Here is a 72089-nt window from a genome sequence, read left to right on the forward strand (position 1 = left end):
TCGGTGCCACGCTATTCTCTCTTATCACTTTAAACAAGACATTGTCCGGCCAAAGTCCAAGGTAGATGCAGAACCCAGCCAGTATGGATTCACTTTACTGTACTGTACTTTACTTTACTTCACTTTGCACAGTAACCTTTGAAAAGTCTCCTCATTGTGAGGCCGGAGAGAAAACAACAACAGCAAAAGGCGGGGGGGGGGGGGGGGTCTGTTCTACAGACTTGTTGTCTAAGACCAGCGGTGCCCATGGGGCTTTGGGCCTGCATGCTCCTGGATCCAACCAATCCTCGAATTCCATGACCTGGGGTCACACATTTTATTTTCAATAGCACCTTCACTCTTCTCAGTATTTCAAATATGTATTCACATTCTTTAGCTGGGGAGGTGGAATTTGCTTCCAGCAACAACTCTTAGGCCCATCAAGCACTGATAGCAGTATCAGATGAAGATACAAGTTCTATCTTGCACCATTTGGCCCTGATGGTCACTCTACTGAAAAACATGAATGTCTAAGAATCCACCGCTGAGAACTGAAGAAGTCAAAGAGATTCAGGGCTTTTATCTTAAGCGTGTCATATCTTTCTCTTTTATTTACAGTGACAAATGTAGCCTACAAAAGTCTATCAATTCTGGGCATATTTTTGTACATTTAGATGAAAATGTGCTGTATATATCCACTATAACCTCAAAGACAAAAGGTGAATTAGAGGTGGTGTTCTTTGAGTGATTATTGAGCGTTTGATGTTGTGTGGTGCACATTGGTTGCGTGTTATACTGTGTGTGATTTAATCTGACTGTAACACTGTAACATTTTGAGATTTGTTTCAACGGTAACATGAAATATTACATTATTATTATTATTATTATTATTGTTATTATTATTATTACATTGTCTGTTCCTCGCTTCTATGAACTGTACTTTGCGAAAGAAAAACACTTTCAGAGTTAATTTCCTGCCATTCCAACACATTTAAATCCAGGATGCATTCCTGTGATTTATACAGCACCAAGGCCGTAAAATTATAGTGTATTCTTACATTATAATTATAAGGCCTTGGTGCTGTATAAATCACAATCAGACTCAAGAGTATGTACAAACATGGAGTAGTAAATGCAGGCTTTAGGGTGGCCAGCTGTTTGTGTCTAAGGCCCTGTGTGTTTTGGGAACAGGGCAGTGGAAGTGAAAGTCTCAAGAAACCGTGCAGGGGGCCGGTCATCTCAGTTCATGTGTGTGAGGACGGCCAAGGGCGTGCAGGGGAATGTAAAGCCTTTATGAAAAACAACTTGTACCAATGGCTCCTCTAATAAGAAACACAGCTTTAATGATGCTGGGACAAGCTGGCTTTGAGGCTGTAAAAAGGGTGTTTATTATATGACCTGGCATATAGGTTCAGTGTTTTTTGAGGGCAGGCGCACAATTCAAAGAGTGTGTCTCAGCATAAGCTATGGAAATAAATGTGTTGTATTTTCAGCAGACTGTGCCAAATGTGTCTCTGAGCATTAGGATCTTATTTATATCCACCTTATCCATTGGGAGAAAAGGAGTCTGTTCCGTATCATATTTTATACATTATGCTCCAATATTTGCCTGCACCTCGAAACACATATGGAGCACATGGGGCATATCTCAATTACCTCAGCGCAAAACATCACACAATGATTAAGTGCAAAGAACAGGTAATAGAATAGGAGTGATGTGATGTATGAGGAGGTCACAATTAGGTTTAGACAGGCTTTTTGGCTGCAAACGAAACCTTCTTCTGTTACATAAGCAGACACACAGGGAAAGAGGTTATTAACTATTGCGCATAAATTCTGAAGCCCACACACAATGTATATTCCAGCCTTGAGCAGAAGACATCCTAAAGGGAAGATAAATGGCTTGTTTCCACAGGTTCACTTTGGAGCTGATCGAGATGGACCGGAAGTGTCTCCACCGCCTTAAGTGAACCGTACCGACCCGATTAACGGGTCCAAGATGGACCCTGGGGAGAAGTAGTTTCCAAAGCGGTCTGGCTTTCTTTTGACTGCTGAAATGCTTTTGAGTGGACGATTGGACAAGAGCAAACACAGACTCAGATGAAAGTAAGACCTCAAAAAGCAGATGTAAACAGAAAATTATCATTTGTAGAGTTTTTGACTTGGTCATCCAGTCTCAAAACTGTTTAGACAATCCTACATTACAGAACTCACTCACACCAAACCATCATTCAGTTTTGCATTGTATGTTTTGTCACTTTGCTTCTAATGTTTTTAAACTTATTGTCCTGTACAGTGTCCTTGGGTGTTTTTAAAGGTTCTTACAAATAAAATGTATTGTTATTATTAGGCCCAAATATCACAGGCTGGCGACCGGCCTTTTGGTCCGTAAGGACGTGTGAAGCACAGCAGCGAAAGTGACCACCAGTGACCAGGGACCCACACCATGACGTAGGAAAGAGTCAGCACTTTCTGAAAATGTGTATTTAATGATGTTTTTTTCTTCTTCTTTCTTCTTCTTTCTTCTTCTTCCCTCTCGGGACCTATTTTTCACCCACTGAACATTGAAGAAAATTTGCACACCTATGTCATATTTGTTACGACAAAGCCATAGCTATGACAGAAACTTTTAACTTGACTACACTTTGTACTTTTACAAACTCCTCCTTAGCCCGGCCAAGCTTAAATTTGGTGAAAATCATCTTGAGGAGTGGGGCATCAAAACTATCCAAACGTTTCTTTTAAGTACTATGGTCTCAGAGCCACAAACTTTGTCCAGAATATTGAACATTTCAGTACACAATAATACCCATATTTGTAAAACAAAGGAGAATGTGCAATAGCGCCACAGATTCAACAGTAGGTGAAATAAAAGGGGGAAGATTGGGGCACGTTAGCATTGCCGCTATATGTATTATTATTATAGGGCTTGGACCACTCCTTGATGAATAATTGTGATTTCAATTGTGATCTAAAGGATCAGTTTTGGGATTTTTTTCCATAATTGAGCAATAACTGCCCTCAGTCTTGCTGGAAAGTCAATCCTACCATAGCAGAAGAAAATCTGCCCCTGGGTCTCTTCATCTCCTCCTCATCGTCACTGCATGAGCACCTGTGTACACGTTGAATGCCATGTCGGGTACGTGGGTTCAGTATCTGTCCGATTTTTCCATTGATCCTGCTGACAAAGATGACAAATGAAGCCCCCTAAATACTGACCAGGGAAAGTTTTCCATACCTCCCACTGTTTCCCGGGAATTGTGTATCACCGCAGTAAAGTCAACAGTCTAGTGACCTTGTAGACATGGACAGAAAGCTCTCCACACTCGCTTCTTTGGCAGCTCATGTGTCCCTCTCAGAACCTGACACACTGTCCAGCGGGCCCCTCAGACCTCTTACACACTACAGTTATGTGTTTGTGACGGAGCATTAGCGGGAAGCCTGCTGTGAGCTAAGCCCTCATGTTTTCCTCCTCTCCACTGTTTGGCTTGGCACCTGTTCTGCACGACACACACCAGTGTCTGCATAATCATTCTTAAGGGACATCTCACCCAGACTTGCTGTAACTATTGCGTTTGTGTATTTTTCCTCACAAAACTTTTTTCATTTGATCACACAGCCCACAAAAACATTGTGGCAAAATGAAAACAAAAATATGTTTGGGTTGTACTTTTGTTTATGTTATTCCACTACACATAGTTATACTTTCCAAATGCCTTCAGAGTGTGTGAATGTGGTTGAAGGTGTGTGAAGGTGTGTGAGGGTTTGTGAAGGTTTTTGAGGGTGTGTGAGGGTGTGTGAAGAGGTTTGTGAAGGTGTGTGAAGGTGTGTGAGGGTGTGTGAAGAGGTTTGTGAAGGTGTGTGAAGGTGTGTGAGGGTGTGTGAAGGTGTGTGAGGGTGTGTGAAGAGGTTTGTGAAGGTGTGTGAAGGTGTGTGAGGGTGTGTGAAGAGGTTTGTGAAGGTGTGTGAAGGTGTGTGAGGGTTTGTGAAGAGGTTTGTGAAGGTGTGTGAAGGTGTGTGAGGGTGTGTGAAGAGGTTTGTGAAGGTGTGTGAAGGTGTGTGAGGGTGTGTGAAGGTTTTTGAGGGTGTGTGAAGAGGTTTGTGAAGGTGTGTGAAGGTGTGTGAGGGTGTGTGAAGAGGTTTGTGAAGGTGTGTGAAGGTGTGTGAGGGTGTGTGAAGAGGTTTGTGAAGGTGTGTGAAGGTGTGTAAGGGTGTGTGAAGGTTTTTGAGGGTGTGTGAAGAGGTTTGTGAAGGTGTGTGAAGAGGTTTGTGAAGGTTTGTGAGGGTGTGTGAAGAGGTTTGTGAAGGTTTGTGAAGGTGTGTGAGGGTGTGTGAAGAGGTTTGTGAAGGTTTTTGAGGGTGTGTGAAGGTGTGTGAAGGTGTGTGAGGGTGTGTGAAGGTGTGTGAGGGTGTGTGAGGGTGTGTGAAGGTGTGTGAAGGTGTGTGAGGGTGTGTGAGGGTGTGTGAAGGTGTGTGAGGGTGTGTGAGGGTGTGTGAAGAGGTTTGTGAAGGTTTGTGAGGGTGTGTGAAGAGGTTTGTGAAGGTTTATGAAGGTGTGTGAAGGTGTGTGAAGAGGTTTGTGAAGGTTTGTGAAGGTGTGTGAAGGTGTGTGAAGGTGTGTGAGGGTGTGTGAAGAGGTTTGTGAAGGTGTGTGAATGTGTGTGAGGGCGTGTGAGGGTGTGTGAAGGTGTGTGAAGGTGTGCGAGGGTGTGTGAGGGTGTGTGAAGGTGTGTGAGGGTGTGTGAGGGTATGTGAAGGTGTGTGAGGGTGTGTGAGGGTATGTGAAGGTGTGTGAGGGTGTGTGAAGAGGTTTGTGAAGGTTTGTGAAGGTGTGTGAGGGTGTTTGAAGAGGTTTGTGAAGGTTTATGAAGGTGTGTGAAGGGTGTGTGAAGGTGTGTGAGGGTGTGTGAGGGTGTGTGAAGGTGTTTGTGAAGGTTTGTGAAGGTGTGTGGAGGTTTGTGAAGGTGTGTGAATGTGTGTGAGGGTGTGTGAGGGTGTGTGAAGGTGTGTGAAGGTGTGTGAGGGTGTGTGAGGGTGTGTGAAGGTGTGTGAGGGTGTGTGAAGAGGTTTGTGAAGGTTTGTGAAGGTGTGTGAGGGTGTTTGAAGAGGTTTGTGAAGGTTTATGAAGGTGTGTGAAGGTGTGTGAAGGGTGTGTGAAGGTGTGTGAGGGTGTGTGAAGAGGTTTGTGAAGGTTTGTGAAGGTGTGTGAAGGTGTGTGAAGGGTGTGTGAAGGTGTGTGAGGGTGTGTGAAGAGGTTTGTGAAGGTTTGTGAAGGTGTGTGAAGGTTTGTGAAGGTGTGTGAATGTGTGTGAGGGTGTGTGAGGGTGTGTGAAGGTGTGTGAAGGTGTGTGAAGGTGTGTGAGGGTGTGTGAAGGTGTGTGAGGGTGTGTGAAGAGGTTTGTGAAGGTTTGTGGAGGTGTGTGAGGGTGTTTGAAGAGATTTGTGAAGGTGTGTGAAGGTGTGTGAAGGGTGTGTGAAGGTTTGTGAAGGTTTATGAAGGTGTGTGAAGGTGTGTGAAGGGTGTGTGAAGGTGTGTGAAGGTGTGTGAGGGTGTGTGAAGGTGTGTGAAGGTGTGTGAGGGTGTGTGAAGGTGTGTGAAGGTGTGTGAGCGTGTGTGAAGAGGTTTGTGAAGGTGTGTGAAGGTGTGTGAAGGTGTGTGAAGGTGTGTGAAGGTGTGTGAAGGTGTGTGAGGGTGTGTGAATGGTGTGTGAAGGTGTGTGAGGGTGTGTGAAGGGTGTGTGAAGGGTGTGGGTGTGTGTGTGTTGAATGTGAAGGAGGTAGAATAGATGATGCACAGGTGGAGTTTGGACTGGGACAGGTGGCTCAGTCCTGTGACGTCAGCCTCTGTTTCCTCCAAAAGCATCTGCCGGGCTCTGCTCTCTGTTGTCCTTGGCCGAGGGCTGTATTTTCAGAGAAAGAACATCTTTATTGTTAAAACTCGGCCTGTTGTCTAAGGTTGTTTTGCTCACTTCTTGTTTGGTTTGTCAGTCTGTGGCAAGAATTTTGGCTCCCTCATGAATTGTGCAAGCCCTATCTTTGTTTTTGGAGGAGATAATCAGCTGAAATTAGGAACAGCATATAAGATGGCACTGGACGTTCCCAGTTTGAGCTGAAAGATAATTATTTCTGACATAATGATGAGCAAAATAAATCACCTTTATTCCCATGTTTAAACCTCCTCTGTGAGTATGACAGTGTGCTGATGGGGACACAGCTGTCAGAGGCCTTCCAGGTGTTACAGAGGTACACACTGTAACACAGAAGTCCTCTGTTTATGGCCCGCTGTCTGCAGGTGTATATCTAATGGACACATTGCCTCGAGAGAAGTGTCTCAAACAATCACCACCAGTCCTACTTTTCATATTTTGAAAATTTGTTCCAGCAAGCCTCAAAATGAAGACAAATTGTTATTTGTGGCAGTGACCTGTCAGTAATAATTAGATAGAGCACAGTTGATTCATGGAGCACAAACACAGGGCTTGTCTGGAGGAAGATCTACCTGTTTGACCTGGCCTCACACAGCGTGCTAACTCTCGCTTTAATGATAATAATAAGGCTGCAGGGGATAGCCTCGATTCCCCAGGAGCCCACAATTACTATCCAGGTACAGTGCATACGCACACTGTCTGGGGACCAAGCCATGGCATAATTACCTTATTGCTGCCACTTTGCAACGCACATCAACCACACATAATATGACTATGTGGAAGCACATCAAGTGAAAATACCAACTGGCAGCAAGAATTTCTAACGAGTCATATCTTGAATATCTTTCATTTTAATGTTAAAGTGTGAATGCCCATTAGTCTGTTTCTTTCAAAACCATTGATCATAAATAAAAAAAATATCTTTATGACAGGGTCATATCCTCTCCTGTCATATTACCTGGGTGAACATTAAACAGCTCACAGAACACCCATTTTACTTGACCACATCATACCGACAGTAGGGGAGTGATTTTTGAACTGTTTGATGGTCAGATTCAAATATTGAGTACAAACTTGTTGGCTTGCTGCATTGGGCAACGTGTACAGGACACAGTACTTTATGTTTGTTCCAAAGTGACTCCAGACATCCATAGAGTAGACGCACACATACAGTATAGATTACTGGAATACTGTGTAAATAATATTATGTCACTAAAAAATAAAATCATATATTACTCAACAGTACATGTCCTTTTGGAGTTCAGCCTACAAGATAAATTAATGTCTGGCATAAAAATACTTTCCTAAAATGTATTAAAAAAAACTTTAATTAAAAAAAATCTTCTTTGTTTAAGAATGACCATATATGATAACAGATAACAGCCATGAACAGACGTTCACATTTGAGTGCCGTGGGTTTTACAGGCATGCTTTAGCCACAAACCCTTTGTTTATTGTCACATTTTTGTAGTACAGAAAATTCTGTTGCTTGTAAAGTTATAACAACACCATTAATGATTTATTTCCCTGCCTCTGCACACGGCTGACGTATGGAACATGGCTGGACTGCTTCAGATCTTTTGAGATTTTGTCGATTCAATTGTTCTCAACTGGAGGAAAATTGTTTTCATAGAACTACCCTAAAAAAATAAGTACATTTTTAAAAATGCTTACAAAGTGGTGAGTGTATTAGAAGTGGTGTCACGTTATCATATTGTTTCCCATCATTTTGTGCTTTGCTGTACACGTTTAGCACCACTGCAACATTTACTAGACTCCCATAGGCGCACTATTAATTGCTTGGCGCCTTCCAAAGAAAAAAAAAAAAAAACAGGGGAAAAAAACAAACAAAGAAACAGTTTAGCCCTCTGCTGTTGGCGGCTGAATTGGCCCCAGAACTAATGCCAGTTCTTTTGGAGCATTCACAACATCATAGTGCCACCCATCATTAGCAGGCCCCTGTGAATTAAATGCTAGCAAGCTGTTTCGTTTAAATATCAGTCCGCCTTTGTGTTGTGCATATGTAAATACATGTATGTGTTCATCCACGTATGTTGTTTGTATTTGTTTAATTAGCTCCTGGAGAAAAGCCAGATATGAAGCCCATACAAAAGAATTGACTATACAATATAATCTGACTATTCCAAAGTCAGACTATGTGTATTTGTTGATTTGTTGATTTATCAAAAACACATAAAAACATTGACTTATCTAATATTCACACATTTTCTCATCTCAAGATCTCACAAACCCTTTGGCACAAGATTTATATTCACATGTATTCATCTTCAGCCTTGTGCAGAGCTTTTTTCAGATAGTAAAGTAAAAGTGAAGTGGGGTACTTCTGGCTTGGTAGGACATTAAAAAAAACTTGCAGACAGCGTACAGTGGTCTGATTTTAGTCACAACTATTACTTTTACAAAATACTACCCAAAAAAAGTGATGTACCCCAGCTTTAAAATGAAGTACGTTTGTTCCAGTTAATTTACACCTGCAGTCCATGTCCATTATCATAAGCATCAAAGAACAGAAAATAAAAAGCCAAACCAAATATAAAGCTCATGATGTGAAGCTCTCCAGACCTAACCCAAGGAAATGACCATATATCTCAATGGTTACTACGGTAGACGTTTGATTTGGTTTACAGTAAATATGTTACAGTTTAAGGCGAAATAGTCTGAACTCATTGTTACAGTCAAAAAAGGATTGGAGAAAGGAGTGAAGGCCAGTATGTCCATGGTTCAATCCTCAGATGGAGCAGGAACATCCAGACCAAAACCACAGAAACAGAAATGAAAGCGCTCTTGGTCAACAGTAATTTGTCATGCTTGAAAACATGTTTTTTTTTTTTTTTTTTTATTAGAACCCCATAGCCGGGGAGCATATGGGGATCCTAATAAAACAATAAAACCATAAACGGTAAAAGTAGCAAGGTACATAATATTCCTTGGATATTTTTGTATAATATCGAAGCTGATACCATTCACTACTTACAAGCTTTTATCTGGTCTGAATGCCTCTTTGTAACACTTTTCATAACAGTCAAGCGTAGGCAGATCAACAGGTCCCATCCTCCAGGCATGAGAATGAGATTGACACAACCACTGCTGCCAACTTCCATGGCGACTGGTAACAAGACAAAGGTTTCAGCTCGCCAAATGGCATGGTTGCAATGTCCTTCTCGAGCCGTTTACTCTCAAATATTTGCTCTCATCTGCGGCGGTTTTGCGTAGGTGTATGCGTGTCGTAACAAGGACATTTTCTATTGCTTTGCGCCTCTTCGAAAGACTGATTTGTTGTGAAAACGTAGGACAAAAAAATTGTAATTAGCCCAACTGGGGTATGTGATAGTAACATTCCAGCACACACACACGACTAACTGCCTTCACAACACGACAACAGAGACCTGACAACCTTCACGTCTCGACCCCAGACGTAGAATTAGAGGGATATTTTGTTCGATTAAAACCCCAAAAATGCTTGCGCCGCACAAAGGGTGAAAACCATCTGCAAAAAGGGGCCTAGGAGAGGAGAGACAGGAAGAACTTGGTAACCCCACAGCCCTGGCAGAGGCCTAAGAAATGGAGCTTATCTTGTTTATGAGCAAAAGATAACGCCAACGTTCAAGTGCTGAAGGGGAAGAGAGGAGCCACTGTTTACCGAGACTAAGGCCCAGAGCGGGACAGCTGGACACACGGCCTGGCTCGCGCTCAACTGTTGCACAAAACTTCAACACTTGTCATTCAAAAGCACATAATCACATCTGCAAGGCTCCCCGTGTGGCTCGTACGGTACAGTGGAGTTATTCAGCCTCTCTGAGAATGTGCTAAGTCATCACACAGGACCCGCTTTGTTTACCGCTGAAATAATATTGTCAAGTGACGGATAGGTATGGATCACGGGCTGCCTTGTAATTAAGAGAGATTGCTATTTTCCCCTCAGAATGGGCTCTCCATCCTGATCTATAATTATATGTTGTTCAAACACAGTGGGGAGTGTCCTGGGATATTGTGCTGCAGCTTTATTCTGTCTCCGGAGCGAGAGGAATCGTGGGGCTTCGAGGAATCGTGCGGCGTCAGATTGTTTTGAAAATAGCGAGGAGTGAGGTGACATCTTATAGGACAGCTTATCGTGTCTTATAGCGACAAGACGATGGATTGCGGGATCCTGGTCTATGGCGTGGTACAGTCGTGTACCCTGAGACTTTTGGTGATCAGTTCTGCACCCCTTACTCCGACATACAGTATATTGAAGCATGTGACTAGTTAAGTGTACAGTATATTTGTTTGGTTGTAGTTTTGTTCTAGGTCCTTTAGTTGTTGTACCTCATTAATGTATCGTGATTTGAAGTAAAGGTTTCTGTTCAGTTTCTGCCTTCAAAAGATGAGTTAACCTACCTTGAAACAATGAGAACAAAAATATTGCATAACTTATCAAGATATGTTATCATAAGGGAAGACAGTGAGTTACAATAACAACATTTCATTGGGCAATAAAGTGTACAGTTTGGTTGATAAGTTAAAACAACTCAGACGTGTACATGTACATACAGAAGGTTGTGTTTTAAAGTTAGTGTTTTAAAGTTTTAGGTAAAGCATAACATAACATGACAAGTGGTAATGCAATAAATGATGCAAATATGGCCACATATATGGCATCTTTTAAAAAAATGTATTATATTATACTGCGCTGGCATCAAACGTTCTTATTTTTGATTTAATTTTTAGGTACAATACCAAAATATTCCATTCTATTGTATTGTCATATATGATGTATATGTTTGCAGTGTTTGCTCCCCTCTTGTCCCGAGCCTGGCAGCAGAGTGGGTCTGTGTGTGGGCCCAGGTAGTGCCCCAGTGACCTCCACATAGTGACACTGACGTGCAACTATGATGAATGCCCTGAGAGCGCGGTAAGAACCCACCTGGATAATGTTAGAGTCCCATACTTCCAAATCCTAATTGTTACAAGATGCTGACCTGTTTGTTAATTAAGTGCAGCATTAGGTTTTAACTGTTATTACCACCCAGTACACTCTTCCTCCAACACCCTCAATTAAACTTAACACGTTGGCCATCATTTCATAAAAGCTTTCTTGTGATAGCCATAAGATTTGTGCATTGTTCTCATGTGGGCCCTTAAAGCCAGCTTGACCTCAGCGAGTAACTCAAGCCCTGCAGAAGTTTAGCTCAGACTCGGAGCCACACACGGAGCACATTGGAGCGTGAAGCTGTGACCCCTTGTTTTCCAGTAAAAGGAAATTGTCATGCAGCGACCCAGTGACCACAGTTGAAACCACTTCCCCCTTTGTTATGATTCTGTATGGTTTAACCGGATCATTTTGCATGTTTGGCCATGGCACAGTATAGCCGCCCCACATGGTCCGTCACTGGAGGATTGCTCCGCTCTTTCTGCTATTTGTAAGCTTATAAAGGGCAAAGACAATGCTTCAAATTAGTAAAGGCTCACAAAGAGAGCAAACCCTGTGTTTAGTGGTTTGTTGTTTTCTATCTTACGTTTGCATTTTAGTGTGTGAATTCTTGAAGCATTCGGAAGCCAGAAACTTGTGTATTTTGGCACATTTTGCCCATAGGTGTGGTATTATGTATAATACAGCCTCATAGACCCCTGGAAACGTCATCAGAATGTTCACAATTCTACAATGGAGTTGATTGGAGGCAAAATGAATTAAACAGTAATACACTTTCAATGATGACATTATAAACAGTATGATTTTGAATATTAATCATCAAATAAATACACAACACATTTGAATTCCCAGGGTAGAAATGTATTTTCTACTACAAAGGATGGAGAATATAAAATATTCTAGCTTTAAAATTGTATTTGTAGTAAAGTGCGTAGTATATCTGTGTATAAAATGAAGAACTATTGTGGCTTTAACCTTTCTGTACGCATTTGTCCAGTAAAACCTAAAAATCAAGATTTTGCCTTTAAACAAAATGCTCTGTGTCATAATCTCCTTTTAGTAAATACACAAATGCCGTAATATCCAATAGTACAAGTGTTTTAACCAGGCTCACTGTCAATCTGAGGGTTTTACTTTGACAAAATTGTGATTTTTTTTGCCAAAAGTGATATTCTGTGGTTTCTCCATTGAAATCACAGTATGTTCTGCTTCACTTTTGCCTCCAGGTTGTTTAATTTAGAATATCTTTTGTTTATGTACTTTGTGTTTTTAAAAGGTCTCTATATAAGACATGTTAGGGCAGACATAGATTTTTTTGTTTTTGAGCAAGATGAGACTTTACAACAGGAATTCAACAGATAGATTCAGATAGATACAGATTCAACAACAAATAGTTTCTTTATCATTTTTATCATAACTTGTTTCGAGTGTTTGTATGAACAAGTAACCGAAAAAGACAACACAGGGATTCGTTTTGCATAACCATCCACTTCACCGTTTCGGTTTGCGTGTCACAGCTCAGTTACATAATTGACAATTCCAAAAAGCAAAGACAATTCCCTGTGAGCACCTCAAGGCCACGCCGACATGTAACACTGCACTGCTGCTTACTTTACTCATTGTGACGTCTGTACGCCAAAAGGTTATGTTTTTGTTAATTACCGCTTGATGGGCCTCGCAAATAGGAGCTGATGCTAGTCCAGAAGAACAGTACAGTGTGTCCTAGAGGTTCTGTGGTATGACCCCCTTTCTCTCCGTCTACCAATCTCATTCGCCCTGCCATCTCTTTTCAGTCTCCGGCAATTAGAGAAGCAAAGAGGAGAGGAGGAATGTGTGAGCTTGCTTTGTGAGGATGAGCCTGGCGAGCGAGGGACTACAAGGGACAGATCAATGGAGATGGAGAGATGAGAGGAGGACAGCGCTCGGAGTGAAAGAAAGTGGAGATGAGAGGGCCTGTCTTAATTGGCCTGTGTGGTCACGCTGGGCCTGCCAAACCCGCTGCCTCAATACTTGCCCTGGCCTTACATGCATCCCGTGCATCCAGCCAACCACAACTAACTCCAGTGTGTGCTCTTTGGCAGGTTCTGATGTCGGGATGGGGGTGATGTGCCACCCACAGATAAAGAGCGTCCCGCGGGTTCAGCAGTTATCTGGGATGGGTCTGCGGCAGGTTGACGTTACCTACAGGTGTTGCTTTTATTGCACTGTGTTTGCATCAGACAATCAAGTTCGACTGTGAAAGGCGAGAACGTGTCCCGGCAGGAGTGGAGTTCGATTGATGAGAGTCAAACTGGAACTGACAAGAAGCAGAAGTTTGGCAATGACGGTAATCAATTATAAGCGAGCTATGTTTGATGAACCACGTGTCTGAACATGCGCTACCTTTAACGTTGCGCCAAAAACTGGAATTTGACAGACAAAGTTCTTTCAGCGTTCTTTGATCTTTCATTCCATTGAGAGCGGCCTGGCACACTTCGAAACAAGGCGTTGGAGTTATATCAAGACAGTCAAAGGTGATTTCATTGAGCAATTTATGAGTCCAAACAGAACCTCGGCAGTCATAGGGAGAGAATAAAACATGGAGCTAGTACAGCTATTCAGGCGTGTGGTGTATTGTAACTCACCACCGTCTCAAACTCTACGGAAACGCTCTCATTCTGGAATTCTACCCAGTAACAGACATTCCCATGGGTGGCTAGGCTATATGCATGCATGTCAACAATAAGAAAGCGTGCGCCTGTTTGGGACATCTGATAATTTGAGACACGATGGTTGCTAAAGTTAGCCGTGGAGTGGAAGCTTGCCTCAGTTAGCGGACCACTGGCGATGGAAGGAAGGGCGTGTCGGGAAAGAGAACAGGTCAGGCCTCGGAAAAGGATTAAAAGGGAGTTTGCAGCGTGCCTACTTTTGAGTGCTACGCTTTGCACTCTGCACTATCAGAAAGCAGGAAGTAGACAGACCAAGACAGACTGAGACAGCAGCGATGGAGGAGAGAAAAGAGGGAAGGGGGGCTGAGTACAGGCTGGTGAAAGCAGCTGGAGATTCTTAAGCTGCAATAAATCATTTACAGGGAACATAATTGAAATCTCAAAAAGACATAAGCATTGAGTACAAATGTACACGGTGGAAAACAAGGCCTCATAGACAATATCTGTTTGATAAAATGTTTTTTTATTGATATTAAAAATGAAAGTACATGAATTGTGCATTTCGGACGTTTTTAGCGTGCAGAGGTTAAATTAATAAAATACACACAGGCTGAACGAGCTACTGACACAGAAACAGTTTGCCGTTTGCTTGGCAAGGTATCGCAAATCTTCATATTCAGCGAAAAGAGAAGTGGTTGTCATACACGCCATTCATAAGAACACTAGAGTGACCGTTTGATCTTTACAATAGTGGATGAATGCAGTCCTAGCAGGAAAATGTCCAATAAAATAGAAAATATAATAATATTAACATAATAATAAAAATAGTAATTGCACTGCCTGCTTTGTTGCACAACTGAAGCAGAATATAATTGAAGACAGGACGCAGTCTTGAGATGCTGGGTTCAGATCAGAGTGGTGGCTTTGTGACAGGTGGGCATGACATAAGAAATAATAATCTACATGGCCTTTAGTGGTTTTTGTTTTCATAAAGAGCTGTATCATTGTGGCTCAACTGCCCTCCCCACATCCACACAGCAAGATCCCGGCTCGGCCAATGACAGAGCACACACGATCGTTGTTCCTGAGTGCTTCAGGAGAGGTTCAGCGAGATAGCCCTTCATCAAATGCATAATGGATGGAGCAATATTATAGGATAATATAACGAGAAGCAAATGGCAGTGAAACAATCCCACCCTCGCCATGTTTCACGATGCAAATATAAGGACATTATCTTTCAACGGGTATTTGTGGACAACAGCCCCAGAATTACATCTGAAAGCTTCCTTAGGTCAGAACAGTAAATGGTATAAAACAACACAATTTAATGTAGGACTGATCATTCTCCTGCCATAAATACTAAAGTGGCTTTAAAACATAGTGGGATGAGTACAATCAATGAGCAGATATTCCTTCCATTGTAAAGTCACTTAAGGGTGAGCGCCCTGACTGGCTTCTGGAAGTCCATGCAGACCATCTTGTTCTAAGTATGTGCCTATTTTTGTGACATGACATGCCTAAGCAGACCTGACGAAGCTGCTGTTCAAATATTAATTTAATGTATCTATGGCAAACAAAAAAGAAGAGGAAATGAAAAGACATTATTTTTGGTACAAAGCATCTACAAAAAAGCCTTACAACTCCAATTGGAACAGCGATCATATAAAATAAATCCGTCAGTTGAGCATCAGTGCTACGTATATTATTTGGACAATTTTTTTCAAATATACTTTATAACAAAATAAATAATGCCTTTATACAGTGCCCTTATTTGTATTTCAACAAACAAACAAAAAAGCTTGGCGGCTCATTACGCAAGGTACAGCTCAGACTAAAGGAAAATAACACAATGTCCCTGGAAACTAATTGTATATCTATACATATTTTATATATATTTTATATATATATATATGTATATATATATATATATATATATATATATATATATATATATATATATATATATATATATATATATTCAAGTATTTGTTTTCAGGCAAAAGCATGTGAATACTACTGATATACAATAAAAAATAAAATGTTAGTTGACATTATTGCTGTTTTTTCCCTTTGAATCAAGATTTTGTGCCTTTCTTTTAAAACTGTAAAATAACAATAACCATAATAACAAAACAAAAATGCCTAACTGAAAAACAGGAATGTCACTGTACCAGAAACTGACTGGGTGTATCCTTTTTTTCCATCTGATACATTGATATGAAAGAAAACAGAAAATAAAGACAAAAATAAAATAAATTTATTATTATCCCACTCATTCTCCATCCATTGCCATGTTATTTCCTTTTCCAAGCAGTCCACGGAGCCATGGCAACCAGGCAGTACTGTCCCAGAAGTAGTGTCCCAATCCGGGCTGTCCATGGAGTCTCGTATGTCCCCGCACTGTGCCCCGTGTCCAGCAGCCTGTGGGGCCGGGGGGACAGAGCCCGGCTGAGTCCCCCTCCATACTCAGAGCAGCCACTCAAGACAGCCCACTGCGCCTGTCCAACGTCACACTCCCCCTTGACATTGCCACTGCCGGGAGCTCCCCCATATCCTTTTGTTTTCCTCTAATTTGTTTAAAAGTCACACTTTCCTTAAAACGGAAAGCATTAATATTCATTCAACGAAAAAAATCGTGCTTCATCCTCTTCTTTGAGTCTGTTTCCCAAAGCTAGCACCATGACATTATTTAAGCTACATGTCCATTGTTCATAAAAAAATAGTGCCATTTTTTCTTTACTTTGACGTAATCCGTGGCAATGTGCAATTTTGCAGACTCTTCTCTCTGCTTTTTGTTTGTGATCAAAAGGTGCTGGAGCAGGAATCTAATTTTACAAAATAATTCCTTACAGTGTGGAAGTCCCTTTATAGGTAGAGGTGCAAACTATGAAGAAGAAGAACTATGAGGGGGTTTCTTTTTGCCTCAGGAATGTGGAATGGATTATCTCATGCAATCTGCACTTCATTTTCAGTTGTCTTCCACAAGGCCAAAAAACAGTCCGCTGTGTGTCCTCTCGACACAGCCGGACCAAAAAAATAGTCCACTATGTGTCCTTTTAACATGCGCAGACCATTGATCTCTTTCATCGGGTTTCTCCCTTCCCTTTTCGGCGTTCCTCAAGAATCCACCTGAATTGCATTTAGTCAAACTGTGAACTTTTTGTCCATCACTTGTGGTTGTGCCTTTTGTGTGAATGACTAAAGAGGGGAGGGGGGGAGCCGAAAGAGTTGAGACAGGAAGAATGTGAAGTCTGTGCATTGGGGTGCGGGGTCTCGAAACAGTATTGGATGAGAGCAGGGGGAGGGATGGTGGGTTCGGACAGGGCAGGGGAGGTCAAAGAGGACTGCCACAGAAATGACGTCAGAGACAAAGCTATAATCCCTTAGTCTTTTTTCCTCCATCCAACTCTTGTCTGTGCAAAGGGCTAGCAGCGGGCTCATTTGTGGCTGACATAGTTGTCCGTGGTGAGCGAGACTGGAGGCAGTTTGCTGGGCAGGCTGATCAGAGGCCTGTGGAAGATGGCCTGCTCCTGAGCCTTGATCTTCTCCGCCTGCCTCCGAAACTTCCGGGCCCGCAGGATCCCGGGGACTCCTCTCCGGAGCCGCTGGGCTGCCTTCTTCTGCCACATCTCGTATTTGGAATACTTGGTGGTCACATGCTGCTTCCGTGGAACTTCCTATTGTGGCGTACAGGCAACAACACCATAGAAGAAAGAAGGAAAAGAGGGAGTGAGTTAATTTGCTGAGATAAGATACTCTGTGAATTTTGGGCGCAAATGGGACATGCCTTATTTGTTTGCCATTTTTGGGGCAGTCAAATGGGAATCTTACGAGTACTGAGCAGAATAACATTGACTTGGCCTTGTTTTGGCTTTTCTGGGTGAGTGATGATGTCAACAGCTGCATACTTAAGCCTCTTTAACACACAATCAAAGGGATGACCAGTCACCTGGCTCCTATATATCCAAATGGACAGCCTCGTCAACCAAAATAAACACATTTTAATGTTGTCATGCGTTGAGAGCTTAGAGCTGCTCTTGCAGCACTGATAGTGGCAAAGCTGGATGGAATGCGCAAGTAGTCAGTGCTCCATGTGAATGGTTGTTTTGGTGCTGCCACTTGAAGAGTGTTTATCCCCCTCATTGAGCTCAGGCCTGCTCAATAGCCAGAGAACAGCTGGCCTGGGAGCAGCTTGTACCCATCTAGTCTCCTTCCCACTGCAACTAGGAACATGTCCTGACTTAGTCCCTGGCACACACACTGTTTATGACTAGCTTCTAAACTATTGCATTAAATATTTTTTGCATATTCACATTTGGAATCTTTGACAGTTAAGCAAATCGTGCAGAATGTGGATCTGGCCTTAAGAGTATGGCATAAGAACAAGTTAAGAGTACATGTTCCGTGACACTCAGAACACAGTGTTTTGTTGTGGACCAGCAGAAAAATGACACTGCTTTGTCATTTTTTCCACAATCATCAGCATTTATGTAAGAAGTGCTTACTATTGACCCTTTGGCGAGAAAAAACGTGTGTTTGCGTGCATTCAGCATCGGGACATAGGGGTGTAACACTAGCTGGGGGGCAGAGTGTGCTCTTTTCCCATAGTGGTGCGCTTGCTGATGAACGTACCTGTACCTGTTTTAGTGGGGGCATCATGGGTATAACCAGAGAGGTGGCAGACACATCCCTCTCTGACTTGGCGGGTTTGGCACAGTACTGTTCCAACAGGGCCAGATCACAGCTACGGAAACAGCACTCCTCTACGATCCCCCGGCTCTGCCCGCGCCGGTTATTAAATCTATTCATGGGCCGACCTGTGGACAAGAGTGAGATGTCAGTCAACACAACAATTAACATGGATCTAGGTTGTTTTTCTCAGGATTAGTTTGTCAATCATAGTCCGAATAAAGAGGATAAACAAAAATCTATGACCAACTGATACAAATCTTTTTGTTTGCATGGGCTAATCTGATTAGGACTTCAATAAGTGAATGAAAGCGTAAACATCCACTGTAAAGTCGGCTAGACGGGAAAGACAGGGCATGTAGGTGAGTTCAAACATAAAATGGAAACTCGAGTGTGACCTTGTGCTTTTTCAAGTCAGCACAGATAAAGAGGATGAGGGGAAGAGAGGAGCAGAGGGGAGGGGCACACGAGAGGTCCAGAAGAAAGGGATCAGTGGCAGCGAGGGAGGCCTGCAGGGTGTGAGGCTGAAGAAGACCAGCACACCAAACAAAGACAGTGAGAGAAAAGGTGGAGAAAAAAATACAAAGAGGGAGTGGAGGAGTGTTAGCATGTTGCACGGGGGAACATTATCCGCGATCAATAAAGAGCCTTGTTTGAAGTCCAGCGCCGCACACAATGTTAGGAGAGTCTCCAGAGAGGCCAGCCAAGATTAGATTGCAGGAAGAGGAACATAAGAGAAGGCGAGATCTGGGGGATCAGGGGAGGGAGGGGGCATAGGAAGGCGATTTGTTGGACCAAATTGGATAATGATCATTGTGATTGGAGGGAAGTTCAGGGGTTTAGCAGGACACAAAGAGGCTGTCAGTCAGTAGTAATGACTCAGTTGTAAGAATATATGGGAGTGATGAAGTGGCGCATGAGACTAAGTTCAAAGTGTTAGGATTAAAAGCTGCCACGTTCACATGACAAGAGTTCCAATAACATGTAGTCGGCCATGATCAGAGCTGATGCATTTAGGAGCCCCCTCCAGACTCATCACTGTGGGGCCTGGGAACAGTGGTGCTGAGGTGGTATGCCTCTTGGGGTGCTATTACTTTACTGGTAAACAAGCAGCCCATTGTGTCTTGTGTGCCTTCACAACTTGCCGGCCCTTTCATATGCAAGGAGACTATCCTCTGGGCTGTGGGGCTAGAATGCGCACACTCAGCACAGAAAGCCTGGCTCTGGAGTCTCAGCTGGCTAAAATCTCCAAACGCATGACACAAATTGTCAGCTCTCCAAACAGATGTGAGGAGAGATGAACTCTGGGGATGAATAAATGGTGATGCACTCTTGAAGCAGCGCATTTGAAACTTACTGAAATAGAAGCCCCTGTCTTCACAGACGAACTGCAGCGCATCCACCAGTTCTCCCCCACACAGCGTCTCGGCCGAGGCCATTTCCACTACGTACAGCGCCAGGGCCAACGCAAACAGCAGCGCGCGACTGGATGAAGACATCTTCTTGACCTGCAGGCAAAAAACACACACATTGCACCGTGAAGCAAAATCGGCAGAAAAAAAGTTGCATTTCAAGGCATCCTCCAGCGCATTCAAAAGTGATTAAATGCTCTTTAGATAATACTGACCTACTAACTCAAAAAACACCTTATGTCGCGCGATAAAGATGCCAAACACGCATTCCTCTCTATTGTTATTATAGCACCTGATACGCGCTGGTTCTGAAGAAAAAGGAAAAAGCCTCTCTTTCTCGTTTTAAGCGCGCTTACACAACTCCCTCCTCAGAAGTTGCAAGACCAGCGGCTGCTCGATAGTTAACTATGTTGAAAGCCCAGACTCAGCATATATTTTCCCCTTGCTCACCCTGTTATTGAGCTCAGTGACCCTCAGAACTACCGCCCTCTATCTGCCGGCACAAACACCAGCTGTTTGCAGTGCGCGCAGCGCCCGGACAAGAGGCGCACCAATATCTCCAAAAGTCCTTTAGCTGTGACTCTGTGGCCGGACTCTCCCAGAGACTGCCACGACTGTCAAAGCCAAAGAGACATGTCAAACTTCTCAAATGCATGAACATAAGAGTGCTGATTGTGCATAGAAAAAAAAAAGACTTTCTACGCGCCTGACGCTGTAATGCAACGCCGCAACGTGACATGTCCCTGTCCCCGTAACGCACTTGGACGTCCTGACATTGAGAAGAGAACTTACCCTCATTCTGGTGCGCTCCGCTCTTCTGCAGGTGTGGCAAAGTCCGTGCGTTTGCGGCGTTTCCATGTCAGTGGCAGTAGTCACAAGCGGTGCTGATGCTCTTGTTGTTGTGAGGCGGCGGGGGCGGTTGGGTCGGAGAAGTGGCAGGTGAGTAAGTTTCCCAGTTTTAGTGAGACTATAGAGATGATGTGTGAGAAGCTGTCCCAAGCCAGGCGACAGGCAAAACTTCTGAGGGTTTTGTATTTTATAGCAAACACGCCCCTTGACTCCCACTGTCCTCCCCCTTGCTCCTCCCCTTCCACGGACAGGGCAAGGGGGTGGGGGGGTTAGGGTTAGGGGGGGGGTTGTCCCGAAACGTTTCGTGGAAAAGTGCTTTGAGGGGGGAATAAGCAAAAAGGAAAAGGTGATAGCGTCACCGCATATGGAACTATTCCATATAGGCATTTTCCACGTTTACGAACAGTAACCAATCACTATGTTTACACACAGACTCTATAGATGTCATTAAGGCACGCACCAAGAGGAAAGTGATGCGAGCTGGGACTCAGGTGAGGAAGGATGTGTGCACCAGGTCATTCTCCTATGCCCCTGGGAGAGGACGCAATGATGTCATCTTTAGGTGATGCCGGGAGAAAAGCAGAATTCTATAATAACATAGTAATAATAATGGTGATGATAATAATATGATAATAATGATGACGATGATGATGATATTAATGAAAATAATAATAATAATACACATATAATAATACATACAAATAATAATAACAATTATAACAACCATTATTATTATTAATTATTATTATTGGTGTAATTTTATTTTTATTATGTGGCCAAATAGTAGTCGCCAGTAAAAACGTTCTTATGATAAATTGGTGCCAACACGTTCTGACCCTTGGCCTTCATCAGGGCAAAGTTTTCCCATAAGCATATTTAAATGTTTAACACGTTCATTTAAAAAGTGCAAATGTACTTGTTAATGGTAACGTTTCACTTTTGAAAACCCAAGTGGTAAGTCTGGACATGTCCTCAGACGCACACTGACATCTAGTGACTCTCAGTGGAAACGCAAACTCTGAGATACAGTTTTTGAGCTCAAAATTGAATGGCCTAGAATGAACACAAGACGTCTTTTTCTTTTGGTATAGTCTTCAAGGTTAGTTCTAGTTTGGACCAGATTTAATGCTGGATTAATCTTGATTTATTCCTCACACATGGCCGTGTTTAACTCAAGTTTGCTCCAGCAGCATCCAAAGCAACCAACCATACTGTAAAATAGTGAGGTTTTTGTTTTATGTTTGTTTTTGTTGTTCTATATTTTTAAAAAGCATAAATACAATTTAATCAAGTAAAATAGTGGGGTCTGTTTTTCAACTTTAGATCATTCGTTTGTACTTTTAATGTACTAATGTTATATCCTGTATTGCCATCAATCACCTCGCAGTTTATTTAGACCTTATTTAATTTCACAACATTTCAAAGGTTTATGACATTACTTTCCACCTTTTTTGGATAAGACATAGCCCATTCAAATAGGAAGAAAACAAAGACATTTATTGTTGTTTTATGATGACCTCATTGTGACTCACCTGAGACACAACACGCGCGAGCCCCCTCTTGTGGCTGACTTATGCAATTAAACAGACGGATAAAAGCCTGGTGTTATCTGTTGGGTCTTCAAATACACAATAATAAACCTGTTGTTGTTTTTTTTATTATTATTATACTCACATACGCCATGACACATTGGAACCAAAGCTGAATATTTGGAGGTGACAGTCAAGATACACATGACATTCATCCATATACACTTCTTTTATATTAGCCTATATTGTTTTCCCTTTTTAAGAAATACAACATCATACATTTGCACATAAACTCATCACGTTTGATTCTGTTGCTTTTCAGAAATAATCTTTGTAAATATTTGCCAACACTGCATTTCCAAGTTCACAATGACCTTCTTCGCATGTTACAGGCCAAAACCAGCCACAACATTATAACAGCACATAGAGACTACACTGGTGACACACAATGACCCCATGTTAGGGTCACAGCCTCATCATGAGAGCACACTCAAGGCATCCGTGAGCGTCTTCAGGTCATCCTTGAGACAGTCCAGGCCTCCTTGAATCTTGTAGGGGTTGTCCAAGACCTCCACGCTGCTTGTGAACGGATCATATCTCACTGCAAAGGGACGCTTGATTCCAGTTACATAGGCCCTGGATTTGAAAAGAAAAACACACTTAGATGTTCTCATAAGGCGAAGTCACGGTTCATGTCCTGTTGTTTTTGGACTTGGGGAAGCTGCGTTTGACTTTATATAACGTGACATTTGCGCTTTTGTTTATTCTATGTGAAAAATGTAACTTGAACTCGTTTGGCCGGTTCAGATCCAGTTTTGTAAAGCTCGTAAAGCTTTTTGCATGAGACGTCACTATTGTGTCCCTCTTACCGCTGTTACTTGCTCTCTTTCTTGTAATGAATGTGCATAAGTAACGCCGTCGCTTTGTATTTCCACATGAATGTTTCATAATCCACTATGCTTTCACAAACATCCCTATGCTGCATGTCCCAGTAGACCAAACACTGTCAGAACACTCAATGGCATAACTTTTTTTGTACAGACACATTTGAAGTTCAGGCCGGATCAAACAAGGATATTAAAAAAATGTAAAAAAATATAAAAAGAGTCTCCTGGCTGACCTACAAACGCTTGTGGCCGGAAGGTTTGGATGTCTGCTCTGTGACCTTGTCCTTTCATAACCCCTTAACTCTTTGTTTTATGTTTGCATTCTTCTCCCTTCCCATAAATATGCATAAATACCTGAATTTCTCTTTAGCATCTGCAAAGCTCTCAGAAACAAAGTACACGGGCTGATAGTTCTGGTCTTGATAAGGTTGCACCGCTGCTGCCTCGGGATCAAACTCCCTCCTCTCTGGCTCGTCCGAAAGTGAATGCTGGATTTTTTTTTTTTATGTGAAAGAAAACAGATTCGCATTAAGACAAAGGGCTTTAATCAATGTTCCTTTTGGAAACCCTTAACAATAAGCAGAGATTGAGAGAGGGAACAGGGTGAAACTTTACCACTAACTCGCCATATGAGGACAACAGACCAGCACCATACGCTCTCAGCTCGCCGTTCTGTTTACACAAGCCGTACTCCACAGTAAACCAGTACAGCTGCGAGGGAAACACAACGCAGCAAAACAAGATACAAAAGTAGTTAAGCACAAAACAAGTGTTAAACAAGTAGATGAAACAAAAAATCGTGGAAATTCACCGTGGACAGCTTTTCAATGTCCTCGTCAGAAGCTCCTAGTGATGCAAGACCCAGGTTCTTGAGTGGAAAAAGACAGCGTTAAGATTGTATGTGATGGAAATCGTAATGAGATCGGACTGACCTGCGAGAACTGAGCAAACGTGCGGTCGACCAACATGGGGACGTGGCCCAGAAGCTCATGGACACAATCGCTGTGGAGGAGAAAGAAAGGGCTGAGGTAAGAACAGACGTGTTGAGGATTAGACAGGGTGCAACAACAAACAGTTCTTTCTTATAGAACTAGCTAATTATCACTGACTACCCACTATTCACTAATAACTAACCTTTAAATGAATAACCTATTACATTTCTGTCTTCAGTTATTTAATATTGACATGAGAGCGATGGGTGACTGAAGCTTAATGCACTTTTTCCATCTTTACATGCATTTTTGTTCTTTTAATGAAACACAAGGTTTTATTGCTATTGTCAGTAGGTTAGGATATCAGATACATACAAAGAGAGAAAGGAAGCATTTCTGTGTACCGTAATAGTTTAATTACAGGGAAGGGTATATTTGTCAAGATATTTTTTTAATTTAAAAATGCCTTAGAATTTCATCGTAAATATATCTACCCCCCCTGGAAATGTAACATTTCAAAAGTAAGCTACGACCCAGTTGTTTTCAGTCAAATCAAACCTTCTGGGATGAATCAGGGGATTCTTGTACTCCAAACACACAAATAAAATAACAAATCCCTACAACTCAGCTTTGGGAAAGGAATTGTCAAGCTTTGCTCCTTCATATATTTACTAAAAACAGGCAGGATTGGAAATCTGACTTTTCTCTGTGCAGCACTGGTTCCCACATAATAGTTAAAGTAAATCAGACATCAGAGGCCAAAACTATGAGCCTCAGCTTCACAAAGAGTCCAGCCAATTGTTTGGAAAATGGAAAATACCAGTAGGCCGGAAAGTGGTTGTCAAGACGCGCAACAATTTTTTACAAATAATTTTGGGGTTTAGCAACCATCAAGTCTTGATGAAACACAATCCTCACCCATTGACATTGACAGGTAAAAAGTATTAATATTATATTTTTGTAGAGGTTTTATATCAGATACAATTTCCAATAATATTATGATTCTTTACAACATTTAAATCCATAGCTTAGCTGATAATGTTGAGTTTTGAGTCTGAAAGAATCATTTGAAACAATAAAAGATAAAGAGCAGCACTCACGGTTCGGGGGAGTGCATGGGAGCGGAGGCGTGCCTGATGTACTGAGTACATTGGAACACTCTGAACGCTAAACTGGCCAAAAAGTCTCTGGCTGAGAGCAGACCTGCCACTGGCCTCAGGATGAAGCCTGTCCGCTCTACCAGGGGCACAAAAGACAAAACACAGAAGAGAACACGAGAATAGAGTTTATGAAAGATGATGATCAAGAAAGATCATTTGCCTTTGCATTATTCCAAATATAGTCAAACTCTGTATTAAAACCCTCAAAATCCTCTTTCTACCAATATATACATGTTTGAAAGTATGATAAAATGATGGGCCCTTTTACCTTTTATGAAGATGGACACGTCCTCCAGCTGAGGGATGTTGTTGGGGCTATAGCCACAGTTTCTCTCCAGCAAACGGAAGGCTTCCTGATATTCACTGCAAGCGTGAGTGGTGTACAAGTCTCTGAGGGTGGAGTAAACTTCTCTCCTTGAAGCAGAAACATCGTCCAGAAAACACAATATGAAACTCCCTGTTTTATTCATGTGAGACAGGAAAACTACAGCTACCAAATGATTTGACGTCTGTTGTGCTCAGGTGAGAACAGCGACAGTGGAGCAAATGCTTAAGACACATCAGTGAGCACTGGATAAAATAATGCCTCTGACACAAGGACCGAAGGATGAACGCATGAGGCATTTAAACGGATTCAGCGTGTAACAAACAATGATAAAGCACGCTTCTATTGTGACTGCAGTCTAACTGGCACTTAAAAGAGCTCCTTAATCCTCAGGATACCCCTGTTCCATAAAGTTTAGGTATTAATTATTAAAAATATTTTCAAAACATTTAACATTTTAAAAGGCACATTCCCATTGTATCAACTTTACAAAAATAATTAAATAGTTCAAATGTTGTTATTAAGCCCAACTATGAAATTATGTTTAATAGAACACTCTTACCATGTGCCGATCTCCTCGGCTGTGTACTCCACTCTGGGAATGGGTTCTCCACTGGGCACAGAAACACAACATAAGCTTTAAAAGCCTTTTATCATGGTTTTTATGGAAGTCTGTTCGATGTTGATGCTCACTGCCTGTATCTGTAAGCGATGTCGCCAATCATCTTCCTCCTCTGTCTGTACACTGGGTCTGTGAAGCCCTGTCCAAATCCAATTCAGAACACACTGATCACATTTTTCTGATGGCAAATGTTCCACTAACAACATAACAACCAAGTCATAACTACATCATGTGCTTTTTTGAACTTACAGGATGATCGTGGTCTAAATCTGGATCAAATTTGGTGACCAAATGGTGACATTTGTCGAGGTCTCCTATTTTCTTTGGAAACCAGTGAACTAAATCAAACAAAAATAGCATATTATAAACCATTTGTTAAGCACAAACTTCTGCATAGAAGATGTGCATACATTTGACTTCTTTGGTGGTTTTGACATCCTCAGCGTTCCTCTTGAGAGAGCCTATCAAAGTGCTGACATCTGAAAGGTGCACCTCACAGCGCACGAAGTACTCCAGGCCCTCCAGACTCTCCTTCAGCCTCCGGGACGGGCGCGTCTCGAGGTGATGGATCTTTGCCTCAAACGTCTGGAAGTGGAACACAATCAGGACTTCACCAAGTAAAATGATCAATTTAGTAAACATTGCTTTTGTATCTAAAACGTTTTTTGATGGTGAAATTTGTTTTTTTTTTAATCGTTAACATTATGAAGGGTAAAATAAATAAAATATTTTCCATTTCTCCCCAGACATTTGCATAATATTGCAAAATGATATTGAAATTTAACACGTGGAAAACATTACGGAACATCAGCGTATGTTGTAGTTTCTTAGTATTTCTGAACCAGTTTCAGACTTTGACGTGTGGAAATAAGGTGTAGTTTAGAGCCGTGCCGTGTCAGAGGGGTCTTACCTCGAACACTTTGAGGGTGCGGGACAGGAACGGTGTCTTGGCTCTACCGAGTGTAAAGAAGACGTTGAGCAGCGCTTTCCCGTCGTCCTCCTCGAACACGATCTGCTCCGTGGCCTCTGCGGCGGACGCGGCTGCCGCGGCCGCTTCTCTCTCTTTGCGCGCGTCATCAATCAAGCTCTGTCTTCTTCTCAGATACTTTGGCGACTGCCTCGTGAAATGACAGAAAGAAAAAAGCATTCAGCCCCACTCGAATGAAGGAATCGTCCTTTACAAGCTAATTATTATCCTAATTTGATAAGGATTTGAACTAAGAGAAGAGAAAGCGCTCACGTGTGCAACAGGTGCACCCAGGAAAGCTTACTCAATTTAAGGCTCAAGGATCATCACATCAATTCAATTTCCAGTTAAAACTTTTTTTTTTTTATTTCAAAGTGGTCCTCACCGTGACAGAGTCCGCCCTCTCCAGCTCAGAGGCGGCTCTGCGGACGCTCTTGGTGGAGGACGTGGAGCCGCCGGAATGAGGCATTTTAGAGGAAAGATGCTCACGCCCTGCGCCTCCTGTTTCCTCAGAGGAATCGAGGCTCTGCTCCTCCGCTTTTTCAGCCGAGCACCGATTTGCGCCTTTTATGGGCTCGTTTGTTTAGCGTGTGACGTCAAACAAGTTCATTCTGATCAAATCAATGAAGTGGCCGCATCTCTGTCCCCTCTGCAGCAGGCTGTCTGTGCATGTTTACACAGTTATTATTTAATACTTGTTTTTTAGCCTTAGAGGGGAAATATAATATCTGCTTTCCTCTTAGGGAACATATAATTGCCTTAAAATATAGGACATTACACAAAAGCTTTAATAACACAATTGATTGCAATGAGGTAGATAAATGGGCCTTTAACCGTACCCCTTGAGACCCTTGAGACCCTTGAGACCCTTGAGACATGATATTTCAAATGTACTATGTCTTTCAGACCAGTTTCAATGTAATGGAGTAATTGCTGGTACCTGCTCTCAGATGTAGTAAAGTTAAAGTAAAACATAAAAAATGTCTTAAGTACAGATTAAACATTGTTCAGTATGTTCTCTGTTTGTACTTTTACAGCGGTCTATAAGTGAGACTTTGTTTAATATCACCTGTTCCTGAGCCTTTTCTCTTAGTTTAAAGCAGAAAAACTCAACTATGGGAGATTAAGTCACTTTATCAGCACAATCCAATCCGCACGGCTGCTTCATAATTGGATTTGAATGTGGGAAATCAAGGCCGATCTGCCTGAGGGGCATCTGACACAACACTCTCGACGTCAGCCACAAACAGGAGGTTTATCTGCAGCGCTTTGGCTAACACGGTGGGAATAACATGATTGTAAAGTGATGTACTGTGCCCACAGGTCAAGGGAGGTAAAAAGATTACATGTGGACCTCAGGCCATTTGCTGCCACCACTGCAACCTCACAACAGAGTAGAAAAAAGCAAAACGGTCCCAGTGCGACTGTTCTGACGAGACAGAAGTGAAATATTAAAGAGCACGGCTGTGGCCCGGGGCGAGGGCTGCTGCGCTGCTAATGGCCAACGAATATGAGCAAAGACAGCCTTACTCTGCTGTGTCAATGTTCTGCTCCAGACCGTGCAGATCAGAACTAAAGAATATCTCTGAAGCCTAGTGCTGGTACTTGGTTGACCTTTACAAATTGGGACAAAATCAAAGACAGAGCAACAGGTGCAAAGCTGACATTTTAACCATGAACTAGAAGAATTAACATGTTATTATGACATCTTTCATCTTCCAAATGCCTCGTCCTTAAAGAAATGTTGTATCAGCGTTTGTAACACCATACAAGATAGTCTACCTTTATTCTTCAAATATTGAAGTGTGTGTCCTTCATGACTTCCCACAGACTCTCACAGATTTGTCATTTGATCTGAAATTGAGGTCTTTACAGCTGCAAACTGTAAAAGTCTGATCTCAGTTTACTGTACAATGCTCTAGTCCTGTAAAACTCGACATATAGATGAGAATTGTACACATTATATTTTATACTCTGCAGAAGTGAATGAGGCACTACATGTCAAGGTGCATTGCTGAATCATTATATTTTGTGCTTGTGCTTGTCATAAACTGAAACTCATTTCCTCGTACATCTTCTGCTCCGGTCTCCAAGTCCTACTTGAGTCCTACTCAAAGTCCTACTTTTTAAATCCAGCCTTTCTGCTCCTGTCCCTGGGCTGACTCATCAGGGCTCATTATTACTCATGCAGGTATCCTGTTCACCTTTTGTTTGAAGTGCTTCACTTCAAATGTGCCATTTATCCCTCTGTGTTTATCCAATTCCATCCCCTTTTCTGGAAGTGTCAGTCGAGACCACAAATGACACCAGGATGATAATTATTACAATTATGTATTGATTCAGCAGGGCTGTAGAGGCATTGTGAGTGTCAGCTTTCCTCACTGTAATTGTGGGACTTCAGACGGCCTAATTGCAGCTAATGTGACCAGCTGGACTATTATACATACATGTGCTTTCTCTCCATCACCACCAAACAATGCAGTCACCTTTGTGCGGCCGATGAGAGCCGCACTCATTGTGCCAATAATTTACAGTAAAACCAGAGTGTGATTTACTTGATCTGTGTGTAGATAAACATCCTCATCTAAAAGGAAATGTAATGTTTGCTCTGTGCAATTATATTGTATTGGGTTGACAGTGCCACAGTCAGTTTAGCGTTTGCTCATCAACCAGAGGATCATCAGTTCAAACCTCACCAGAGCAAGACATTTCCCTGGCACTGCACTGTATCTGCATCGAACAGTGGCGAAGGGAAGCATGTCCACAGTGAGCATCAGGTGTTTGTGGACGGAACTAGTTCAAATGATTTATCTTGTAACAAGCACATTAATCTGACAGTATATGAGTGAGCAAAGGAGGCTGTGTGATAAGTGACAGTGATCTGCAAAAGTTCAGCTGCTCAGTGATTGAGGAGGAACAGGAGGAGCAGGAGGAGCAGGAAGAGCAGGAGGAGCAGGAGGAGCAGGAGGAGCAGGAGGAGCAGGAAGAGCAGGAGGAACAGGAGGAGCAGGAGGAGCAGTGTCTGTGCCAGTGACAGTGCTGATCAGATGAGGCTGCAGACTGAGCATGCTCAGTAGAGCTGTTCTGCTGCAGACACACAAGTACAGCTGTGAGCCCATCAATTAACAGAGCTGTCACTCTGCGGCCTGAAATAGACAGTCCCATTCATAATTTGAGCTTAGGCACAGGGCCTTTTTGCAAATGTAATTAAATGTGATCACTTTATGATTTGACAGAGCAAACTGATTTGAGGGCTTCAGATGGAGCATTATGTGGAAAGCAAATTGCTTTTGTTAAATGTCACACATTCAAACGTGGGGCCTGGACACACAAAGTAGGAACACTCGTTACCACCACTGCTCTCACAATAGTGTTCTGACCCTGGTGACAGAACAAACTGAAGCCTCTTCAGGGGCCTCTTCTTTGGCTGGACTTTCATCAGAAGGTAAATTTTTGGATGCATTAACATATATATTATATACATATTTGTTTTATCTTAATCTGCAAAGTTTTAGTTCATCTTCATGTGTTGAGGTAAGTGGAGCGATCAGTGCGTGTGGAGATCAGGAGAAACGTGTCCTCTCAAAACAACCACAGGCTGCAGCGTCTCTATTAGATTTACCTTTTCCTAACGGCCCATGAAGCAGTGATCTGCCCCGGGCTGAGCGGCCACAGCACCACCACCACCAGTAACCATCACCACCCATAACCACCACCACCACCACCACCCGTAACCACCACCACCACCCGTAACCACCACCACCCATAACCACCACCACCCGTAACCCTCACCACCCATAACCACCACCACCACCACCACCACCCGTAACCACCACCACCACCACCCGTAACCACCACAACCCATAACCACCACCACCACCCGTAACCACCACCACCCATAACCATCACCACCACCCGTAACCACCACCACCACCACCCGTAACCACCACAACCCATAACTACCACCACCACCACCACCACCCGTAACCACCACCACCACCATCACCCGTAACCACCACCACCCATAACCACCACCACCACCCGTAACCACCACCACCACCATCACCCGTAACCACCACCACCACCATCACCCGTAACCACCACCACCCGTAACCACCACCATCACCCGTAACCACCACCACCCATAACCACCACCACCACCCGTAACCACCACCACCACCACCATCACCCGTAACCACCACCACCCATAACCACCACCACCACCCGTAACCACCACCACCCGTAACCACCACCGCCACCACCACCAGAACCAACACCATCACCGCCACCACCACCACCCGTAACCACCACCACCCATAACCACCACCCGTAACCACCACCACCACCCGTAACCACCACCACCCATAACCACCACCACCCGTAACCACCACCACCACCACATCACCCGTAACCACCACCACCCATAACCACCACCACCACCACCACCCGTAACCACCACCACCACCACCCGTAACCACCACAACCCATAACTACCACCACCACCACCACCACCCGTAACCACCACCACCACCATCACCCGTAACCACCACCACCCATAACCACCACCACCACCCGTAACCACCACCACCACCATCACCCGTAACCACCACCACCACCATCACCCGTAACCACCACCACCCGTAACCACCACCATCACCCGTAACCACCACCACCCATAACCACCACCACCACCCGTAACCACCACCACCACCACCATCACCCGTAACCACCACCACCCATAACCACCACCACCCGTAACCCTCACCACCCATAACCACCACCACCACCACCACCACCCGTAACCACCACCACCCGTAACCACCACCGCCACCACCACCAGAACCAACACCATCACCGCCACCACCACCACCCGTAACCACCACCACCCATAACCACCACCCGTAACCACCACCACCACCCGTAACCACCACCACCCATAACCACCATCACCCGTAACCACCACCACCATCACCCGTAACCACCACCACCCATAACCACCACCACCACCACCACCCGTAACCACCACCATCACCCGTAACCACCACCACCACCATCACCCGTAACCACCACCACTGCCACCGCCACCAGAACCAACACCATCACGCCACCACCCGTAACCACCACCACTGCCACCACCACCCGTAACCACCACCATTGCCACCACCACCACCACCCGTAACCACCACCACTGCCACCACCACCCGTAACCACCACCACTGCCACCACTGCCACCACCACCCGTAACCACCACCACTGCCACCACCACCCGTAACCACCACCACTGCCACCGCCACCATTGCCACCACTGCCACCACCACCCGTAACCACCAACACCACCACCCGTAACCACCACCACCACTGCCACCGCCACCACCACCGCCACCGCCACCACCCGCAACCACCACCACCACTGCTACCGCCACCACTGCCACCACCACCAGAACCAACACCATCACCACTGCCACCACCACCAGAACCAACACCATCACCACCACCACCATCACCACCCGCAACCACCACCACCACTGCCACCGCCACCACTGCCACCACCACCGCCACCGCCACCACCACCACTGCCACCACTGCCACCGCCACCAGAACCAACACCATCACCGCCACCACCACCCGCAACCACCATCGCCATCACCATCACCACCACCATCATCACCGCCACCAACACCATCACCATCACCACCACCACCACCCGTAACCACCACCACCCATAACCACCACCACCCGTAACCACCACCACCACCACCCGTAACCACCACCATCACCCGTAACCACCACCACCCATAACCACCACCACCACCCGTAACCACCACCACCACCACCATCACCCGTAACCACCACCACCCATAACCACCACCACCACCCGTAACCACCACCACCCGTAACCACCACCGCCACCACCACCAGAACCAACACCATCACCGCCACCACCACCACCCGTAACCACCACCACCCATAACCACCACCCGTAACCACCACCACCACCCGTAACCACCACCACCCATAACCACCATCACCCGTAACCACCACCACCATCACCCGTAACCACCACCACCCATAACCACCACCACCACCACCACCCGTAACCACCACCATCACCCGTAACCACCACCACCACCATCACCCATAACCACCACCACTGCCACCGCCACCAGAACCAACACCATCACGCCACCACCCGTAACCACCACCACTGCCACCACCACCCGTAACCACCACCATTGCCACCACCACCACCACCCGTAACCACCACCACTGCCACCACCACCCGTAACCACCACCACTGCCACCACTGCCACCACCACCCGTAACCACCACCACTGCCACCACCACCCGTAACCACCACCACTGCCACCGCCACCATTGCCACCACTGCCACCACCACCCGTAACCACCAACACCACCACCCGTAACCACCACCACCACTGCCACCGCCACCACCACCGCCACCGCCACCACCCGCAACCACCACCACCACTGCTACCGCCACCACTGCCACCACCACCAGAACCAACACCATCACCACTGCCACCACCACCAGAACCAACACCATCACCACCACCACCACCATCACCACCCGCAACCACCACCACCACTGCCACCGCCACCACTGCCACCACCACCGCCACCGCCACCGCCACCGCCACCGCCACCACCACCACTGCCACCACTGCCACCACTGCCACCGCCACCAGAACCAACACCATTACCGCCACCACCACTCGCAACCACCATCGCCATCACCATCACCACCACCATCATCACCGCCACCAACACCATCACCATCACCACCACCAACACCGCCACCAACACCATCACCACCACCAACACCACCACCCGCAACCACCACTACTATCGCCACCCACAACCATCGCCACCACCACCATTGTTAAAAAGTGTATGGTTTTACAGAACTCTGCCCTTCTCACAACATCCTTAAATGTCAAAACTGAATTAACACGTTTAGGTTGATGCTAAAGTCATAGAAAGGAAACACATCATATGTACTGGTCCATTCATAATGTGCCTTGTTGTCTGTGCGTGTTTGGATGACAGATTTGATACATTGTTTGCGCCTAAAAGGTTTATTTGTTGTGGCAGAATAACGAAGACATGAATTGCTTATTGATGCAGATGAAAGTAAATGGTACAAAGTGTTGCAGCTGCTGCTACATAAGATGGATCAATAATGTCTCTGCACAGTCAGAGGAGCACCTGACCACCAGACACGCCCAGCTCCACCATACACTCCTTCCACATGTCATTTTTCACCTCCCAAAACCTCCTCATCCTCCTCCTCCTTGTCCTCTTCCTTTTCCTCTTCCTCCTCCTCTTTCCCTTCCTCTAATTCTTCCTCCTCTTCCTCCCCCTCCTCTTCCTCCTCCTCTTTCTCCTCCTCTAATTCCTCCTCCTCTTTCTCCTCCTCTAATTCCTCCTCCTCTTCTTCCTCCCCCTCCTCTTTCTCCTCTTCCTCCTCCTCCTCTTCATCCCCCTCTTCCTCCTCGTCCTCCTCCTCCTCGTCCTCCTCCTCCTCCACATCCCCCTCCTCTTCCGCCTCCTCCTCCACCTCATTCTCCTCCTCCTCCTCTTCCTACCCCTCCTCTTCCTCCTCCTCCTCTTCCTCCTCTTCCGCCTCCTCCTCTTCCTCCTCCACCTCCCCCTCCTCTTCCGCCTCCTCCTCCACCTCATTCTCCTCCTCCTCCTCCACTTCCTCCTCATTCTCCTCCTCGTCCTCCTCTTCATCCCCCTCCTCATCCTCTTCGTCCCCCTCCTCTTCATCCTCGTCCTCCTCCTCTTCTTCCTCCTCCTCCTCGTCCTCCTCCTCTTCCTCCTCCTCCTCTTCGTCCCCCTGCTCCTCCTCTTCCTCCTCCTCCTCTTCCTCCTCCTCCTCTTCCTCCTCCTCTTCCTCCTCTTCTTCATCCTCGTCCTCCTCGTCCTCTTCGTCCCCCTCCTCCTCCTCTTCATCCTCGTCCTCCTCGTCCTCTTCGTCCCCCTCCTCCTCTTCTTCATCCTTGTCCTCCTCCTCCTCGTCCTCTTCGTCCCCCTCCTCTTCGTCCCCCTCCTCGTCCTCCTCCTCGTCCTCTTCGTCCCCCTCCTCCTCCTCCTCCTCTTCATCCTCCTCCTCCTCCTCTTCCTCCTCCTCTTCCTCCTCCTCCTCCTCCTCTTCCTCCTCCTCTTCCTCCTCCTCCTCCCCCTCCTCTTCCTCCTCCTCTTCATCCTCGTCCTCCTCGTCCTCTTCGTCCCCCTCCTCCTCGCTCATCCTCTTCGTCCCCCTCCTCTTCGTCCCCCTCCTCCTCCTCGTCCTCTTCGTCCCCCTCCTCCTCCTCTTCCTCCTCGTCCTCCTCCTCCTCCACCTCGTCCTCTTCATCCTCCTCCTCTTCATCCTCCTCCTCCTCCTCCTCTTCATCCTCTTCCTCCTCCTCCTCCTCCTCCTGCGCTGCATTATAACCGTCTGCAGCTGTGTCCGTGTGTGCGACTCTCCTGTTTTTGATTGCGGCGTGTGCGTGTGCTTGCGGCGTGTGCGTGTGCTTGTGGCGTGTGCGTGTGCTTGTGGCGTGCGGGCAGCAGGTCATTACACGTGCGTTAGAGGAGGAGCGGCTTAATAGACGGCAGGGCATGCAGGCCCATAGACGCCGGCCTCCACTCCACTCCATATCAATACAGCCGTCTGCGAGTTTGGACAATTCATTCACAAAACCAATACTGTGCGGGATGAGCTCGAGCCGCCGCGGCATGTTCAATCAGCAGCAAACAGTAGCGCTATCATGACAACCGCACAATTTTGGAGCTTTTTTTAATATATATATACAACTACATGTCTGTCTGTACACAGGTATTCTTTCTGTTTGTTTCTGTCACGCGGCTAACCAACTATTTGAATGTTTCTTTTCCGTTCAGATGAATTAGCGGAAATGCTGATCCATACTGACACCGATTTGCTTGTCCAATTCCTTCAATCTTTCGCAAACTGCCCATCAATATATGAAAATGTCAGAGCGGCTGCGTTTAAAGGTTGATCACAGATTTCTATTCTTGGTCACAAGACTTAAAATGATAAGGGCTAAACTTTTGGGTGTATAAAAAGAGTCGAACCGGTGTACACTTTGGTTTTATTTAGTTTTATTCAGTTTGATTTTCAGCAGCCAATGGTTCTTTCTTTGTTGGAATGAGGCAGAGGAGTCCAGGAAGAGAAAAGTCTGGACATTTCTACCTGTTCCGGACTTACCTTCTCTGGAGATTCAAGAACATTCAAGATTACATAGAAATGTGTCTTGGCCACACAGCATAATACACACAGGACAGATTATAGATACTATACTAACACATGTAAAACACTACCTCCATAAACCATCACATATATGGCCTGAATTGAGGAAGTAAATGGGGAGACCCTTACCAAAAATAAGTATACTTCTAGTAAACATTATTAGGTATACTTGAGTATCTTAAGTATACTTCTAGTAGTACATTAAGTATACCAATGCAAGTGTACTATAGTTTACATAGAAGTATACTTCTTGGGACTAAATTGTCCCACTTTTAAGTTTATATAAGTACACTTCTAAGTACGGTATACTTTAAGTATTTTAACAGTACACTTTTAGTTTATGAAAGTAAACCTTCATTGTGAAAGCTGTTTAAAATACTTTGGCACTAGAGCTAACTGTTGTGATGTGACTCGTGAAGCATACTCATTGCCTATGCAAACTTGAAAAAAAGGTTTCTTGTCTTCCCCATGCGAGTCCAGATTAAGCAGCTTTTGCTAGAGCACAGTGCCTGTCTTACTCAAAGTGTGGGAGTGCCTCTCTTATTCAAAGTGTAGGAGTGCCTCTCTTACTCTATGTGTAGGAGTGCTAGTCTTACTCAATATGTGGAAGTGCCTGGGATTGTCACTGACATAGAGTCAGAATTACCAAAAGCTGCGTTGCGTGGCAGTGAAGTTCTCTGAAAAGATGACTTGATGTTAATTTGGAATTGTGACAGAGCACCAGTGTTTAAGAGTTCAAAATGTAGCATTTGGCCTATTTTGTGTCAAGTTATTGAACTTTTGAAATGTGTTTTTATCAATGTGTTTTTATCAATGGCAAGGTTATCATTAAACTTAAGTGTGAACATCGAAATCCAGGATGTTGTCAATGTACCAAACAATGCTGTGTTTTAGTTGAGGAGCAAGAAAAATCTGGCACGCCTTTGTGTAAAGATTCACAGATAAATGTAGAGAGATTATTTATACATGAATGTGCCATTTGCCCTGATATGATATTGAAGAAATGCATGATTTTTGAAACTGTTGATAAACTGTACATCAAACCCTCGCCAAATCCAAATGAACGGGACAAATAACTGTCATGTGTGACATGTGTGATCCAGTGTTAATGAACACTGCAACCACTCATTAATGTGTAGATGACCACATAAGTCGAGGAGGTGAATATTTTTTTGCCAATAAACGTCAGGAGAAATTGTTTTCTGTCTGTTTCATCTACACAATGTGCATGACAAATGAGGCTCACAGCATAGCTCTGAGTGACTTAAACTGAATTGCAGATCACAACAAATATAAGACTGAATCAAAATGTGAATACTTTTTACCACAGCTATAACTGTATACTCAAGTACACGTAGAGTTTACTCTGATTTTCATGCATTTTCATTAGTATATGAGTATACTAAAATTAACTTTGTTAAGTATAAGTCTAAATAGTATTTAGAAAGTAAACTATACAATTATTAGTTCAAAATAAGTATACTTAAAATACACTTAGATACACTACTTTTTGGTAAGGGGAGAGAGGTTAGAGACATCCGGTTTAGCAGTAACATGGGAGCAGCTCACAGTCTAAGACAAGGGAAGGGTCCCAAATGATGACAAAAACCTTCTCAAATATAGGTCTCTTGCTGTATGTGACATCTACTTAGTTTGGATTTTGTAAAAATAATGATCATTGTCCTCCGTTCAACTCTCTCATAAGAAATACAGTCTTTATTGAACTCTCACATGAACATGCCACTCCTGAAGGCTGGAATTAATGCAGACTGTAATAAAAGTCAGTAATAAGAACGTATGAGCTTTCGTCTGTGCCTTGGATGGGAAGAGTGTGGTCTTCCAAATGTCCCGGGTGAAAAACTATATTTCAAACCCGTCGACAATGAGATGAAGGTCATCACAGCAGCGTACAAGATGCTCCATGTTATTTGTGCACTGAAATGTTCTTGTCTGGGTTCCAAGATGGCTCAGAAAACTTGCTGATCAGAGAACAGTACATGGTGGTCTCTCCGTTCACTGCCTTTGTCAATTTGTGTTGCACATGATTAACCTTGAAGTGCATTTCTCATTTTGACTTTATTTGGTGTATTTACTATATCTGTTGTAAATATAAATGATAGTTTTGCAGTAATCAAGTCGCTATTTGTGGAGAAAACGTGGACAAATCGGTAGAAACTGACAACAAACAAAGTTTGTGCATAATTTACACAAAAGACACAACTTTACTATAATTCAACAAAATAAAGGTGCTGTCATGTATTTGTATTCGTCAAATTTGGCCCTGTAGTTCCATGCTAATTTCCTAGTGTGATGTCATCAATTACAAACAGGAAGTGAAATTATAAAGTAATACTAAATGAGCTATCCTGGGATATATTGTAAATTAGTTTTCAGCAAAATTTTTAATATATTAATCTTAACTCCATTTTAGTTTAACGAGGCATCCAACCTGCGTTAGGCACTTTAATGATCAAATTTGAAATAGATGTTCCTTCAACGGAATCACAAACACGTTGCAGTTGTTCCTGGCGCTGTGGTAGGGTAAAAAGGGGGATGTATGAGTTAAAGTGAAAAGGGTAATCATGCTGTGGCCTGCCGCTGACAGATAACATATGTCTGACCCATGCAGACACGGGTCAGAGCACTGAACCTCGGGCAGCAGCATCACTACCGCCGAGGAGTCAACCTTTTCGCTGCAGTCGGTGTCTAGAAGTGTGACGCGTTTCCATTGCCGCCAAAGCTTTCCCTCAATGTAAAGAACTTCACTGATACTGCAACTGTGACTGCAGAAAGTTTCGAAAAGGCGTTTATCTGTCAGGATCTGTGTGTGCGGCCCGAACTCGGATGACTCAGAGCGCGTCCAGGAGCCAGGTGTCCGTCAGAGCCCACTCAGAGGCAGGACAATGTAAGCGAGGGCTGTAATACAGGGTTGTGAGGGCTGCAAACCACAGACAGAAGCAGGTGTATCTTTGTCTGAAGAGTCCACGCTGACAATGGCTTTCAGAGCTCTCAGATACGTCCTTCCCAACCTTTTTGTCTCGAGTATCCCCTAAACTTTGTCTCACGCTCTGCTTGTATTGTGCACCCGTGTTTCTTTAAATCAGTTCAAGCTATGTTGCAGTCTATTTTCTTGTTTTGTGCAATCCTACATGTACAAAGAACATTTTATATTCAAATAGGATTCATTTCCACTGTTTAAAAAAAACATTCCCCTATAGAAATGCTAACATTTTCCTGAGCGCGATTCCTTATCACACTGTCCTATTATGAATTTTTATAACATAGACGATCTTTAAATGAAACATACAGATGTGACGTTTGGATGTAGAGTTGTCGCTTAAAGGGCATAAAGCAGATTCACTAAAACATAGTTAAGACACTGGAGATGAATTGGAAGAGAAAGAAAAAATAAAGATAACCATTTGAAACTTCTTCTGTAGTTGAAAGTAAAAACAAAAGATTACTTTTTTATCATGTTATATAGGCATCTAAGGCATTTAAATGTTAAAAAAAGAAAAAAAAGCCCAAATAAATCAGAAAAATGCACAGAGCTGGTTTAGATTTCTTGCTTCATGTTGCTTACATGTTAGATACAAAACATTTAAAGAGGGTGTTTTGGATGTTTAGTACTGGAGTGCTTAAAAATTAAAATTTCGATAGGGATCGCAACCTTCAGGATCACACAACCTTCAGGATGCATATCAGGTTAAGCAATAATTTAAAAGAAATCCAAACAGACATGAAAGTGCTTTAGCCTTTAGACCAACACGTTAGACACACACCTTTTTTCCATTGTGTTTTTTACAAGGCCTATAAATTAGTTTGGACATTCCAAGCACAAATCTCAGCTGGTTCAGGGTGTGCTTCAAAGGGCATTAAACCTTATGATATTGTGCTCTCTTGGATGCTCCTAAATAAATCATTGGACTATTTATTTCTAAATAACAGCTAAGTTAGAGAGGAAAGCCTCGTAAACAAAGCTATTACTGTACTTTTACCATTTCTTGGCACAGTCTGAATGCAGCACGAGGACATTTGATTTGCTCTGTGAGAAGCAGCTGCTAAATGTCAGACAGTGACAGGCACATGCAGCCTCGGGTCCTGTGCTGTCACTTCCTCTCTGGATCCTCTGAAGGCTGCATGTGCAGAGTTAGTAAAGGGGCTGGGCTTGTCCAAAGTATCGATACCCAGATACTTATCGATATACAATACTAGATTAGTATCAATACAGAAAAAAAACTTCTCCAAAACAGAATCTAACTCAAGACCACATGGTAATATTAAAGAAACGCCAGGGTGTTGTTTGTTTGTTTGTTGTTTATCATATTATTGTTGGATCAAAATCAGTATTGAGATTGGAGTTTGAAATGTTAATATTGTGACAACATTATAGGTGCAAACAAAATGAACAGGCTTCTTTCTGCTACTTTCTTATTACAAATAAAAACTGCAAATTGTCATAATTACTATAAATGACTACAATTATTGAATTAGTTAAATAAGCTCTGTGTAAGTGTCCCATTTCTCCATGGAAATATAAAAAAAAGTAGTAAAGTTGGAACATCTCCATGGAGACACGCACATGGCAAGCCCTCCACCAGAAAAGGTACAAGTCAGCTCTGTGCAGTGACGCCCCCTCACAAGTTGCATGTTTTTAAAAGTTTGTAAATGCAATAAAAGATCTAATTCAATAAATACCTTTATTTTGATCATGTTTTTGACTGAAATCGTACATGGTCAAGCTTTAATATAGAAGTAGGCCTGTATTTAATTAGGGCTAATTGACCTGTACGAAAAAGTGGACAGCAGAAGACAATGTCTTTGTGTGGTATGTTCTGGGGTCTGTCCAAATGTAGTCAAATAACACAAATCTCCTGATCTGCAGATGTCCGGGACTATTTATTATTTATTTATTGCCTTTATTTTCACCACATCAAGCAAGAAGAATGGGGATTAGGCTGTTGATTATGCACACCATGATGCAGGTGCACAGGCCTAAATATATTGGATACATGTGTGAAATCAAATTTGACTAACCTAGTCAAGATTAGGCTCTTACCAATCAAATGTGGCTAAACCCCTTGGCGCAAATTTACAGTCTATTTTAAAGTCGAGGGTTTTAGGTGAGTAGTGCCCTCTCGTGGTTTAAAAAAGAACGAATGTAGGAGCTACGCCTATTTATTTGTCTTTGTTTAAACCAATATGGATGCCTAAATAAATCAAAAGAAATACAGCTACCACTTTATATACACCTTAATTAGCCTTACTATACATGAACAAATAAGCCTAGTTTATTAAGAATTATTCAAGCTTAATAAGTATATTACTAAGGGGTTATTTGTTCAATATGAATTAAATATATGTTAATGCTTTATTAAGACTATTAAACGTGTAGTTATTATAAAGTATTACCAATCACAAATACGACATACCGTTTTTAAAAGTACCAAGTCATAAACTTGTCTTCTTACTATGTAACCTCACACTCACTCACATTGTTTCACCAGGGAGATCTCTGAAGTCTAACTGACAAACTCTGCAATGTAGTTGTTGTTGTTGTTGTTGTTGTTGTTGTTGTTGTTGTTGTTGTTATTACTTTGAATGGCGGAAGGATATAGAGAAAGCAGGAAAGAAAGCCTCTGTGACGTAAACTAATAGGGAAACTTTTAACCGCAGTCTCTGAACTCAGCACGGCGCTGTCAGTCGCCGCTGTCCAATCACTGCTCTCAATCTTGACATGTGACTGCAGCTCGTGCGTGTGGCTAGCAGCAGAAGCGTGAGGTTAGCATCTGACAATTCCGCACAGTCTGAGGTAAGATAAAACAACCCGTATTTGATCATAAACGTGACAAGCGCGTCACGAACAGAAGAATGTATTTAATATTGGTTAACTTATCGGTTGCGTAGTTCATCCTGTCAATGTCAGATCCATGTATTCACCAGGTTCCCCGCGAGCTAAAGCTGCGTTGGTTTAAAGCTAATGTTAGCATTATCTTGAAGCACACTTACATGCACATGCGAGTGTTGTGTAACCTCTCTGATTAAATTATGGACTGTACAATGGGACGTATGGGCACATATTCTGCCCATGAAGACTTTGAATTTATGTGTGAAGCGTGTAGTTGACGCGCTTAAATGTTTAGAAAGCTGCTTCTGTGTAGTCGGAGGTTAGCTTGTCACATTTATAGCATCACCCCATTATTGGCACAGAAAGGTCTTATGAATATAATTGGTAGTTGTCATAGTTTAACCCTGCTGTTTGTGGCCATAAATCAGTCCTTGCGTCATCGGCCTGCGCGGGCACAAACCTGTGTTGTTCAAGTTAGATCAAGTTGTCTGCTGTCAGGATGCAACTTGTGACAGCATTTAACCCTTTATAATGCTAGTGCAAATCCAGCTTTGTTTTAGACACACGTAAACAAACATGGACAATCATTTGTATTCATTTTTATTTCTTTTTTTTTTTGACAGAGGAAGTCGCAGTCATGGACGGTAAAGCACATACTTTTGTTTTTAAAGAAATATATTTTGTTGTATGTTTCTTGCAATTAACTCTTGGACTTATTACATTTGTAGCAAAGGGGAATCAAGGGGTTCAAAATCCAGGTGGAAACGTGTGTGAAAAAGCTGTCACTTTTCAAGAGCTGGAAAGGTAGTCCTGTTTTTCCCACATTTCATAAAATATTTACTTCTTTCCTAAATGTTTGGGGCCTGCTTATTTCTGCTTTCTCTTCCTTCACTTGCACTTTAACATGTATTCTCTTTTGTTTTCCATAGCATGCTTCCCAAAGCAGTCAAGAGGCGAGTCCATGCTTTGAAAAGGCTACAGGTGCAGTGTGCTAATATAGAGGCCAAGTTTTATGAAGAGGTCCATGAACTAGAGCGGAAATATTCTACCCTTTATCAGCCACTATTTGACAAGGTAAATTCATCAAGATGTATATTTTAATCTTCTCCATAACACTCTTTACCACAGATTGTCAATGTACTCAAAACATTATTCAAACCATGATCATGCACTGTGGTCCTGCTCCTTTTCTCATCTGAGATCAGTGAGCGTACATTCATGGTGCTAAAGTAAAAACCACCACAACGAGTAGTCAACTGTTCATTTGTCAGTCAGAGCTATTTCCACTGAGTGAGTGACATTCTTAGTTTCTGTGAAGACTGGCAGCTATAATCCTGCTGCACCTGTCACTACAGTGCGTACACTGTGTTACAGATGGTTCACATTTCACCGTCTGCTTCAAAGACCTTCATGACTGGACAAATAACTCTATAGTCATTCATATTTAGTCTATCTTTAGAATATGTTATAATTGTACATTGCCAACTTTTGTGTCCGGGCAAGGTGCTCGTTACATACTCTGATGCTTCATCTTATTGATTCCTTTTGGCCTCCAGAGACGAGACATTGTTACAGGAACAGTTGAGCCCACAGACGCCGAGTGTGAGTGGCAGAGTGACGGAGATGAAGAGGATGCGCTAGCTGTAAGTATACGCGTGACTTTTATTACGGTCTGCTGTCGATTGAAACTTAATCTTTTTTTAATTCTCTATAAATATGTAGGAAGATGTAAAGGAAAAAGCAACTATTGAAGATGCAACGAAAGAAGAAACCGCTCCACAGGAAGATTCAAAAGGCGTTCCTGAATTCTGGCTTACCATTTTTAAAAGTGTGGACATGCTTAGTGACATGCTACAGGTATTGTATGTTGTAGCAATCTTCATTTTGACCATTTTTTGGTAATACTTCATTTTGAGAGTGTTGTGTGCACAAATGTCGGTCTCTATTATTTTGATATTTGTCCAAGCAAAGTAAAGAGTTGTTTGTTAAAGTCTTGCTTTTTAATAAGTACCTGCACTTCTTTAATGCCGTGTTCTGCTCAACAGGAACACGATGAACCCATCCTTAAACATCTGAAAGATATCCAAGTCAAGTTTTCAGAGTCAGGACAGCCTATGGTCTGTATTACCTTTTGTGATTTACATTTCCTTTTGTTCGATACAGACTTGTAATAAGTTGTAATGATGTCTGTTTCTTAGAGTTTTACCTTAGAGTTCCACTTTGAAGCGAACAGTTACTTCAACAATGCAGTTCTAACTAAAGTCTATAAGATGAAAGCTGAACCCGATGAGTCCGACCCATTCTCTTTTGAAGGCCCAGAGATAGTCGACTGTGAAGGGTGAGAAACTGTCTGTGGCACACAAATGACCTTATATCCCTGCGCTCACCTTTTTCCTTTCCTCTGTAGTTGTCAAATAGACTGGCACAAAGGGAAAGATGTGACGGTGAAAACGATCAAGAAAAAGCAGAAGCATAAAGGCCGTGGCACAGTCCGTACTGTCACCAAACAAGTCCCTAATGACTCTTTCTTCAACTTTTTTAACCCAGTCAAAGGTTTGTTAACTTCCTCATGTGTATTTGTAATTCACTTTGAACTACGATCGTTGTAAAATATTATAATTGAAAAAATGCAGCGCAAAATGTAGATTTATTCTGCCGCAGTTCGTCTTTTGAACAGCAGATGGCGCCAAAGGTTTATCACTGACAATGACTTAACAGTAGATTTTGGACGCTCAACTAAATCCTTTACCATCAGAAACTATATGAGGGGAAGCTTATTGTTTACCTTCACCTTTCTGGCTTCTTTTTAATCTTAGGATTCTGTCTCTGTCCTTACTACTTTGACACTTTTCTCGTTAAGTGACGGATCCTTCTTTTGTCAGAAATGCTGGGACTAGACGACCTGTTGACTTATGTTTTCAAGCGTACATTTGCATATATTTGTCTCTGTTCGGTGTAGTGAGTCCCAAAGCTTTAATCATAAATATTATTCATACATAAAACATTTGATCGTATTAATAAGAGAGTTACTTGAATGTTTTCTTGTTGGTGTAAAATGTCTCGTGCTGTCATTGCATTCATATTTTTGTTTGCACGTTCTTTCAGCCTCACCAGACGCAGAGGTAAGTGCATGTTCTTCATTTCCCTCACCGTAGGTCTCGTCACACTGACACTTTGTGCCTCGCAGGAGGACGACTCCGAGTTCGCCTTAGCCACTTTAGCCTCGGACTTTGAGATCGGGCATTTCTTCCGCGAGAGAATTATTCCCAGAGCCGTGCTGTACTTCACGGGAGAGGCAGACGAGAGTGTGAGAGACTTGTGCCTTCCACATTTATCTGAGGAAATGTATTAAACCCCAATCATCTTCATGACTTTGATTTTATTTGTTTCAGTTTGAAGAGGAAGAGATGGAAGATGAAGAGGTTGGTAAAGGAGACGTGCTCTTACAAGACAGCGAAACCACAATTGTTTTAGTCGTCAATTGAATGTCAAGTGAATGTTTTTTGAGCAATTCTATTCATTTAGATTGAGACGTTGCAAAATTTTTACTAAATTAAACTGATGAAGCCATGATGACCGGCTTGAGGACCTTCTGATGGCGTATATTTAGACAAAATGAGTTAAATTAGTTTTTTCTTTGTCTGACTCAGAAAACCTCTTTTTTTTTGTCTCTGCACGTGACACATTTTGGAGTCTAAAGTCCGAGATAACGATTGTTCGATTACTTCAGCAGTCGACAACTTTCTGCAAAGTCGATCAGTAGCGATTATTCAATTAATTAGTTTCAGCCCCAGATGCTTATTTATAAGTAAATGCACATAATGCCGTAACATAAGAGTCTTAAAAGAACAATAAGGTGCGTTTAAACGAGCTTCTCACAAATATTAAGTACCACTCAACAGGGTGAAATAACGGATGGCTTTATTTTGTCAGGAGCAAGACGAGGAGGGTGACGAGGACGACGAGGACGATGGCGACTCTGACCCCAAGGTGAGCGTGCCCTTTGACCCCCGCTCTGTTTTTAGCGTTAGCCTTGGAAGCTTTTCGGTCCAGCCCGTGGGAATGACCCTCAGGAACTCTGGTGGGATCGTCAGCTCTTCTCACACGCTGAGAAAGTGTTTGCAATGTGCATTTTGAACACTCGTTTTGTAGCTGACAAACTTCATTATGAGCTCCATGTTCCTAAGGTGACACTTAGGTCCCAGAAATGTATTTCCTTTTCACTGCTCGCCCATTTCTCCCATCACACCGGGGTTTATTGTTGATCGGGCAGAAGTTTGTAGGGTCCTAAAGTACAAGTGCATCACAAGTGAGCCGCACTGAAGAGACAAAAACTGAGAAAATTGAATCTTCTTGTATAAATATAATCAGACAATATGTCACTCCAACATGTCTTCAAACACATGTCTTTAAACATTTTAGCTGAGGTTTAATTATCAGACGAATGTGAAATGTCTGTAAAATAAATCACACAAAAAATGAAATATCACCTTTTTTATAATATTTTTACTAGATTTTTGCATTATTTACTTTAAACGAGAAACGAACGAGCTAAACTAACAAATGATATCTACATTTTGGTATATTGCCCCCTCTACTTACATCTGTACCGAGACCACCTCCAGAGGACGGTCTCTGTGTTAATGAGTCGCCCGGCGTTTAAAATCCAAGGCAAAATGTGCTTGATTTTTGGTTCCCGACCCAAACCCAGCAGCACATCTAAACATATATTTCACCCTCATATCTGGTGCTACTGTTTTACTCGTTTGAAATCGCACTCGTGGGAAACGGCCCAGAAGCCTTTAGAAGGGTTCTGGACTAATGTGGAAATGCTGCAGGTGTCAAAGCCTCGAGTCTCTGTTTCCCGTGTTTATTTTAACATCTATTTTGTTGTCTCTCCCTCTCCTGGATTTCCTTCCATTACAGGCATAATCAAATCATTTTCACTCCATGCATTTTTTGGTAAGGGCGAAATATTGAATAACGGTGCCCCCCCCTCCCGCAAACTCTGTTCATTTGTTGGCTTAGGTATCGATCTGGCTGCCTCTCCCTCTCTTTAGCCTCCTCCTCATAGTCTGGTGTGTAGGACTTCGCACTTAACATCTCCGGTAGATCCCGCTCCTTTCATCCTTTCGCCCCGTCTCAGATTTCTAACCCGACCGCTTTGATTTCCACACTCGGGTGTCTTGTACTCTTTGCCTGCCGTCCCCCTTTTCCGTTTCCTCTGGTTTCCCGCTAACACGACCGGCTGCGTGAGCGCTGCAGCTGCCGTAGTAACGCGTCTTCTGCCTGTGACTCTTTCCCCACAGAAACAACAGCCCCAGCCGGCCGAGTGCAAACAGCAGTAACCGTGACAGCGGCGACCATGTAAACGACATCAGTCCTTCTCAGCCACTCGCAGCAAAGTCCTCTGTGAGCCGGCCCCCTTTTCTTTCTTTTCAAACTCATGAAACGATGCAATACTGAGTGCATGACTTCTTCTGTGGTCTTGTGCCCATCTCACCTCTGGGTATTTGTTTGACTTTGGTACCATTAAGTGGAAATGACTCATCTATTTTAAGAAACGTGTATTTTCCTTTTGGGAAGGTGGAGTAGGAAAGTGACTGCAAATATGTTTAAATCACCATGTGTAAAAGAGAAGCCGCATAGAAAAGGATGTCGGTGTAATCCCTCATTCGCCCAGGAGTGTTTTGTTGTAGAAAAAGATGTAGTACAACTAAATCTTTTTCTACAATAGAAAAGTATGTTTAGTTTCAAAGGTAAATTAGTCACTCAGTGTTTTATTGCCAACAAAAAGCATTAGTTAACTAGAAAACTGCTGAGTAACTAAAATGTTCATCTGAATTGTATCTTTTTGTGCACCGTTTTGTTTAAAAAAAGCATACAATTCATCATTTCATGTTTACTGTCATTGGACATTTAATTGTGTGAAGCAGAATATACTGCACTTAAAATAAGCTCATTGTTGGCTCAATCTGACTTGGGCTCAGCGTATGTGAACAAAAGGTACAATTTTCCGAATCGTGTTTTTTTTTTTTTCCCTTAAGTATTTCAAATCTTGTAATTTTCCTACTCTATTCTCCCGGGGGGGAAACGAGGACTCTCAAAATGTAAGAAGTTGGGAGTTTCGTGAGGGTAGCCTTGATGTTTGTACCAAGGTCTAATCATTCAACATATGTCCGACCATAAAATGCTTCTTTGTCCAAACATCGGTTCAGTCAGTTTGAAGTCATTCATGCCGTAATGTTTGTCTGGAGCTTATTTTCTATTGCCCGTTTTCTCCGAAGTGCGAGATTAGAACAACGTAAAATAATGGAACGTATCGATCTGTTCAAACTCATTTTTATGTCGATGAGCCAAAATATATTTTTAACCCACCCACAGTTTGCCATTTCGTCCGTTAGACTTACTTTCCCCCCGTTTTGCCCTTGTCTAATTCAGTGGAACGTCGACGGGAATACGAGAAGTTGCCAATGTATTTTGTACCGCACTTTTGCCTAGTCATCAATTACAGCGATGGCAGTTAAACCCCCGCAGTTTAACGCACACACACGGATTGTATGTATATGTTGTCGACCCCGCCCAGCCACGGCAACCAGCTGTGCGCTAGCGATGGCCTTAACTGGTTCTCCTTCTCAATTTGTTACTTGCGCAATATTTCTTTCCAATTTGTACAGAGTTAAAGTATTCTATTAAAGTAAGTTGTGCAACATGGGATGTCATTGTGTCTGGTTTTCTTTATGTTGCAAAAGGTGCATTGTGGGGAGTAAAGCGCAATTCACGGGGACAGAAATCGGCTCCCTGTGATGTCAATCCTTCATTATTAGAACAATAACCTGGTTTTATTGAATAATCCTGAAATCAGCCAAGCTCTGGGCTGTTCTGTTTCACAAAGAGGGGTTACATATACAAGACTCAGGGTTAAATGGTGTTAGTGTGTTGGAGTTTGGCCTGGATCACTCACACTCAAAGATGCATAAATGTGCACGAACCGCCACACGAGGTCAGAAAAGGAACTGATCATTACTCAAATATTTGCAATTTTTGCATGATTTTCCAAGGGCTTGGTTCAAACTAGAATTTCCACCTTAGATCTTTGTGTTTTCTGAATCACCAACAGCCTTCACAGCAGTCAAATTGTGATCCGTCTCCCCGATAAAGACCCTTGTACTGGACTTTTGCAGATTGAAAATGTGGTGGAGAAGGACGTCCATGCGCTCAAAGACTGGTGCTGTTAGCCACCTCACAAGCCCACATTTGTTTGGCCAAAGCTTTTATCTTTAATCCGCATGAGGAAATGCATAAGCGTGAAATGTAACTACAAACATAAGCACGGCCATTGTTAACCAAAGGATGTGAGGAATTTCTTTGGCATTGCTAAACCTGTTCTCATTGACTTGCACATTTTTGTTTTGTATTGAGACACTGACAGTTCTTGATTAATACCTTCATTTACCTATTTTGAAGATCATGAGAACCAATTTGGACTTCGCTACAGTTTGCAGATAGCTTTAAAAATCATTAATATTGTTTATTTATGTACGTTTCTCTGCACTTTCTGTGACGACCACAAACTACAAAGATCCTGGAGTTACATCTCTTTGCCACACATTTCCCCCGATCAATTTGAATTCTATCTTTGCAGAGAGTGCCACATATTCCCTTTTGGTGGATTAAACTTATTCCAAGAGTATAAAAGACCTTCTGTGGCCTCCCCAGAGTTGCAGCTGCTGCACCCACTCTTGGCTCCAAGGTGCTCTGATTTTTGTGTGTAAGAACAAGTTAGAGTTTTGTTGCGTCTCATCCCGGTCGGAAGTGCCTTGAGCCAGAAACTGAGTGACAGAGTGAGAGGAATAGAGGCACTTTATACTGCTGAGGATGGGATAAATGAGCCAGAGCAGTCTCGGGATAAAGAGTCCATTACCTCCTCTGACCCATCACAGGTGGACAGTGGCTTCATTGATGCAGGCACAGTAATGTTGTTTTTGTTTCTGTTTTTAAAAGTGTAAAACATAAAACGCAGAACAGAAATAGAACAGGACCAGAGAGTCATTCATTAAAAAACATGACTAAGAGACAGCAACAAAAGAAATACAATCATGAAAAAGAGGAAATATCACATGTCAGTCCACACTTGTCCTGTTCCAAATTAAGTCAGAATCTGAGTTTTTACATGTTTCTGTCAGGCATTTCTCAGTGATGGCCTTTTTTCCTGCTGATAAAAGTATTCTAAAGTATCTGTTGATATAATTCTTTTAAAATTGGCCTGAAATCACACTTATGTTACTTATTTGTCATTTTTACCACCATGAATCCTACATCTTTTCTTGCATGCATTTCATTTATGCTTTTTGTTCCTGTCACACATTTTTTTTGTATATTTAAATAAATATGCTCAAGCTTTGTCACTTATGGAAAATAAAACAAAAGAACACCGACGCTGAGATAAGAGAAGGACAAAGAAAGAGTCTTAAGCATGTACTATCAGGCCAAATACACTTTATCCACTTCCACACAAATACATGGCTCCAGTCTGTCCAATCTAATGGCAATGTTTTTGAACGTGTGGGCGCCAGAGATCCTGACTCATGAACCCGCACACGCTCGTACTCACTTTACAAGGACGCCCTCTGAGAGACGGAATTCACACGGAAAGAACTGCAAGATCTGGCCCGTCGAGGTCCAAGATTATTAACTAGTTTCATTACTGTAATATAGAAACAAAAAGGTTTATATTTCCCCTTTAGCAGTATAGTTTCTGGGATATTAGAGGGATATTTGGGTCGTTTCCATGAGTAAATGACGGGTCACTGGGAGACAAGGTTGAGAATCACTGAATCTTGCTCAATGGTCTTTTTCCTTGAAGCCCTAAGTCTAAATCTTTGCCCCCCTCAAACATATCAGATGTTTTATATTGTTTATCATATAGCAGATTTTAATTGTTTTTCTTTTTGACGTTTTATTTTTGTTCATTGTTTTATGTTGCACCGAATCACCAAAGCAAGTTCCTATGTTTGTGAAACCTGTTCATTGACGATAAATAAACCTTTTCTGATTATGATAAAATTATTATTAACAAGGTTTATTTCAGACAAATAAACAGCAATTGTGGAGTTTTATGTTCCCTTATCCACATTCCAATCATACGCATTTAACCTTTACCATTTGATCTGAACATAATTATCACTTTAATTGAATTTACCTGCGATCTCCTCATTTACAGGGGCGTCTGACAGGAGGGGGCTTAAAGGGTTATTTACCCAGGGCCCATGGCAGGAGGGGGGTTCAATATAAGTCTGCAATGTGTGTAATTCAGGTGAAATGTATATGTAAGGAACACATTTGAATGACTGTAACTGTTGTGTAAATTAGGCTTTGGTGTTTGTGTAGAGTAAATGGTGACGAAGCTCTTCTTATAACAAGGAAGTAAAATTAAAAACTCTATCAACACTTGTCAAACTAGGGAAAACGGGGTATTTTTCAGATCTTGTGTTAGAACTACATTATTGAAGCGAGTCTAACCTGTCGTACGCACTTAAACCACAAGCACAGCACAGTCTTTACGGTCCAAACCTCTGCGGGACGGTAGTATTTAAACATAATCCGTAGATAACTTTTGTTCAATCGAATGCATTGTGTTCTGTGCGTGTTTATTTAAGCCTGCGTGGCCACTTTACCCGTGAGTCGTCGGGTTTGTCCGTGGGAACCTTTCTTCCTCCTCCCCCTCACGCCCAGGACAGGCGACAGCCCAGCGCACCTTGGTCTGAGCTCATGCAGAGATTTGTGAATGAACTGGGTGTGGAACGCGACCTGAATGGCGCCCACGTGACTTCCGAGCACACGTACGGACAGGTATTCGGGTTACGTAAAGGTCGGAAGACTCAAAGACATGTAAATGGGACGTGCTCGGTTCTCTGTGGGCAGAAATAGACAGGCCGAGGCGCAGGAGAATAATGATATCACTGCCAATAATAGCCTGATGTGCATTGCCCCGTCTGGAGATGAGAAAAAAGCCTCAGGTCTTTGGGGGAAAATTGTGCTGTTATGTTGGCAGAAAAAGAAAATGTGTAGGAGTAAAATCCATGCAACGAGAGACATGTTATGTAGTCAATAGAGAAAAGAAATGCACTCTGTTTTTTTTTTATTTGAGAACTTCTGCTTTGTCTTCAAGAATAAAAAAAATAAACCCTACTTAAATATATGACGTCAATAGCAAATAAATTAGATTGTAAGTATTTTTTGGAACAATTACATTCATCTAACGTAATATATTCAGTTAGAAAAAGAGTGTTTATGTTTAACGTTTCATTTTTGATTGTCGGTGAATATATATACATTCAAGTAACAGTGTGGACGTGTATTTATTTATTGTATTAACCTTTATTTAACCAGGTAAAACCCATTGAGATCAAAACCTCTTTTTCAAGGGTGACTTGGGACAAAGGGGAAAGGTCGCCGCGCACCACAACATTTTAGGGAAATGATTAAAACAGATCTAAATTCAAATCAAACAAAACATAAAATCAAGAATTTTATAACAACATTAAGGTTATGAAAGTAAAAAGAAAAGAAACAATAAGGTTCAAATCATTTAGTGTTTTCAGCATCAAGCATTTTACACTTAATCCCTAGAAGAGTAACCAAAATGTTTAGTCAAGTAAGAGTACTGTTACTTATTAAAGTATTATAATACTCAAGTAAAAAAATATACTACTTCAGCAATACAATTTCTTAACAGCTGGTTCTGGAATAGCCTTCCTGAGGTCGTGAGACAGGCTTTAAATCTAGTATGTTATATCAATATATTAATATATTAAATTCTTTGCATTGCTTATTTTGTACTTAGTTTTTTTATAGTTGTAAAGAACTTTGAGTTATGTTTAGTTTAAATGGTGCTATACATATAAATCTTGCATGATTGATTTCTTAAGTGAAAATGACTGTAAATTGATGATATCCTGCACAGAACAATCTCTCTCCCAAAGTCCTAAACTATCAAGTGCAAAGCCTGGTGTTTGTTGTCTACAGTTTGTCTAAAGCAATATTAAATCTAGTCTTGTTTAATCTTATCATAAGCTGAGTTGAAGCTACGCAGACAGGCCTTTTAGATTCCTGAAGGCTGAAGGACTGCAGACCTGCATACCTGCCATACTTTTATTCAATCAAATTGGCACTAGACGTGGCGCCTTAACAGTTTGCATTTAACTGTCACCAGAGGCTATTGACATGCGGCTCTGGAGTGTGTGTGAAGAAAGCACAAATGCTCAAGTATGTGGAAGTGATCATGGCACAATTAGAGACTTCAGCCTGACATTAGGGACGTCCGGCTGGGACACATTCTAGACACATTCTGTGAACGAACGTGTGGGACTAATGACACTGAAGATGAGTTTAAGTTCAAGTATAAGAGCTGAAGTTATCCATTAGGTAAAAGCAGATTCTAATACTGCATAGTTATTTATTTAATAGAGAAGACTGGAGGTGGTTTCTATAGTCTAAAAACAAGCATCTCATAAAGGAGTGTCTATTCAAGAAATCTAATTCAAAGATTAAACATAGATTAAAGTGACTTTTTTTAGACCAAACGCAACAGTATGTAACATTCTGGAGGCGGAAAGTCTGAACGATTCCATGGAAACAGACTTCAGAACATTCTCCATGAGATAGATACCAAAGGACCAACATTTCCATGGAAACAAGCAGGAGGAACACAAACTTTGAGTGTGCAATAAACACATCCAAAATAAAAAACAAAATAAAAGTCTTATTTTTGGCCTATAAGTTACATACTTGGGCTTCATATTTATTGCCTTACTTTGGAACGTTCGAGGTAAAGCAATAACATCTCAACCCCAGAAAAGTCACTCAGTGCACCTTAGATTAAATAAATATTGTTTGGGTCCCCATCATCTTCCATGTTTATTGTTAGAATTTCAAACACTGCAATCTCCCCAAAAACAAGATGTTTATACTGACAAATAAAGCAACACTGCTGCACATGATCATGATTATAGTTCATTTTGGCTCCGTTAAAAGGCTTTAAGTTACCCGTTATTACATTGTGTGTGACCCTGCGCCGCTCATCAGCCAGTTGTTCTTTTTCCCACGCTGCTGAATGCCACGCGGGGCTTATCCGAACAATGCCTGGAATATCTGTGGAGGCTCTTCACAAGGGCATGTGAGTGGAGCGCACACGACCCGGCCGCGCGTGTGTCCCGCCGCTCGTAAACGCAGGCCCCGGGCGGGACAGCTGTTACCTGTGGCTCTGCTGGACTGTCAGGGGCCCGTCAGCAGCACATCATCCATCCACCAGCCTTTGTTGGAAATATGCTAAGTTTAGCTGCAGTTTGAAAGAGGCTCTCAGCATTGATCACTGCAAGTCAGGTGGGATTTACTGTCGTTTTGAATCACGCTGTCCCTACGTGAAAAACACCGAAGCAATACACTGTGATGGATGTAGTATGGGCGACACTTAAAGAAGATCCATTTAGCTTTTTTATCCATTTAACACAACATAACATCATCATTATTTTATGTTTTGTTGAGTAAAAGTCGCCAAAAATGCATAATAGAGAAGAAAACAGCAGATACAAGTCACATTGGAGTATGAAATGCGGTTGCAAGTGTGAAAATACCAAATGATATCACATAAGTATAAGTGGCATCCCGGCCAAAACGATGAAAAAAATACGGTATATAAAAATGTCATGCACACTTTTCACTTTTTCTTTTTCGACAATATGGCAGCAATAACTGAGTAATTGTTCAGGCATGTAATATTCTATTGGATTCATTATAAACCGCAATATTGATTGAAAATGGCTTGGTAATAGAAACACGTTCATTGACTATAACTGTTCAAAACTTCAGAACAGGGATGCCCCGCCTCATATTTCATATTTCGTTTTTATTTTTGAAATTTTGCTTCATGAAGTTTTTTTGAGTATGTCTTCTTGTGGAGCCCAACATTTAACTGTTGATTTTACAGACAAAAAGTTAGGAAACTAAACGCTGAAACAGTCTTTAGTCAATAAAAGACAAGTAGACTAACCTACATTAAGGTTTTTTTTACCTGTGTACGACCCAGAACCAGAATGTTTTCAATAATCAGAAGTCATTTCAGAGTGTTAGGTACAAATAGAGTAGGACAGTGGGTGAAAAGTGACATTTTCTGAGCACTCAAGCCTCAAATGCAGAATCACTCAAACATGTAAGAGTAATAATGAGAAAACATAGCTCATAAAAGTCTACTTCACACAATATGTTCCCTTCAGGTATTGTATAATGGCACGATTATGTCCAGATAAGAGAGGATAATAATCGTGTAGAGGTGGTCAACATTTGTTGTTATTGAGACGTGCAAAATTAGAATAGCAAAGGTTTAATGTGATCCTATTTCTGCAGTTTTTTGGTTAATTCTACAATCTTATTTATTTTTTATGCGATTCTACCTGTGCTTCAACCAAGAATTTGACAGGCAAGTTTTAGCACATTTGTGACGATGAAGTCGAGAATGGGCTCGGGCTTGTTTCCATTGTAAATAATGAAATACAGAGGATTTGCTGATCACATTGTAATTCCATGTATCCTTTTCTGTATTTCTCATGACAAAACGCACAGTGAGGTCGACTCGGGGGCCGCTCTCGTTTCCTCTTTCCATAACTGTGGGCATGTTGTGAAGCTTGTCTCTTGTTTTGCTCCTTAAATAGACACATGTTACTGCAATATTCATCTTCTGCTTGTCAGTACACTGTGTGCACTTCATGCCCCGACACGATTCTGGTCCTTCCACCTGCTGTAATGTCACACCCAGACCTCCCAGACCAGTCCCGGCCCAGATCTGTCCCGTCACATAAACAACCCGCGCGCCGCCGTTCGTGTCCTTGGCCAGTGGCAGATTTCAGAGCTGCAGTTTTGGCCTGTGTTTTTTTTTATGTGATTTTCCTGTTGTGTCTTTGCTGAAGGAGAAAGAACCAACCTCAGGGATTAACAACATCCAAATACCCCCAAGACGAGTGCAATGTGCGTGCGACACTATTTCAGCAAGAGCATTAAAGCCCTTAGTGCAGCAGGATGTACATGTTTATTTTAGCATGGTTGTTAGCATGGTTGTTGGGATGGGCATGATTGTAAATATTTAAATGAATAATTTAAAAATAAAACTGGGAGCATACTTTATGTACAAATATTGAACTAATGTGTATTGAACTGTGCAATGGAGTGAAAAACAAAACATTGGACAGTGTTTATTTCCTGAAATATTCAAATGTATACCTTTTGCTGGTGCTCAGAACAGGAAGTGATTATTTTATGCCAAAGTAAATAAATAAAAATAGTTGTTGAAACAGCAAACAGAACGTTTTTTTATGGGAGCAATGGGACAAAAACTAAATGCAGAACGACTATTTGACGTATTATATATGGCAACGAGATATTAACTTAAATGTGACTTCGACTGCCTGCTCGTCTCCATGAATATATAATATTGCTTTTGCCGTACTATGGAACATTCTAGATAAAGCAGGATCCCACAGGAGACAAGCAGTTGACACACCCCGCTCCCACAAATGTAGTATTAGGGTTTTTTGTTTTCACAAGGGGACCTTTTTCAGCTCATGGTATTTTTTTTAGCACAAAAAAACAAAAGTTAGCGTTAGCACAAAGTTGGAACCAGGAACTGGAGCTATACTTTTGGGGATTTTTTTTTTAGCTCCTGTTCAGGGGCAGGTTCATTCTTTTCAGACCAGAACAGTTTTGGTACAAAACTGCATATTTGGGGAAATGTGTTTCATTAATTATCAGACTTATTTTATTGCTTCACAAGAGACAATACTCAACATGTGTATTATCAATTAATTGTTAGTAGGAAAAATTCTGAATAAATGTGTTTTATTGTTCATTTAATCGTTGGTTTGAGCCTGTTTGTTCATCACAGTTTGTTTGCAGGTTTACTAACAGGTCTAAAACAATGGTTCTCAATCTTTTTCAGCCTTTTTCAGCCTTTGGCATTTGCAACTTCCAAACATAAAAATAAGATGATAATTTAGCCTCATGTCTAATTTTATTTTGAAGATTAAGACCTTGGTAAATGACTTCGATTGGCCAACAAATACGAAACAGCTGTTACCTAGCAACCATATTATAAACAAACGTAATGAAATATTACAAATAATACTTGATAAAACCTCAAATAATGTGCTTTACTATGAATGTATTATTTATAGCGCGCTAGCCTATCAGCCAGAATCAACATTGTCTTTCAATTATTTCTACTGATAATCCGTAAAACCACATCATAATAAATGATCTAAGTCACTTCCCCCTGGTCTTTGTACAGATCAAATAAATGTAGGTCTTCAAATAGACATCCCAGCGTCATGATGCAGCGGCCCAGCCCACGCACACACCTGCCTGTCCTCCTTTGGCAAGCAAACTCCTCCAGAACGGCTCCTACCACAGCCTGAGTCACTGCCCGGGCACGTTCCTCAGCCTATCCACAAACGGGACCAGCGCAGGGGCCCAACTGTGGCGGCCCCGTCCTGTCTGTGTCAACACGTGATTCACTACCACAGTGTCAGTGTGGTGTTGATTAAAGAAATGTAATATATGTGGTTGACTTCCGGAGGAGAAGGGGCAGATGTTTCCAGAATGTCTGAGGGAAGCTGATACGGGCAGCAGAGGAGTGACCACTCAGTGACCACTCAGTGCACTGTCACTTGACTCTCAGTTCAAGTGTGGCTGTTTGTAATGAACCAGGGCCGCCAGCACACACACACACACACACACACACACAAGTGAAACGTCTCTATTTAGATACATGTCACCTTTCTGCAGTCTCAGGTCATTCAGATCCGGTTTTGTACAAAATATTGATCTAGAATTACCGTATTTTCCGGAGTATAAGTCGCCAAAAATGCATAATAGAGAAGAAAAAAGCATATACAAGTCACACTGGAGTATGAAATGCGGTTGCAAGTGTGAAAATACAAAATGATATCACATATGAGTTGCTCTGGAGTATATTAGTGAAGTATATAAGTAAAAATATAAGTATAAATCGCATCCCAGCCAAAACTATGAAAAAATGTGCAACTTATAGTCCGGAAAATACGGTATATAAAAATGTCATGCACACTTTTCACTTTTTCTTTTTCGACAATATGGCAGCAGTAACTGAGTAATTGTTCAGGCATGTAATATTCTATTGGATTACCGTATTTTCTGCACTATAAGACGCCTTATGTATGGATTAATTTTGTTTAATACTGAGCTCAAAGCGATTTTGTGTGATACACGTTTTGTTTAGCTTATGCACCTCATAGTTCGGCGCCTTATATATGAAAAATGATCTAAAATAGACCTTTCATGATCGATTTATAATCCAGTGCGCTTTATAATCCAGTGCGCCTTATAGAACGGAACATACGGTAGTCTTTCCACCACTGCAGGTTTCAGCAATCAGCAATGAACTAAAATGAAATAGCATCTTTTCAATGGTGACAAGTGCTGAAGTTTCATCTTACAGGAAGCTGAAAAATATGACTAATTAAAACAAAATTGAAAGCTTTGAATGAACATAAAATAATTAGGTGTAAATGGGAAAAGGAGATGGAAAATATTTCAAGGGTGGATATTTCCTTTTTCTCGGGGTGTTGTCACCAATAAAAAGCATTCAATATTTTTTGTATGTAATTAAAGGATTAAATACAAATCTATACAGTGACAGTTTAGCATGAGTAAGAGTGAGAGTAGTTAGAGTGTATTATTCATCCTTTCACATGCTTCAGGAGGCTCAGTCGCGTGCATATTGCCTGAGGTTTGAGGCATGTTCATCCCTTTCACATATTCTGTGGCTGAGGTAGAGGTTGTGTTGTAAATTAAGGTTTGTAGTTTGATTCCAGCTCCATGTAAATGTGATGTGGGCTGTGTTTAGTTGTGATCGGGGCAGAAACATGTGTCACCTGAAGCTGAGGCTAAAAGCAGTTTATCACCACTGGAGAGAATGAACTATGGGAACTATTTTGGCAAGTTAGTCAAGATAAAACACACATTTCATAAAATTTTGAAGATAATTATCAGGCCTATGGCTTCAGATTGTCAGCGTTTTTTTTGTCTTTTGTCCTGAAATATTTTTACGTGCATAGATTATATAGGTTAGAGTTGACACAGATTCTCAATATCAATACCTCAGAGATTAAGGTTCATACTATTGGTTCAATCGCTTGTCATTGGGGCAATAACCTCAAAGGCCCTTGTATGGTGTCACCTTAAGTGACCTGAGAACTGTTCTGTGAGCCCCATATTATCAGATAGTGGGCGGTACTTACATTTACTCAACTGCATTTAGGCACATTTGTGTAACTTTTTGAAGAAATCATACTTTTCAGAGTAGTTTTCTGGCACCTATGTTTACTTCTATTTAACTTATTTTGTGTTAATCTAACATCTGCACTACTTTCAGTCATATTACATTCGTAAATTATGTTCTAAATCTGATTTGAAAAGCAGAAAAATATTTTCACCAGGCAAAACATTTAGTTTAGTTTCTTTATTTGTCAGGGACTGTGTACAAAATCATTCATCTTCAAAAGAAAAGATGATCTGCACCAGATTTTGCTACTGCTGCTTTCCATCTGCAGTGAGCAGGTGAAACATTAATAAAAAGTACATATTTCATTAAAGTTACAACGTGTCGTTATATTAATCTCAATAAAATGCACTATAAAAATAAAATAAAAAAGCACTTTCATATAAATTAATAAAATGAATAACTGCAGTTATTCAAACATCCTTGTGTCCACTGGAGTGCTCAGTGCGTCTCCTCCTGATGTTTGTTATTCATTAACATGAGTTCATATTGGGCTTAAATCCTTTGCCTCGCGCGCTTCCGCCCGCAGATGACGTCAGGAGGGGCGGGGCCCTCACAGCTCTATAAAGTGCCCGGGCTGAGCCGGTTCATTCACAGCCACACACGGGATACTACGGCGCCACGAGGGAAGCCTAACCATGAAAATGACCGCGGCGGAGATCCTCAAAGAGGGCGAGCTGGAGAAGAGGAGCGACAACCTCCTCCAGTTCTGGAAGAGGAAGACGTGCGTCCTGACCGCGGACAGCCTCAACATTTACCCGGACACACAGAAGCGCAGCAAGGCCAAGGAGCTCAAGCTTCAGTCCATCAAGAAAGTGGACTGCGTGGAGCGCACGGGGAAGTTCGTCTACTTCACCATCGTCACCACAGACAATAAAGAAATCGATTTCCGGTGCTCGGGGGAGGAAAACTGTTGGAACGCGGTCATTACCATGGCTTTGATTGATTACCAAAACAGAAAAGCAATCCAGGACTTTAAAACCCGACAGGACAATGAGAGCGCGTCTCCGGGGCAGCAGGAGCGGCGCATGGCGCGCGCGCCTTGACGCGCAGAGCGCACTGAAGGGAACTCCTAATATGGTGAGCCACACACGCTCACAGCACGTGTCACACGCACTGAAGGAGACTAACGTCTTGTACTTGTGATTCCAGCCTCACAGTTGGACCACACACACTAAACTAGGACCAAAAGGAAGACGAGGTCGCCTGGTCCGAACATGAAGGATAGTCCAGGACTGTGGCCTGAGACAGAGCTCAACGAGCTCAAGAGACTGAATGAACCTTTTGAGATGTCAAAACTATTTCAATCTCTGCCTTCAGGAGCCTGCCTCCTAAAACCATTGATGTTATTTATTTGTTACATGTTATGTTGTTAATTGCAATCAGCTTTAAATTATGTGTTCATCTTGTATTTATTTGAATAAATATGCAAACATTTGTAAACTCCGTGAGTCTGTGCCTTTATCACGTGATCCACAAACTGTCCCTGTGAGACACTTGGGACGTGTCTTGTAGTTGCCATGCGCGCGCCGGGCAGAGGGTGGAGACCGGAAAGTCCCCGCGCCTCCGTCAGGTGGAATGTGGCTCTTTTGTGGCCCCAGTGAGTCAGTGCAGCGCGATAAGAAGTGCACTTGAAGCTCGCCGCCACCACACACCTTCACCCGGGAGAGGAGTGGTGGTTTTACTGTGCCCCAGGACCGGACCCCCAACAAAAGGGTGCCCCTGCTCACACACGTGGGTTTGGCAGGATTAAACACATTTCAGATTTATTTGGAACACATTCAGACACATTTCAGCTTTATTTGGAACACATTCAGGGATTCCAGTCCAATACAAACAGAACATTTAATTGAATGCAGTAAATTGTGTGGGTGGAAAGACGTGACAGTGATTCATTTCACTTAGAAGGAAGTTCAAATTCCCCTTTTGTGGTTTATTACAACTTAATGCTTGTTGTTCAACATAGATAGTGAAAAAAGTTAAACTGGTCATTTTTTATTCATCACAGAAACAAACAGATGTCTTTTGAATGGTTGAAATTCTGGCTTTTATGTTTTTAAAGACACCCTTTAGTTATTGTGGGGCAAGCTGTGGAGGTAACTAGATAAGCAACATTATTCCTCCTCTAAAACCCTCTCATAAAAGCAGCTTTAAGAGGTGGAAGTAAGTTATGAGCCTATGCCAGGGGTCGGATGCGCCTGTGAGCTAAATCGGCCCATCGCAGTGAATGGAGTGTAGAGTAAAAGTAAAGTGACACCTCTCCTCTCCCCGTCCCATCACTGAGCTGCCCTTTGAAGTGGGATGAGCTCGCAATAACCTCATCAAAGAGCGCGCCGGCCCGATCTGAGCCACATTAGCCCCCCGCACTAAAAATATACACAGCGAGCTTCACAAATTGGCACCGCTTTAATCTTGAGCAGATGACACACACACACACACACACACACACACATACATACATACATACGTACATACATACGTACACACACACACACATACACACACACACACACATATACACACACACATACACACACACACATACACACACACACACACACACACACACACACATACACACACATATATACACACACATACACACACACATACACACACATATACACACACACACATACATGCGCGTGCAGGGTCTTTGTTGGTGGGGGGGTGGCACGGCGGCGGTTTGAAAGGGGGAGGTGTAGGAAATAATGGAGGCGACCCTCTCCCACCGTGACATGGGCCGTGTAAACATCCTCTGACGCGGCGCTCACTCCACAGTCGGTCATCACTGAGGTCATTGTTAAGGCTGAATAAGAGAAGACGAAAGCAAGAATGTGGTGTGGCGCCTTCATCACGAGGGAAAGCACGAGCTCCTCAGTAATTATGCATATAAAGGTAACATTAGAATGAAATAGACATGTAATGGCAGTTATTCACATTATTATTACAACGCAGTAGATACAGGGGAAAAGGACAGATTATAGGAAGTTAAAAATAGAATAATAGAAGAACTCTTATGAACAAAACAAAAAACTCTTATTAACAAAACTCCTCTCCTATCTTAATAGGGAATGGAGGGGGGAAATAAAATAAAATTGATAAATAAAAATAAAAAGATAAAGATAAAAATAAGATAATAATAAAATAATAATACTAGAATAAAATAAAGTAAAGTAAAAATATTGGCATATTTAATAGCATTATTAGCCAGTTGATATTTTTTACCAGTCTTTTGTATGTTTGTCATACTGAAGGTCTCAAAAATTGAATGGATGTAATGGTTATAAAAAAAAAAAAAGATGGATCTGCTCGTTTCCAACGAGATGTTATTGTTTTGCAGTATGCCATTGAACAGGTGACTCCGCAAGGCCGTGTTACAGGTCAGATCTGGGGAGATGCGAGCGCACTCACTGTAAGAATGCATGTTTTTCAACGTTTTTTAGGTGTTTTTTTTTAAGCAATGAAACCACGACAAGATAAGTATAATACAACACACTATGAAACCTTCTGTGCAATGCAGTAACATCTCCATGGAGACAAGTATGTGGCGGACCTTTAACGTTAATGACCTGCCTCGCATTACCAATGTGCCACAATAATAATAATCATAAAAATAATCAATTTTATTTATGTTGCATTGTACATTACATCAAACAAGGACATGTGCCATAAAGTTATTATATCAATAAATCAAATCAACAAGTGATTGATGTAATGGTTAGTCACTGAAATATAAAATAAGATAAGTCAAATGTATTTCTAATGTGTTACTATCAAAGGCTAAACCTCAAAGCACTAAAGCAGTAATCATTACCGGTTGTAAACTAATTTCATCCAAATTAAACTTGTAACTGATCTATATTATCATCTTTATTAATAATCTACAACCACTCTTGTCACAGCGCTGAGTTCTTTTATTCACATCCGCTTTAGTGTTTGTATTTCAGCGTACAGTATTTGTCCCAAAACTCTGATTCCCAGCATTTCACCGTAAACATATTAGTAACACAGTCAAACACAGATTCTTTACACCTCCCACTCACACAACCTCTGCCACAATCTGATGTGTTGCGGCGTGGCAGGCTCGTATCCAGTTATCTCTAAGGCGTGGCCCATCGAACGCTATAAAAATGAAAGAGCCAAATCAGGGAAAGACGGCGATACCGTGAGGTCACTACGGGGTAAGTCACGATACCGTTTCCCGTAAAGCTCAGTGTTTTCTTTCAAACGGAGATCCTGTGTCATCTCTCTTTTCCCATCAGACCTGAGCGTGACGACAGCAGCGCTCACGACACTTGAGGCTGAACGTAAATGAATTATTGAGAGCCAAATATTCCAGAGCACCACAGTCATGTGCAGAATGCGGGAAACTGAGAAACAATGAAACAAATAGAAGGAAGAGATCAACCAATATGTTTTTATTTTGTAAACCAAAAGTTACCAATACTGATATTTTAGAATCCAAAGCAGCTGACAAGTTTTGCCAATATTTCTGCTAATCTAAATAATCTTCCACAAAATATGTGGAAATGACTACAAATGCCTTTACGGTACATGATGATAAAGAAAATGAATATCAGCAGAAATGATGTTTTACACATTCACAGGCCGGTTTTACTGCAAACACATGAGAGATGAGTCACATTTTGTGCAATTTTCAAATAAAACTTTATCTTCACTGCCTAATTTTCCTTTAAGCAGGTGGTCAGCCCAAACTATCAGCCTATTCTGGAGTTTTAGCTGAAAAGGGCAAGTATAAAGTCAACTAAAAAGGGAAAATACAAGTCAACTGATATCTATAGACGACGTGGAGAAGACGTGTGTAGAAAACTATAGTGAACACAGTGTAATGTAAAATCTGAGCATGTAAACTGAGTGAATATAGTATAGTAATAGTATAGTAATAATCATGATAATAATAATAATACATTTGACTTAAAACACTCTTAACATTGAAAAGCTAAATATCAAAGTGCTACAGAGAAAGACGCAAAACATAAGACACAACGATTGAGAACAATTTCTTATTTACAATGTTCAAAAGAGATCATATTTTGTTTTGAATGGTGATTGTAATGGTTTTTCCTCTCTGAAACTCTTTTTTGACTCTATTTAAATTCTCATACTCAAACATTAGTACTGTAGTGTCAATTCAACACAATCATATCATACTATTTACCATTAATATTAGGCCTGTACTATTCTCATGCCACTGGCACTACTGTATGGAAAGAAAAGGGGAGTAAATCATCTGAAAATAAATCAATAATTACAGGCTTTATACAGAGAAGGCTTCATTCCTGTCAGTGGATGATGGACACGGTTGCAACGGGTTACGTCAACTCTTCATTCAAGTTTTACAAGATACCGCGGTGGAATTTGACTTGTGCTCAGGTGAATGCATACCTGGGCGCTCCGGCTCACCGCACACACCCTGAGATCACAGTCCAGGAATTACATGCGTCACGTTTACTACAGGAAGCACTTCACCAGATAACACAGCTTTTTCATTCATTCATTCAAACTAGCCCCGGTCCAGTTCCCCGGCCTAGACACTGCTTTTCTGCCTCTTCACTGTGACAATGGATGGTCGTCACGGTAACGGCGTTTTGTTATGATCTGCGGCTCAAGACAAGAGGATGAGTCACGGGGACAGGCCGAATCCCCGCGTCGGCAGTGTTTACGGAGACGAGTCTGGACACGAGTGGTCTATTTGTGTGTTGTCGCACCGGTGCTGGAGACGCAGAGCAACAAACTGCAATAACGTGTTTAAAATAGCAGCACGGAGACACTTATTTATCGTCAAATTGCTGGTGTAAACTGCAACCGTCAGCAAGACACACCAAAGGCCCAAAAGTATCAGGTCTCAATAGGTCACGGGCAATACTTGTCTACAAACACACTCATTTTGAACATAGAAGTGCCACATCATTGTAGCATCTGTACATTTCTATTTAACACTGGCTTGTGATCCTGTTTGATTAGATTTAACTCTAATCTATAGAAAGAGTTTACATTTAATAAACATAAAGGTCGTGACAGGGCGATAAAACCTATATCGGTCAAGAGGAATACAGGTTTAAAATGAGTTTTGATTGTTTCAGACCTCTGAGCCTGATTTATCATGAAAACAAATACAGACCATGATCAGGCACTATATATTTCATCAATATTATTACTTAAAATATAATCTTATTGACAGTATGTGACCCAGATTGAACTCCTCATCGGTTTTATGTCTGACCTCGATGTTGGGGATTTGCCTGCAGGAAGTTTACACCCCCTCATAACCCCTGGTGCATATTTGTTGTGTCTCCTTATGTCTAATGCTGTCCTGTCTTGTGTGTCTGTGCGGCGTCCGCCCTGGCTGCCTGAGACATTCCTCCCAGCGTCTCCTCTGTGTGTCCGGGGCTTCTCTGAGGACAGCTGCGCTCGTAGCTACACGATCTGGCCGACCCGCCGGCCATACACACTCACGTCTTACAGACCAGAGGTGCCACATTCATCAGATTCTCCTTTCAAACGGACATAAAGGCAGATAAGCTTTCTATTTCAGGGGGAACACGGATTAAACCACAGGCATTTGGATTGGGGCCACTTTTTATACTTAAAAAGGTTTGGGGGTAAAAAGGAGAAGTCGTAGAGGGACTTTGGATCTGACTCATGTCACGTTGTGGCCAGGCCGTCTGGAGAATGGGTCAGGCCTGGTCAGTGCTGGGATGGGAGACCACTGACAATACAAGACCACAGAGCAAACTGTCCTTCAGCACCTTGTCTCGTATGAATATGGTGAGAGGGAGTGTAGGTGGCGGTCGGAGGGGACGATGGTGCACACTGGCAGCCTCGTTTTAGTCAGTCTGCCCCAGGGCATCTGTGGGTAGTAGTTGCAGTAGTTACTTTCCAGTGTAGAGTGAATTAATAATCTGATGTAAAGAACTTTTGTCTTGAAAAGGGCTCCAATGCGTTCTTATTCTTAAATAACATTATGTCAGATAATTATGACATTATTATTATTATGACATTATTAAAAAATTAAAATGACATTACATAACAATGCAATAGTCAAAGCTGCACTATGTATTTTTTCAAGAGGAGTGTCCACTTCCTGCTTGTGGAGATGAAACTGCTGTAATGTTCCACAGTGACATTACACCTATTTAGAGTTTTAGTTACCAGGTCAGATCTGTGGAGAGTACTCAAGGTAAGAATGCTTATTATTCAAGGTTTTTCAGCAATAACACATGTGATTGAACAAATGTACTCCTGATAAGTTTACTGTCGCACAGTGGAACCTTCTGTACAAAACACCTTCAAGATTGAGGAGTGGGTGTAAAACCTCATTTGTCCCGGTGTTTAAGATTATACTTCATTGATAGGGAAATGAGTGCTCTGCAATTGACCTTTAAACTTGAACGAGCTGAACCCGGAGCAGCTAATCACAAACCTCACTGTGTTTTCTTTATGACAGTATGAAGCGACCGAAACAGGAAAAAGATAACAGAAAATATGTCTTCTGTAACTTCTGTCAACTATATTATACCCATAAGGTCTGTGGATATATTCAATTCTGTCTTATATGCATTTGACTATCACCAAATTGCTATAGGTTTCCCTATAAATGTTAATAACATTGAAGCAGAAGAAAGGATACTGGATACTTACAGACAATCAGCTGTATATGAGTAGTAAAGGTATTCTGTCCAACTGAATTCCAGCGGGGGTGTTTGATTTCAACACCTGCCTGTGTGGGCGTGTGAAGAGCGCACTGAGAACACTTCAGAATAACATTACATTTCCCCGTCTGGACATCACATGCACAGCCCCAAAACTCTGCTCTACATCTGCTCCATCATTCCAGAAAACACACATGGAGACAATCGAATAAATGTAATAGGTCAGAATTCTATGCGTTTTCGGTTTGACTTTCAGATTGCAGATTTGTTGACCTGATTTAAGGTTAATATCTCTGTATTTATTGGCATTCAACAAAAACTGGCACAACGTTCAGTGCCTTCAATGTAGGAAAACAAAAGGGAAATGATTTTGTCTCAAGTGTTCCAGAAAGTGGAGCCATTATTCAAACCCTTAAGATGTGATCGTTGTCAGTTGAAAGGACTTTAAAGGTCCCATAACATGCAAAATTGACTTTTCAGAGCTTTTAACCTTCTTACATTGCTATTTGTGCTTCATATATGTACCCAGAGTGTTTTTTTGATTGATTCCCGCAGTGTTTAGCTATATTACAGACTACCTCCTTTCCTCGATCTCCAAACTGACGGGCGGTGGCTACAAGACCGCGTCATAAGGGCAAGCACGCGTCATTATATGACCAAGTAAACAGTTTATTAAATGACCAAGTAAACAGTAATAAACAGTTTATTACATGACCTAGTAAACAGTTTATTACATGATCAAGTAAACAGTTTATTACATGACCAAGTAAACAGTTTATTACATGATCAAGTAAACAGTTTATTACATGATCAAGTAAACAGTTTATTACATGACCAAGTAAACAGTTTATTACATGACCAAGTAAACAGTTTATTACATGACCAAGTATACAGTTTATTACATGACCAAGTATACAGTTTATTACATGACCAAGTAAACAGTTTATTACATGACCAAGTATACAGTTTATTACATGACCAAGTATACAGTTTATTACATGATCAAGTAAACAGTTTATTACATGACCAAGTAAACAGTTTATTACATGACCAAGTAAACAGTTTATTACATGACCAAGTAAACAGTTTATTACATGATCAAGTAAACAGTTTATTACATGACCAAGTAAACAGTTTATTACATGACCAAGTAAACAGTTTATTACATGACCAAGTATACAGTTTATTACATGACCAAGTAAACAGTTTATTACATGACTAAGTAAACAGTTTATTACATGACCAAGTATACAGTTTATTACATGACCAAGTATACAGTTTATTACATGACCAAGTAAACAGTTTATTACATGACTAAGTAAACAGTTTATTACATGACCAAGTATACAGTTTATTACATGACCAAGTAAACAGTTTATTACATGACTAAGTAAACAGTTTATTACATGACCAAGTATACAGTTTATTACATGATCAAGTAAACAGTTTATTACATGACCAAGTACAGTCAAATACATTTGGCTTTTGAAAACGATTAAACTGCAAGCCTCCGATTACATTTCAAAATTACACTCCTCTGTTTGAACTCTTCCTTCCTTTAGTCTAAAGTGTAATGGCGCAAAAGTGAGAATAACCAAAACTAGTTAAATAGAAAATAATCCTTCAGCACAAAAAGCTTTCACAGCTTTTACAAAACAAGTAGTTCACATAGAAGTGACTGTATCCAAAACACTTTAAGGAAAATGACTGACGGGCACAAAACACAGTTCAGTCAAATCAATTTAAGCATTTTTAGTAGTTCTTATAAATAGAAATTGATTTTTTTCCCCGTTGTGTAATTGTAACCAGTGACAAACCAATCTAAACTACCTGCGCTTTCCGGCTTTGAATGCTAAACGTAAAACAAATGACTGTAATAACGTGTGCAGATGACTCGGGGACTTCTGAAATGCATTATGGGCTCAGAGGAAATGAGTTCACGCCAGAACAGCAAGTGAAAGAAAGACAAACGAGCAGGAAAAGCAGGGCATCTCCAGGCACAAGGCGTTTATTACAAATGACAAATGTGCAGCGGAATTCCCCACCTTTTGTTCAATGAAATAACCACATGCTGCTCCTTCTGCAAACACTACACCAGAATGATTGAGAAATGAAGGTATACGGAATCAATAAATAATAATGAGTGGTGTGGAAATATGCCGCACAGAAGCTGACATCATGAGTAAAAGGGCTCACTCACTTATTGCTCTTCTGATGATCTGTGTTGTGGTGGATTCATATGCATTTTGTGCTATTTTAAGTCAAGTGTATCGACATTTTTGTCCTCTCTTGGATCTGTGAATCTACTGCAGTTGTAGCGCTATTTACTATTTGAAAAACACTGCATTTGTTAAAACTAGTCCTGAAAAATCTGGTTTAGATCAAAGGTTTGTTTTCCCTGTGTGTGAAATCCCTGAACCATAAGGAGTCAACACTTTATAATAACTTAATTTTAATAGAATAGTTAACAAAGCATGAACAAAGCCTTAATTCGTAATGAACAAATAGTTTATTATGGTTGATTCAGGCTTAGAAATGAGCTAATAACCAAACTCCAAACCCTTTAAATATGTAGTTACTAAGCTCTGATCATTCTTAATAAACTATGTGTTCATTATACATTACATTTTGTTCATCTTTTATTAGAGCTAAGAAAGTGTTGCCTGAATGTTTTGTTCACACTTGTACATTTCATTAGAAAAGAGAATCTAAACTCTAACGTGGGACTAAATCTGGACTGGATCAGGACCAAACCAAGTCCAATAGAAATGTCACTGTGAATTTAAACCAATCAATATCATTTTAAGCCAAGTTAAATAGTAACGATAATAACAGCTGAAGAATAATGTCTGTGTAGTTCAACAAAGGGATTCGTCTGATCGTGTGTCAGTCTTTTTATTCACACTGTTGTGTGGAAATGAGAACGTGAGACTGGTGAATGACACGGTTCTCGGTTAGTGTTCACATCTCCTCACACGTTCAGGTTTGGATCGCATTCACAGCCTCTCCCCGGCCGGAGGAGCTGTGTGGGAAACATCTTGAGACACTGAGCCGGGGGCTGCGGGGGAAAGGCAGTGTTTGGCCTGTAAATGTGTGGATCTGCTCTCAGGACGGGAGCAGGAAGCCGGGAAGTCCCTTTATCATCTCCGCAGTTCCTGTACAATGCGATCTTAACCTCCCCTATGCGCGATAACGTTTCACGATCTGGCTCCGGACGCAGCATCGGCCCTGCAGCACATGTGTCCGTCACTCACAGGCGTATTGTTCAAAAGGAGGTGTGTAATCGCCAGTGATCGGGGTTTAGGCTTGTGTTTCCGATGGTGCGTGCCTGCTGAGTGGCCCGGGCTCTGCTGGAGGTTTGAGGAGGCCGGGGCGAGGACGTCTCTCTGATCTGAAGAGGGGGAGGTTGGAACACACAGGAAGATGGGGAGAGACAAGAGCGGGAGCGTCCGGTGACCTGTGAGGTGTGACCGGTTCATTCAAGACGACAGTGACATGTATCGATTAAAAACAGTTTTTCAGCATGTCAAAGTCAGTGTCTTAAGATTTGTAAATGGGTTGCGTTCACAAGTTTGATGGTATCAGATGGAGGGCAGGGGCCTTTAAAACTCTGTGGCAGATTCACTGTTTTTGGAGGAAAAATCCAAACAGAAAATGACACGCAGACGTTGAACCACATCATTATTTTTTGGGGATTTACTCAACAAACTTGTAATATAGATTGTAAAGCTTTACATCCATTCAACTGACAACAATCACGTCTTTGGTGTTGAATATCGGCGCCACTTTGTGAAGCTGTTGTGAAGGATGTTGTGCATAGACAAAGATAGCTGTGATTAGACCCAGATATGTTATACAGTAACAAAACCAGGTCAACAAATCTGCAATCTGACAGTAATTCTGACTGCAACGCAACCAATTGTTCATGTTTTACAACAACAGAACAACAATCATTTAACAATATTACATCTAATATTGACCTTTATATATGTTAATATATGATTTACAATCATATATTAACATATATTTAACAATCAATTACCCATGAATACAAATGCATTCAAATTGACATGTGGTCATAGCCAAATTAATCAGCAATCTTCAGTTTTATACCTTAAATTCAGCTTATTTTTAGGTTTCTTGGAGTGGCAACAATCCTCCATCGCTCCATCTTTTGCTTTTGACAGTGAAGAAGACATTTTTGGCTTTATAACAACTACTCGTGTTGAGTTAAGGGCATTTTATTCTAGCCAAATGCAAACAATGTGTCCTGTGTTAAGTCATAATTATATCAAAGTGGACTTTTTGCTAAATTTAGCAGTTGTCTTCATTGAGCGCTTACCCACACATTTGCTTGAAACTAAACTCACAACGACGGCTCTCTTTTACATTTGAATTCAGTCCATTCAAATGTATTATGGGGTCGTTCTCATGCCCAATTTACGAGTGAATAAAGAGCTCTAAGTGGCCGCTACAAAGTCTAATAGAAGACGCTAATGGCATGACAGCGGCATGAAACAAGAGGAAATCCTGTTGTTTGTAGCTCAAGGGTTTTTTCCACAAACCTCACAAAGCCCCTCTGTGTCCGAGTGTCCGTGCCATGGTCCAAACACAGGGCGAGGGCACAGTTAACCTTTGGACATGTCACTGCTGCAGAGAGAGAAGAGACAATGCTATTTCATCTGAGAATACGGTGTGCAAAGTGTGAAACTGACAAAAGATGAGGCGATAACGTTGGGAATGGTTCGCTTGGACCCACAGCACGGTTAATTAAAGTTTGGAGCTGTTGTCTTCATTAGAAATATCAGTTATCTCAATCTCAATCAATACAATCAATTTATAGTGGTTATAATTTGTTTGTTTGTCGTGTATTTTTAGCTCCATTTGGCTCCTTTGGCATTATCTAGAATATAAACCGCTAAATACAAATATGATTCCAACACTATTGTTTTCTTTGTGTATTTCTTTGTAATTTTTATTGTGAACATCGTAAATATTGTATTTTGCCTTTTGCACTTCATACAGTACAGTGTTTCTTATTATTTCTGCTGAGTTTTGTAT

At 42.0% G+C, this 72089-nt stretch overlaps 4 protein-coding genes across 6 annotated transcripts; 2 read left to right on the forward strand and 2 right to left on the reverse strand.

The window, feature by feature from the left end:
- Positions 1-13986: 13986 nt before the first annotated feature.
- igf2b (insulin-like growth factor 2b) lies at positions 13987-20621 on the reverse strand. Of its 2 annotated transcripts, none has more exons than XM_072435574.1 (4): positions 20378-20621; positions 19531-19681; positions 18123-18301; positions 13987-17161 (listed from the first exon to the last, which is right to left on the reverse strand). In XM_072435574.1, the coding sequence occupies exons 1-4, from the start codon at positions 20441-20443 to the stop codon at positions 16922-16924; spliced, it is 636 nt and encodes a 211-aa protein (XP_072291675.1). In that variant the 5' UTR covers positions 20444-20621; the 3' UTR covers positions 13987-16921. The 2 variants fall into 2 exon arrangements, with proteins under 2 accessions (XP_072291675.1, XP_072291674.1); XM_072435573.1 differs by having other exon boundaries at positions 18117-18301.
- A 1462-nt stretch (positions 20622-22083) lies between these two features.
- Positions 22084-27394, reverse strand: th (tyrosine hydroxylase). Its single transcript, XM_072435980.1, has 13 exons — positions 27242-27394; positions 26800-27003; positions 26300-26474; positions 26139-26227; positions 25961-26028; positions 25830-25880; positions 25211-25356; positions 24883-25018; positions 23783-23852; positions 23662-23718; positions 23466-23561; positions 23205-23338; positions 22084-22599 (listed from the first exon to the last, which is right to left on the reverse strand). The coding sequence occupies exons 1-13, from the start codon at positions 27323-27325 to the stop codon at positions 22440-22442; spliced, it is 1470 nt and encodes a 489-aa protein (XP_072292081.1). The 5' UTR covers positions 27326-27394; the 3' UTR covers positions 22084-22439.
- Positions 27395-41840: 14446 nt separating this feature from the next.
- nap1l4a (nucleosome assembly protein 1-like 4a) lies at positions 41841-48699 on the forward strand. 2 transcript variants are annotated; one of them, XM_072435984.1, is made up of 15 exons: positions 41841-41948; positions 42608-42628; positions 42713-42788; positions 42914-43058; positions 43541-43627; positions 43707-43841; positions 44030-44101; positions 44183-44322; positions 44392-44537; positions 45090-45106; positions 45172-45291; positions 45377-45406; positions 45918-45974; positions 46911-46946; positions 47294-48699. In XM_072435984.1, exons 2-14 carry the CDS (start codon positions 42622-42624, stop codon positions 46914-46916), a joined length of 1038 nt encoding a protein of 345 aa, XP_072292085.1. In that variant the 5' UTR covers positions 41841-41948; positions 42608-42621; the 3' UTR covers positions 46917-46946; positions 47294-48699. The 2 variants fall into 2 exon arrangements, with proteins under 2 accessions (XP_072292085.1, XP_072292084.1); XM_072435983.1 differs by lacking the exon at positions 46911-46946.
- Positions 48700-59926: 11227 nt separating this feature from the next.
- On the forward strand, positions 59927-60795 carry phlda2 (pleckstrin homology-like domain, family A, member 2). The gene is made up of 2 exons (XM_072435502.1): positions 59927-60432; positions 60505-60795. Exon 1 carries the CDS (start codon positions 59991-59993, stop codon positions 60396-60398), a length of 408 nt encoding a protein of 135 aa, XP_072291603.1. The 5' UTR covers positions 59927-59990; the 3' UTR covers positions 60399-60432; positions 60505-60795.
- The last annotated feature ends 11294 nt before the right edge of the window (positions 60796-72089 follow it).

This window comes from Eucyclogobius newberryi, unplaced genomic scaffold, assembly GCF_026437365.1.
Source record: "Eucyclogobius newberryi isolate DKJ021-1_F unplaced genomic scaffold, fEucNew1.0.hap1 SCAF_7, whole genome shotgun sequence".
NCBI lineage: Eukaryota > Metazoa > Chordata > Actinopteri > Gobiiformes > Gobiidae > Eucyclogobius > Eucyclogobius newberryi.

Coding starts and splice junctions, on each gene's coding strand:
- igf2b (XM_072435573.1), bottom strand. CDS start 20,443: ATGGAAACGCCGCAAACGCACGGACTTTGCCACACCTGCAGAAGAGCG. Junction 19,682..20,377: donor CGGAGCGCACCAGAATGAGG/GTAAGTTCTCTT, acceptor TTTTGCCTGCAG/GTCAAGAAGATGTCTTCATC. Junction 18,302..19,530: donor AGACAGGGGCTTCTATTTCA/GTAAGTTTCAAA, acceptor TCTTGTCCACAG/GTCGGCCCATGAATAGATTT.
- th (XM_072435980.1), bottom strand. CDS start 27,325: ATGCCTCATTCCGGCGGCTCCACGTCCTCCACCAAGAGCGTCCGCAGA. Junction 26,475..26,799: donor GCACCCTCAAAGTGTTCGAG/GTAAGACCCCTC, acceptor TTCCACTTCCAG/ACGTTTGAGGCAAAGATCCA. Junction 26,228..26,299: donor AACCACCAAAGAAGTCAAAT/GTATGCACATCT, acceptor TGTTTGATTTAG/TTCACTGGTTTCCAAAGAAA.
- phlda2 (XM_072435502.1), top strand. CDS start 59,991: ATGAAAATGACCGCGGCGGAGATCCTCAAAGAGGGCGAGCTGGAGAAG.
- nap1l4a (XM_072435983.1), top strand. Junction 43,059..43,540: donor ATCAGCCACTATTTGACAAG/GTAAATTCATCA, acceptor TTTGGCCTCCAG/AGACGAGACATTGTTACAGG. Junction 43,842..44,029: donor TGCTTAGTGACATGCTACAG/GTATTGTATGTT, acceptor TCTGCTCAACAG/GAACACGATGAACCCATCCT.